This window comes from Loxodonta africana, chromosome 9 (genome assembly GCF_030014295.1).
Source record: "Loxodonta africana isolate mLoxAfr1 chromosome 9, mLoxAfr1.hap2, whole genome shotgun sequence".
Lineage (NCBI taxonomy): Eukaryota > Metazoa > Chordata > Mammalia > Proboscidea > Elephantidae > Loxodonta > Loxodonta africana.
Window position 1 is genome coordinate 91431317 of NC_087350.1, and position 72089 is coordinate 91503405.

Sequence of the window (72089 nt, forward strand, 5' to 3'; positions counted from 1 at the left end):
TGGTGTTGTGGTGGTCCAAGAGCACTATGCATAGAGGATGCCACTTCCATACGGCAGGGTGGTTTTGTGGTGTCTACATTCAGTGCTTGTAGATGCTGTTTCTTTTCCTTATGATGCCTAGAAGCAAGAACAAAAGATGTATAGAGGCCCTGGCTTGGAACGATAAAACCCAAAGACCTATCAAAGGCAAACTCAACACTGCTCCATAAAGAATTCTTGAAAACTCAAGACATGCAAGACTCTAATAGGAAACTGCTCGTTTCAGTCAACTTGAAGTCAATAATAACAAAAACATATGTTAAGTCTGGAGCAGGATAAATGCAAATAAATTCATACATAGATACATTGCAATGAAATTGCACACTGACTCATACTGGCCCTATAGGACAGAGCAAAACTGCTCTGTAGGGTTTCAAAGGAGTGGCTTGAAGATTTGAACTGCCAGGCTTTCATTTAGCAGCCATAGCTCTTAGCCACTGTGCCACCAGGGCTCCATTGAAGATAGAGAAAATCTTAAAACCACTAGAGAGAAGACACTACTTAAAAAAATATAATAATCAGCAGACAACAGGCTTCTCATTAACAAAAATTATTCTTGTTGTTAGGTGCTGTTGAATCGGTTCTAACTCAGAGTGACCCTACATACAACAGAATAAAACACTGCCGGGACCTGCACCATCCTCACAGTCATTGGTATGCTTGAGCCCATTGTTGCAGCCACAGTGTCAATCCATCTCATTCATGGACTTCCTCATTTTCGCTGACCCTCTTACTTTACCAAGCATGATGTCCTTCTCCAGGGACTGATCCCTCCAGATAACATGTCCAAAGTATGTGAGACCTAGACTTACTATTCTTGCTTCTAAGAGGCATTCTGGCTGTACTTCACCCAAGACAGATTTGTTTATTCTTTTGGCAGTCCATGTTATATTCAGTGTTCTTCACCAACACCACAACTCAAAGGCATCAATTCTTCTTCGGTCTTCCTTATTAACAAAAACAGATTCTGGAAAATAATAAAATAATGCCTTTAAATGCTGAGGGAAAAATACTAACTATCAAATCAAAATTCTACCCCCAAATAAACAAATCATCAAAAATGAGGTTGAAATAAGGTCAATATTAAACATTCAAAGACTGAGACTGTTTGTTGTTGTTGTTAGGTGCCGTCAAGTCAATTCCAAATCATAGCGACCCTATAAACATTGCCTGGTCCTGAGCCATCCTCACAATCATTGTTATGCTTGAGCTCATTGTTGCAGCCACTGTGTCAGTCCACCTCGTTGAGGGTCTTCCTCTTTTCCACTGACCCTGTACCCTGCCAAGTATGATGTCCTTCTCCAGGGACTGATCCCTCCTGACAACATGTCCAAAGTATGTAAGATGCAGTCTCACCATCCTTGCTTCTAAGGAGCATTCTGGTTGTACTTCTTCTAAGACAGATTTGTTTGTTCTTTTGGCAGTCCATGGTATAGTCAATATTCTTTGCCAACACCATGATTTAAAGGCATCAGTTCTTCTTTGGCCTTCCTTATTCATTGTCCAGCTTTCACATGCATATGATGTGATTGAAAATCCCATGGCTTGACTCAGGCACACCTTAGTCTTCAAGGTGACATCTTTGCTCTTCAACACTTTAAAGAGGTCCTTTGCAGCAGATTTACCTGATGCAATGCATCTTTTGATTTCTTGACTGCTGTTTCCATAGGCATTGATTGTGGATCCAAGTAAAATGAAATCCTTGACAACTTCAATCCTTTCTCTGTTTATCATGATGGTGCTCATTGGTCCAGTTGTGAGGATTTTTGTTTTCTTTATGTTGAGGTGCAACCAATACTGAAGGTTGTGGTCTCTAATCTTCATTAGCGCATGCTTCAAGTCCTCCTCACTTTCAGGAAGCAAGGTTGTATCATCTGCATAACTCAGATTGTTAATGAATCTTCCTCCAATTCTGATGCCCCGTTCTTCTTCATATAGTCCAGTTTCTTGTGTTATTTGCTCAGCATATAGATTGAATAGGTACGGTGAAAGAATACGACCCTGATACACACCTTTCCTGACTTTAAACCAGTCAGTTTCCCCTTGTTCTGCACAAATAACCACCTATTGATCTATGTAAAGGTTCTTCATGAGCACAATTAAGTGTTCTGGAATTCCCATTCTTAGCAATGTTATCCACAGTTTGTTATGATCCACACAGTCGAATGCCTCTGCATAGCCAATAAAACACAGGTAAACATCCTTCTAGTATTCTCTGCTTTCAGCCAGGATCCATCTGACATCAGCAATGATATCCCTGGTTCCATGTCCTCTTCTGAAACCGGCCTGAATTTCTGGCAGTTCCCTGTCGCTATACTGCTGCAGCCATTTTTGAATGATCTTCAGCAAAATTTTGCTTGCGTGTGGTATTAATGATATTGTTTGATAATTTCCACATTCGATTGGATCACCTTCCTTGGGTGTAGGCATAAATATGGATCTCTTTGAGTCAGTTGGCCAGGAAGCTGTTTTCCATATTTCTTGGCATAGACGAGTGAGCACCTCCAGCGCTGCATCTGTTTGTTGAAACATCTCTATCGATATTCCATCAATTCCTGGTGCCTTGTTCTTCACCAATGCCTTTGGTGCAACTTGGACTTCTTCCTTCAGTACCATTGGTTCCCAATCATATGTCACCTCTTGAAATGGTTGAACATTGACTAATTCTTTTTGGTATAATGACTCTGTGTATTCCTTCCATGTTCTTTTGATGCTTTCTCTGTTGTTTAATATTTTCCCATGGAATCCTTCACTATTGCAACATGAGGCTTGGATTTTTTCTTCAGTTCTTTCAGCTTGAGAAACGCTGAGCATGTTCTTTCCTTTTGGTTTTCCATCTCCAGCTCTTTGCACATGTCATTATAATTTACTTTGTCTTCTCGAGACACCTTTTGAACTCTTCTATTCAGTTCTTTTATTTCACCAGTTCTCCCTTTTGCTTTAGCTGCTCAACGTTCAAGAGCAAGTTTCAGAGTCTCCTCTGACATCCATCTTGGTCTTTTCTTTCTTTCCTGTCTTTTCAGTGACCTCTTGCTTTCTTCATGTGTTGTCCCTGATGTCATTCTACAACTCATCAGGTCTTTGGTCACTAGTGTTCAATGAGTCAAATCTACTCTTGAGATGGTCTCTAAATTCAGGTGGGATATACTCAAGGTCATATTCTGGCTCTCATGGGCTTGCTCTGATTTTCTTCAGTTTCAGCTTGAACTTGCATATGAGCACTTGATGGTCTGTTCCACAGTTGGCCCCTGGCCTTGTTCTGACTGATGATATTGAGCTTTTCCATTGTCTGTTTCCAGAGTATACTATATGATTGTTCATGCGTTTCATTTCATTTTTGACAATTTCCAATTTTCCTAGATTCATACTTCATACATTCTAGGTTCCAATTATTAATGGAAGTTTGCAGCTGTTTGTTCTCATTTTGAGTTGTGCCACTTCAGCAAGTGAAGGTACCAAAAGCTTTACTCCATCCACGCCATTAAGGTCGACTCTACTTTGAGGAGACAGCTCTTCCCCAGTCATCTTTTGAGTGCCTTCCAACTGGGGGCTCATCTTCCAGCACTATATCAGACAATGTTCCACTGCTATTTATAGGGTTTTCACTGGCTAACACTTTTCAGAAATAGACTGCCGGACTCTTCTTCCTAGTCTGTCTTAGTCTGGAAGCTCAGCTGAAACCTGTCCTCCGTGGGTGACCCTGCTGGTATCTGAATAGTGGTGGCATAGCCACCAGCATCACAGCAACACACAAGCCACCACAGTATGGCAAACTGAGAGACACTTGGGGGTAAGCTGTTTACTAGTCACAAAATCAGCACTTTAATTTTTGTCCTGTTTAGAATCGATAGCATTCCTCAAAAGTTGTAAAAAAAAAAATTAAGTCATATTTTAAAACCAACTTGGGTTCAACTAACCCATTTAATCCTTTTCAATAGCCCTATGTGTTAGGCATTATTATTAGCACTGTTTGACAGAGGGAAAACTGAGGAACAAAGAGACTAAGTGACTTGTTGAATATCCCCAGAATTAGGGTTTTAACTACTGTGCTACACTGCTTCTCTGTATGTTTACTTTACATAAAAGAAAAAGAAACATAACTGAAGTTCAACATCTAAAAAAAAAAAGTATACTAGAAAGTATAACCTCAATGTTATGAGTCGCTCTTGTCATCTTAATAGTATGGCCTATACCTGTCATCACAGGAGTCTGTATATGTACACTGTGGTGAGGAAATACCTGTCACAGGGTTGTCTTTGGATACTCATCTTAATTGTCAGTGAACTTGTGAGAAGAGTTCTTGTTGGAAGATTCTGCTCCTTTGCATTTTCAGCATGCTGCTGTCATTCTGCTTGTCTGGCTGTCATGACTGATGTGTTAGGTTTTGCATTTAGTCAACAGTATGTTTCGTTTGCTCGGTGTCAACTCCATTCCCATAGAAGATCCATTTTTTTCTCAGCTTGCACTTGTTTTTCAATCTCTTTTATCAGTCCTTTAGTGTTTACTATCTATTTATTTTCAGTCATCAGTTATTTAATTAACGTATTGCTAGAGGTAGAATTTTATAATTGGATGTCTTTTGACTATTAACAAAAATCAAGAGAAAAAGTTTTAAACAATGATTTAGTAGTATAAAAGGTTACTAAATATAACAGACTTAAAAATATTTGGAATTCATTTTTTATTAGGTATTATAGAGATATAATATAAATTAGAAATAATAAATAAATGAAATTACCCTCTCGTATTAATTTCCTGGACTGGCCATAACAAAATATCGCAAAAAGAGTGGCTTTAAACAACAGAAATGTATTGTATCACAGTTCTGCATGCTAATAGTCTGAATTTAGGGTGTCAGCAAGGACGTGCTCTCTCAGAAGTTTCTAGAAGTTCCTTTCTTATCTGCCCTGCTTCTACAAGCCCCAGACATTCCAAGGCTTGTATATGCAAGTACATGCTTATATTTCCTTTGTTTCTCTGTGTCTCTTCTCCTCTTAAGGACATAATGACAATTTTCAGATTGGACTAGAACCCACCCTTGTGTCACTTTAACTGATAACATCTTCAAAGACCCTTTTCCCAACCAGTGTCACAATCACAAGTACCAGGAATTAGGAGCCCTGGTGGTGCAATGGTTAAGCCAAAAGTTTACCATTCAAACCCACCCAGTGGCTCCTTGGGAGAAAGAGTTTGTGATCTGCTTCTGGAAAGAAACAAAATGGGGCAGCTCTACTCTGTCACATGGAATCTCTGACCTGAGAATCAACTTGATGACATCTAACAACAACAGTGATTAGGACTTCAACATATCATTTTGGAGGACACAATTCACTCCGTAACACCAACGCTTATATAAAGCTTGTCTTTTAAGCAAGTTGTAGATATTTCATTTCTTTGAGTTGAGTGTGGAGAGATGACCGTGCAGAGTAAATGCAATGACTCAACTTAAGGAATATTTATTATGACCAAAGCATTATGCTCAGCTACAGAAAATTCAAAAATGACTAAAACAAGGCTCTAGCCCTCAAGGATATACATTTTCGTAGTGGAGTTAGACTTTGCACACAAAAGTACATTCAAAAGTAGAATGTGAAAGGTATTTTAATGTAGGAACAAAAGTAGAGAGAGAAAAGATTTCTAATTGGAGTTCATAGGAGAAAATTTCATGCAATTTAACTTTTCCCAAAAGTACCTGATCACAACACTCACCTAAAGTGCCTGTTAAAATTACAGAATCCCAGTATTTTCTTAGGTATTCGAATTTGATACCTTCAGGGAGACCTGAGGGAGAACTTTTTTTTTTTTTTTTTTTAACACAAAACTCTTATGTTCAGTCAGGTCAAGAAATTACTAATATAGAAGAAAACCTAGGTGCTACCCTTGAAAGATGGTCATCTATTCAAGGAAGTTATTGAGGGGAAAAGCATTTTAGGCACGAAATCCTCTTGAACAAATGAGGCAAAAAAATGGCAGAATGGCTTCAGACAATATCCATTCATTCACCCACTCATTCATTCACCAAACAATGCTAGATAGAAAAAAAGAAAGAAAACAAACCAACCCATTGCCATAGAATCGATTCCAACTCATAGCGACCCTATAGGACAGAGTAGAACTGTCCTGTAGATTTTCCAAGGAACGCCTGGTGGATTCGAATTGCTGACCTTCTGGTTAGCAGCCACAGCACTTAATCACTACATCACCAGGGTTTCCATGCTAGATAGAGTGAATTCTGTGTCAGTAAGACATAGAAACTGCCCTCTAAGTATCCTTTGTAAAGAATGAGAAATAGGTATATAAATGCTTATGCAAATATTTACTCATTTACTTATGGCTATGAAAGAGCTAAATGATACCTTACTTTGGAGAATGAGAGACTAAGTGATCAATAAAGTTTTGCTCATGAACTTTAAAGCAATGTATATCTCGCAGAGTGTCAGATTTCAAAGAAGAACTGCCAGCGGTAGTGAAATAGCAGTTCAAAAAGGCAGACTGTTGAGAATTCTGGATATGATAACAGTTTAAACATACACATCTCACTACCCCTGCTGCAGACTCCAGTAGAAATGACTATTGGAATATAAAAATAGCCGTAGACAGGAAAGGGAGAAAAGGCAATTTTAAAAGTTGATGCAGTTATTTCTCACATTCTTGATGTTAGGGTTGAGTTCTCTGTTGCTGGATAAGAAAGATAGAGTAATATGACAACTAGGGTTGGAGGGGAAAAAAAGAATTCTTCCTCTTTTTAGAAAGCTTTTTTGAGTGAGCAGTTTGGTTTTGAAAAGCAATTCCAGGCGTGCTTCTGGAATGAGAAGATTATGGCAAAGGGAATAGTTAGATAAATGCTGTAGACAGGTTAAAGTAATGAGAGATGGGTCTTCGTATCCTAAAGGTAATTTTATGGAGATAGGACTTTATTGTTGGGAGCCCTGGTTTTCCATCTGGGAATTTTCACCCCGTTGTTTTCCTTTTTATCAAGCTTTTAAAGGATGGAACCTGTAATGCATAGCTTCACCTCCAGTTGGTAAAGAAAATACTAATGTACCAAAGAAACAACAAAGCACATGGATTGTTGCTAGATGCCTGTGGTCAAGTTCCACTTTTGATGCAGCCACACTGTGTGGGCCCTTTGATAAATCACTGTGCCTAAGTTTCTTTATCTAATAAAAAAGAAGGCTAATAACACTTGTAGTACTCAATTTAAATGAGTGTGTATTCAGAAAGTTGAGTATCATTTTTGTGAATAAAATGAGGGGACAAGTAAAGAATCTACTCAAGCTATTTGGAGGCAAAGAGGATGCATGGATAGATTTTTCCTCATTCTAGTACAATTAACAGAAAAAAAAATTAACACAGTATTTAATAAATGATTCTGAAACATAAAGAGGCAATCACAGTGATATAGGAACTAGACGAAGAACATACCTGTGAGTAAAAAGTTTTACTTTAAAGAACTGAAATAACCTTATTTCTGTCTTTGGTGCCTTAGAACAACAGAAGTTTATTCTGTCACAGTTCCAGAGGTCAGGAGTATAATATCAAAGTGTTGGTAGGGCTGTGCTTCCTCCTGAGGTGCTGGGGGAGAAATTTCTTTGATTATTCCAGCTCCTGGTGATGCCATCTTTCCCTGGTTTGTGGCTGCATAACTCCAATCTCTGTCTCCGTGTCCATATGGCCATCTCCTTTTTCTCCCTGTGAGTCCTTACTCTATTTGACTCTTAAAAGGACATTTATCAATGAATTTAGACCTACCCAGATAACCCAATGTTATCTCATCTAGAGATCCTTTATTTATATCTGCAAATGACACTTTTTCCAAGTAAGGTCACATTCACAGGTTCTGGATGGATAGAGCATGGACATATTATTTTGAAAGCTACCATTCAACCCACTATTTCAAGCCTCACTATCATAAACACCATAAACACGAGAGTAAACATTCCATCCCAAAGTCTCATCTGTCTCATTAGAGGTAATTTTCCATTATTGGGGATTATTCTAGTCAAGGGAGCATTTGTTTTTAAATCCCTAAATGTAAAGACTATTTTGCTTCTTTATTTCTCTATGTATCTGAATTTTCTCAAGGGTGTGTTTGTGTGTGTGTTGAGGGGTATGTAGGTACTATGAGTTCTAACTACTGTGTTTTATAATTGAACATTAATTCCAAGAAAGAAGAGTTGTTTACTGCTTGACATTGACATTTATGTAATTGTGAGTCTCCTTACGCACTGGCGTCTTTAACAAATCAGAGCTGGGTCACTTTATTCATACCAGAAAACTTAACACAATAGTGTATGGTCCAGTCCTTGGAGAAGAACATAAAGCTTAGTAAAGAGTCAGCAAAAAAGAAGAAGACCCTCAAGGAGTTGGATTGACCCTTTGGCTGCAACAATGGGCTCAAACACAGAACAATTATGAAGATGGTGCAGGATTAACTGATGTTTTGTTCTGTTGTACCTAGGGTCGCTGTGAGTTTGAACCCACTCAAAGGCACCTGAGAACAACAATTGTGTTGGTCAGAAATTTCCTTTATGAATTTACCTGCCAAAAGACATATATTTTCATGTTTAAAAAGTCTTTCTTGCTCCAAGAATCAACTTGTCCCTAATCTATACCCAATAAATTAGAATCCTATGCCAAAAGCAATAAAATACGACCTCAGCTGTGCCAGAAAAATAGTAAATATTCAGTAAATATTTATTGAGTGAATAACAAGTGAATGACTGAGCAGTTTATGTAGATTTGGATAAGTACTAGACAAAATTCAGTAAGGAGTGCTTTGGGAAAACCAAAAATTTTCCACTACCAGAGGAAAACTGAAGCAGATTCTGGTATAGACCTATAAGAGTTTGAAAATTCTAATGTGATTGTGATTGTAAAGAAGGAAAATGTCAGTGGCGGGTCAGACTAACACTGTTTCAAGGATCCTGTGGTGAGCTACTTAGTCATTTCAGAAACTTCTAGGAATCACGCAGATGCCACTTTCAAGGGACTGCAAGCAAGTTATTCCCATATAAACTCTTAAATTTGGAATTAACTCAAAGGCAACTGGTATCCTCTTACCTTTAACAGTCTTGAGTCACCAAAAGTACCTAACATTAGTTATGTTGCATATCTCTAGGGGAAAAGCCCATTTTATTTAGAAAGGGAAATAAACACAGATAAACAATTTAATTAAGGCCAGGAACTATACCCACCACTTAAATCTACACTCAAAAGTGTGCATTTTCTTTTCCTGATAATTTCTCCTGAAAAATAGCAAAACCAACTATAAATGCAACGTGAACTTGTACTTAATGATAGTTGTAGCCTTACTGAAAATTCTATTTCTCTGCTAATGTACAGCATTGGTAAATGTACAGTCAGATGACAAAGTATATTATGGCTAGTGATTCATTAAATGATGTAGTAGAGTCAATGTGTAGAAAGACCGTATTAAAGTTTATGAGAAGCTTGGGTTCCAGAAGATGCATGTATCAAAATTCTGATGGTGCTCAAATGTTTCAGTGCCTTATTAATCTGCTCAGTCTACACTGTCTCTGAGACTGCAGCAAAGAAAAGAATATGATTGATTGTGCTGCAGGATATGTGCTTTGTGTATTTCCGTTAACTATAAAACAAGCACAATTTTAATTAAGCTGCTTCCAAGCAATTCAGGTGCTCTATAAAAATATAATGAAGCAATTAAGATGTGTTACAAGTGATTGAGATATCCTTTTTACTGGAAAATGTGAAAGTGGAAGTCAAGGTTTTTTTTGTTTTTGTTTTTAATCTCTTTCCACCCTTGAAGCAGGCGAGCAATCTAATCAGAAAAAAAAAGAGCACTGGATTTAAGTGAAATAGTGAAATGTAGGTTGGTGTTATATACACAAATTCTGTGTGTATGTATACATGTATATGAATGTAGATACATATACACACTCACATGTAGTAGATCTGTATCTATCTAACTCTATGGGGCAGTTCTACTCAATCATATAGGGTTGCTATGAGTTGGAATCGACTTGACGGCAACGGGTTTTTTTTGTTCGTTTGTTTTTTTCTATCTGTCTGTCTGTCTATCTATCTGTCTGTCTGTCTATCTATCTACCTACCTACCAATCTATCTGTCTATCTACCTACCTGTCCATCCATCCGTCCGTCCGTCTATCATCTATCTGCCTGCCTGCCTGCCCACCTGCCCGCCTGCCCGCCTGCCTGCCATCTATCTATCTATCATCTATCTACCTACCTACCTATCTATCATCTGTCTGTCTATCTACCTGTCTGTCCGTCCGCCCGTCCATCTGTTTATCATCTATCTATCTATCATCTATCTATCTATCTATCTATCTATCTATCTATCTATCTATCTATCTATCTATCATCTATCTATCTATCATCCGTCTATCTATCTATCATCTATCTATCTATCTATATCTATCATCTATCTATCTATCATCTATCATCTTAATTGTGCTCATGAGGAAACTATACATAGAATGAGAGGTAATCATTCTAACAGAACAAGGAGATGTTATGTCATTTAACATTGGAAAAGGTGTGTTCCAGGGTTGTATTCTTTCCTCATACTTATTCAGTCTGTATTCTGAGAAAATAATCTGAGAAGCTGGAATATCTGAAGAACATAGCATCAGGATTGGAGGAAAATTCATTAACAACCTGTAATGTGTGGATGACACAACTTTGCTTGCTAAAAACAAAGGACTGGAAGTATTTACTGATGAAGATCAAAGACCATAGCCTTCAGTATGGATTACACCTCAACACATAGAAAACAAAAATCTTCACAACTGGACCAATAAGGAAAATCATGATAAATGGAGAAAAGATTGAAATGTCAAGGATTTCATTTTATTTGGATCCGCAATCAAAGCCCATGGAAGCCACAGTCAAGATATAAAAAAAATGTATTGCATTGAGCAATTCTGCTGCAAAAGACCTCTTCAGAGAGTTAAAAAGCAAAGATGTCACTCTGATGACTAAGGTGTGTCTGACTCAAGTCATAGTCTTTTCAACTGACCAAAATGTAAGCAAAAACAATACAATGAAAAAGGAAGACCAAAGAAGAATTGACACATTTAAATTATGGTGTTGGTGAAGGATATTGAATAAACTATGGACTGCCAGAAGAACAAACAAATCTGTCTTGGAAGAAGTACAGCCAGAATGCTCCTTAGAGGCAAGGATGGCAAGAGACTTCATCTCATTTACTTTGGACATGTTATCAGAAGGGACCAGTGCCTGGAGAAGGACATCATGCTTGGTAAAGTAGAGGGTCAGCAAAAAGAGAAAGTCTTTCAATGAGATGGATTGACACAGTGGCTGCAACAATGGGCTCAAACACAGCAATGATTGTGAGGATGGCACAGGACTGGGCAGTGTTTTGTTCTGTTGTACATAGGGTCGCTTTGAGTTGGAGCCAATTCTACAGCACCTAACAACAACAACATCTCTTTCTCTCTTAGTCTCTCTCTCTATCATCATCATCATCATCTATTTCTATCTGTCTAATCAACTTGTATTTCACTTCAATCCAGTGCTCTTCAAATCTTAAACTTAAAATAATAATAAAAATAATTCCTTTGTATTTGGTCTTGTTCTAAATTTAGGAAAGTTTAATTATTTAGAACAAAACACCATGAGTTTTTCTAACTCATATTTAATGGTGAAATTGAGACAATGACCCAGTTATTGTATTTATTTGAAGTATTTAAAAGTTTTTTAGAAATTTTTATTGTGCTTTAAGTGAAAGTTTACAAATTAAGTTAGTCTCTCATACAAAAATTTATATACACCTTGCTATATACTCCTAGTTGCTCTCCCCCTAATGAGACAGCACACTCCTCTCCACCCTGTATTTCTGTGTCCATTCAGCCAGCTTCTGTCCCCCTCGGCCTTCACGTCTCCCCTCCAGACAGGAGCTGCCCATCAAAGTCTTATGTGTCTACTTGATCCAAGAGGCTCACTCCTCACCAGTATCATTTTCTATTTATAGTCCAGTCCGATCCCTGTCTGAAGGGTTGGCTTTGGGAATGGTTCCTGTCTTGGGCTAACAGGAGGCCTGGGGACCATGACTTCTGGGGTCCTTCTAGTCTCAGACCATTAAGTCTGGTCGTTTTATGAGAATTTGAAGTCTGTATCCCACGATTCTCCTGCTCCTCCAGTGATTCTCTGTCGTGCTCCCTGTCATAGCAGTCAGTGGTTGTAGCCAGGCATCATCTAGTTCTTCTGGTCTCAGGCTGATGTGGTCTCTGATTTATGTGGCCCTTTCTGTCCCTTGGGCTCGTATTTCCCTATGCCTTTGGTGTTCATTCTTCTTTGCTCCACGTGGGTTGAGACCAATTGATGCATCTCAGTTGGCCGCTTGCTAGCATTTAAGACCCCAGGTGCCACTCTCCAAAATGGGATGCAGAATGTTTTCTTAATAGATTTTATTATGCCAATTGACATAGATGTCTCCTGAAACCATGGTCCCCAAAGCCCCGCCTCTGCTATGCTGACCTTCGAAGTGTTCAGTTTATTCAGGAAACCTCTTTGCTTTTGGCTTAGTCTAGTTGTGCTGACCTCCCCTGTATTGTGTGCTGTGTTTCCCTTCACCTAAAGTAGTTTTTGTCTACTATCTAATTAGTGAACCCCCCCTCCATTTAAAAGTTTTTGAGAAGCAAAGGAGTTTCTTATTTGGTACATTAGTTTACTTTAGGTGTGTCAATATCACCTATACACAGAATGATATGCTCTCTGCTTCCCCGAAAACAAGTTTTTTTTTTTTTCCGTTTCCATTTTGGAATTATTATTTCTTCTACCTGTCCTTCCTTCAGTCAATCAACCAGTATTTATTATACCAGACATGACATTAGGTTCTAAGGCTATAAAAGTGATCGAGACAGACAGTTGCCCTTGGAGAGTTTATATTCTATATTGGGCAAGAACTATGAAAAAATGATGAAAATGTTAGACAAGCTAATAAGATAATAACACCTTGAAGTAAGCGTTAAGCATCAATACTGATTATAGGCGGCTGGTCAGTGCACATCACTCGGAGGAACTGACATTACATAGTCATAGAAAAATTAAAAAAAGCCTTGGAAAAAGATCATTTTCCCTAGACTGCAGGAAAATCGGTATTTAGAATGATAGTCTGGGAGAGAACCAATAAAAAATGCATAATATATAAAAAGGAAACGATCCCGAGCCATTTTGAAAATTTCACTATTATCAGATTCACCTCTTTGCCTAACCTGTCTTACGCTGAAGGTTTAGGCTATTTTCATGTCAATGGAAACAGATAATTGTACGTGATTTCCAAAGTATTCCATTTTTATTATAAGCCAGAGGAAAGAAAAACTGAAACAAATACAGAGAACAATGTGAATCCGGAAATTAACAACACTACCGTTGGTACAATAGGTGTCATCTTTGCAGACGAGAATATAAAAATTGAAGAGTTAAATGAATTGTGTACTATTTCAGTGGTAAGAACTGTCAGAATCAGGATTAAAAAAAATCAGTGCTTTGATGACAGATCTTAGGTCAGTAGGTCAAGAGATAGACAGGTAGATAGATAGATAGATAGATATTTAGTGGTTATATTATCTTCTCCTATTTTTGTCACTTTTTCCTTAATAGCAGCCCAGCATGAATGAAAACAGTAAGAAAAACTAGTTGGTGCTGTTAATCCCTGTTGTTCTAAAATTGCTTACTTATAATTAATGTGCTAATTCTTTGGTTTATTCCCTGGGGCATTTTCATGATGGGTGCAATTTTAAAAAGCAACTAAATAACTAAATAAATATTATAGCCTCTTTCTAGCTATCAGGCTGGTCCGGATAGAATTGAATATCATGAGCCTGCGTAACTTCTATCTGTCCAATGGTAATAACTTCAGCAAAAGTCAAACTGAGATTTTAGTAATTTCATTTCCAGAATTCCCTGAAGGGCCATTATCTACAATAACATCAAGGGCAGGGTCACTGCCAGTGGAGAGTAAGCTGGGTAGCCTCCTGGAGAGGGAAACATGATTGAAGCTGTAGACCTGAGTGTCCAGCCTGGATTAATAAAAACACTGTAGAATGGACTGCTGAAGGGGCCATTTTGAATTGTGGGAGATGCTAATGCTCTCTTGCTTTCAAAATTTTACTACTATGTGCTTTCTCCTCCTGCGGAGATAATTTTGAGCTACTGGATGTGATAGTTGGCAAAACATGTTGTGTGCACATGTGTGTGTGACAGAGACAGAAAATAAGAGAAGAGAACTAAGAAGAATAATGTCAACCGATCAAGAATAGTAACATTTATCTGGAGCCCTGGTAGCGCAGTGATTAAGAGCTCAGCTGCTAACCAAAAGGTCGGCAGCTAGAATCTACCAGCCACTCCTTGGAAACCCTATAGGCCAGTTCTACTCTGTCCTATAGAGTCACTATGAGTTGGAATCGACTCTAGAGCAACAGGTTTGTTTTTTATTTTTTATGAGAGATCTATGGAGCCATGGTAGTGCAGTGGTTAAAGACGCTCAGCTGCTAATCAAAATGTCAGTAGTTTATACCCAACAGCTGTTCTGTGGGAGAAATATGTGACAGTCTGTTTCCATAAAGATTTACAGCCTTGGAAACACTATGGAGCAGTTCTACTCTGTCCTATAGGGTCACTATGAGTCAGAATCAATTCAATGGCAGTGGGTTGGTTTTTGGCTTATGAGATACCTAAAAGGGCTATAGGGTTGCAATGAGTCAGAATCGACTCGATGGCAATGGGTTTAAAGGAGCCCTGGTAGTGCAGTGGGTAAAAACTCGACTGCTAACTGAAAGGTCAGCTGTTTGAATCTAGCAGCTTCACCATAGGAGAAAGATGTGGCAATCTGCTTCTGTAAAGATTACAGCCTTGGAAGCCCTACGAGGCAGTTCTATTCTGCCCTGTAGGGTCAATAAGAGTCGGAATCGACTCAACAGAACCTAACAACAACAACATGAGAGACCTGGAAGACTGGGGGTTGGCAGCCTAAGTTCCTGCCTTCCTATCTTTCTATCCTCCTTTTCTTCTTGCTGGTCTTCTTTACTGCTTGCTGTTCATTGTGAATGTGGAGCTATGCCAGTAAGTGTGAGTATGTGTATATGAGTCAGTGCCTAAAAGAAGCAAGAGCCAATTATTAAATCGTCCAGAAAGTTTTGAGGTGATTGTTAAACTGTTAGTAGCTTCAGATTACCTATGGAGAAGGATTTATGCCACCAAAATAGACAAATATGACAAATCATGATTTTTCTTTGCTTCCTTTTTAAGGTGCCAGTTTACTAGCACACTACTTGTGTGAATATTTACAAAAGGGTGAGAGTGTGATGAGGGGCCCAGGGCTATATTTCCCCTAGTTTTAGAAACTTATAACCTAGACAATGAATAAGTTGAAAAAATTGAAAACAAAATAAAAGGCAGTGTCGAGTAATTTCCTTTAGGATTATCAATAACCAGTTGGCCCAAGGTGGTTTCAACTTATGGTGACTCCATGTGTGTTAGAGTAGAACTGTGCTTTATTGCATTTTCAATGGCTGATTTTTTGGAAGTAGATCTCTAGGCCTTTCTTCCAAGGCTGCTCTAGGTGAACTCAAAGTTTTCAGTTAGTAGACCAGAACACGTTAATTGTTAGCACTGTCACTCACACACAGGGATTCCCCTTTGGTGGTAAAGTGTGGTTGTATGAGTGCAGCTCTGGAAAATTCACACTCAACCAGTAAATAAGGTATCAGACAGCAGTTAATATTTGAGCTCCACTGGTAAGCGCTAGTAGGATTTCAGCCAGGGAATGTCTAGAAGGAAGGAGGGGTGGGAGCAGTGACTGTCAGTGAGGAAGGACAAATGAACAGAGTTTCTGAGGCAGGAAAAGAAGCATTGCATTGACTACTTTTACTTGAATGGAGCATGCATGACATATTGGGAATTTATGGTAGGATAGAAAAGGAGGTGGAGGACTTAGCTAATAGTAACCATGTAACAAGGTGATAATATTTTATCATCTTGGCTAAATCATTCATCTTAAAACGTGCAAGGTAGAAATTCTTGACTTCACTAGCTGACTGAACTTGGTCAAGTTTTTTTCTTTTTATTAAATTTCTGAGTCTCAGTTTCTTCAACTGTAAACACAGATTTAGAGTACCTGCCTTGTAGCTGTGTTTAGGGACGAAATAATAAGCATTTTTTTTTAATGCACTAGATATATGCAGAATTTCAATAGAAGTCATTTTTGTGTGTGTGTGTGTGTGTGTGTTAAGATTTTTTATGCTTTTATAAGAAGGCACACGATTCAGATTGTTTGGTCTGAAGGAAAGGCCATTTTTTTTTTTGAAGCTCTGTACATTTCCAAACAACCAGTTAAGACGTTGTATTGATAGAGAAGACTGTTATTTTTGGGATTCTACTTTTATGTGCGTTTTGCAAATGGCTATGTTCCCAGGTCTTGAGCTCTGACATTCTTAAGCCATTTGCGAGGATATTACTTTAATTAAGAAAACCACACCATACAAATCAGCCCAGCGGAGGCCTAAGACTCTAATTGTGTTGATATAGGATTGGTGGGAGACACGATGTATTTCTGTGAACCCCCTAGTATTTTTGCCCTTTAAGTTGTCTCTAGCAGCAATCGGCTAAGGCGCTTAGTACATGATTCCTTGTCTTCCTACAGAATTTCAAAGAAAATCTTACCTTCAGTTTGGAAATTGACTTGCAAGCTTTAAATGCCATGATGTGAAAATGCCTATGGCATTTACTGAGCACTGCAGAGGTTGCTGTAACTCTCAGGAAAGAGCCATGTGGAAATGTTACTACTAGTGTAAAGACCTGGTCTCTGTACTCTCTGAGAGTGTGTGATGACCTCAAGAAGGGTTTGGGTCACTGAGATCAAATCCCTCTGCCTCCACCAAAAATAAATAAATAAATGAAACGTGTGCGCACGTGTGTGTGTGTGCGTGCTTTTAGGAAAAAAAAAAAGAATAAAGAATCACTAGAAATGATGTCATCCCACAATTTAGAGGGGGAAAAAAGAAAGAAAGAAAAATGTTCATTTGGTACAATCTACATGACTTCACATAACAGTTTGATGTTATGTGAAGTAGCATTATTTGGAATTACGTAGACACACCCCAGTTAGATTAGGAGATGCACAAGCTGGTAACTACTGTTAAAATGAGGGGAGGTTTAACGCAGGAAATTAGCTCTAACCTTGGATTTAAAGCTATAAGTGATGTAGTCTAGAAGACAGAATCTGTGAAGAATTAATTGTTGATGATATTAGTGATGTGGGAATTATATTCCTCAAAGTGAAGCTGCTATTTCTCATTGACTCAAATTGGTTTTACTAATGAGTTGAAGCTCCTTGTAATTTATATAGTACCATCACGGGTCTGGTGATACCCCCCCCCAAAACAAACAAACAGACAAACAAACACGTTGCCATCAAGTCTATTCTGACTCATAGAGGCCCTATAGGACCGAGTAGATCTGCCCCATATGGTTTCCAAGGAATGGCTAGTGGATTTGAACTGCTGACTTTTTGATAAGCAGCCGTAGCTCTTAACCACTGCATCACCAGGGCTCCCTGGTGATAATAGCAGAGTGTGAAAAATGTCTATAAATGTGCAAAGATCACTTGCTATGCTTAATTTTGGATGTGTGTAATAAAGATCAGCTGGCCTATATAAGTGAGTTTCCTGAGGGCAGGGACTAGCAACAGAACAATTATTCCAAGCACAGCCTTTGGAACCAGACTAGCTTCAAGTCCTAGTCTGCCATTTATTGACCCGTGATCTTGGAAAAGTTGTTTAATGTGCTTGTATCTCAGTTTCCTCATCTGGAAAAAGGAGAAAATAGTAGTATCTACATAAAGTAGACATTTCAAGGGTTAAATGAGAATATGTGCACAGAGCAGATAGTAGGCACCATTCCACAAATGTTGACTGAGTGCCTGCTAACTTCCAGGCGTCCCTAGGTGATAAAAACACTTAATGCACTTGGCTGCTAATCAAAAGGTTGGTGGTTTAGATCCACCCAGAGGTTCATCACAAGAAAGACTTGGCGATCTACTTCTGAAAGGTCAAAGCCACTGAAAACTATATGAAGCACTGTTCTACTCTGACGTGCATTGGTCAGATGGCAACTGATTTTTTTTTTTTTTTTTTTGGTAATGCCTTCCAGGAGTCCCTGGGTGGTACACATGGTTAATGTGTTTGCTGTTAACGGAAAGATTGGTAGTTCGAATCTACTCAGAGTCACCTAGGAAAAAAAGGCCTGGCGCCTACTTTGAAAAAATTAACAATTGAAACCCCGTGGGCCACAATTCTACTCTGACACACATGGGGTCCCCGTGAGTCAGAATTGATTCAACAGCTACTGGTTGCCATCTTCTGGATGCATTTTAGGCTTGATTAAATAGATTTATGCCCTTGTGGATCTTCTAGTTTATCTCATTTAACATTATCATTTTTTCATTGCTATTGAAGTTTTTTATAATACCTAGTATAGTGCCTGATTAGTGGGAGCTCAAGAAAAATTGCCTGCGTGAATGTTCAACTAAAGCTGGATTGATGGCAAATTAACAGCACACATGAGTGAACATAATAAAAGTAAACACTTTGAAAAGTTAGGAGGTGGTAGGCAAGACACTAAACAGTGCAGAGTCTTTTACTGGAGAATACGCCAGAAGAATTCCTTAGAAGTAGAAATTCTAGTTGTCTATATGGGCAAATCCTATCTTCAAATATATTTCTTTTAACGGCAAAAACCTGACTGAGGGAAATTTTACATTGCCTATGAATTATTCCTCATATGATGTGAAAGCTGAATGATGGATAAGGACGACAAAAGAAGAATTGACGCCTTGGAATTGTGGCATTGGTGAAGAATATTGAATATACTATGGACTGCCAAAAGAATGAACAAATCTGTCTTGGAAGAAGTACAACCAGAATGCTCTTTGGAAGCAAGGATGGAGAGACTACGTCTCACATACTTTGGGCATGTTATCAGGAGGGATCAGTATCTGGAGAAGGACATCAAGCTTGGTAAAGTAAAGGATCAGCAGTAAAGAAGAAGACCCTCAATGAGATGGATTGACACAGTGGCTGTAACAATAGGCTCAAACATACCAATTTGTGAGGATGACGCAAGACCAGTTAGTGTTTCGTTCTGTTGTGCACAAAGTCGCTATGGGTTGGAACAGACTTGATGGCACCTAACAACAACAGCAACATGAAAAATTATAGAAATATGGTGTTCTTTTAGCTTCATTGGTGTTCAAATTGAATTCAGAATATTACAGAAGCAGAGCTAATAATTGAAATACCTGCTAAAGTAAAAAAAGAGACATTAGTTTACTTTTCATTCAATCATGCTTTCTAGAAATAGCTAAATAGATGATATCCCAGGTTTTAAAATATATTGGTATTAGTCATCTCAAAGCAAGTATTTCCGGATGTATTAAATAATCATAGCTCAGAGAGTTAAGTATGCCTAATACTATTAGGTGAAAGAGAGAAGCACTGCTTAATGGATCAATTCCATTAGGAGAAAAAAAAAAAAAAGCAAAAACTGCAAGTGGTTTCACTTTAGAGAGATAGCTATAAAAGTCAGGTACCTTTCTGCAGAAGTTCGCTTTCACCCTCCTCAAATGCTATTTCTGTTTTGTCAGCGTTGTCAGTATATGCAGCTACTGTACTGTGGAAAGTAATTATATTATATGGCAGATAAAACAAGGGGGTATGCATCAGATTATAAATAACTTAATTTTGCAAAGGAATTTTACATCTTAATCTGCTGGACTATCACTTTCACTTAGGCTCTGAAACCAAATTATGTTATTGTGTTCTGTGATATAATTTAATAACTCACCCATAAGGAAATGTCAGGTCGCATTTGCAACAATCCAGGGGCCATTAAGCCAGATGGAAGGTCATTCTGTTTGAGGATTGTAAATGAACCTGTCTAACAAAGTTTTGGTTAGGGACAGCCAAGGACTCATTATGTAGTCAATTTACCCAACTGCCTGAAAGAACCACGCCAACGCCAAGGCTATTCTGTCCTTTGAAGTTTGAAATGGATTTGAACATACAGAAATTTTTACTTTCATCAGGCCAAAAAGGAAATTGCTTTTGCAAAAAGCAGTCATTTCCATATATTGCTTAGAACATTAGAATTAAAATTAAAGGTATTGGTGAAATACCATATGTAGAATTTTTGCTTTCTTATTCCTTTTCCTCTTTCCCTTCTGAATTCTTAATTCCCTGGCAGTAAAAGATATACACACTCACACACACATACACACACACACACACACACATCACTACCACCACCACCACCGTCACCATACACACGCACCTACAAAAAATCCACAAAAACAAAGTAACCAATACAAACAGGGTATTAGGAGTGTAAAAAGAAATCCATGTTTCTGGAAGTAGAAATGGTCAGTTAAAATAATTGTTATAAATTTCTCCATTTACTTTTAAATTCTTTCTGTGCAACTTGAAGTTAATAACGCTTGATTATTCACACTAGGTGATTTAATGTATTCCAAAATTGATAGCTTAATACCAGTTTTTATTTACATTTTTTAAAAATCTTGATGTCTCTAATAATGTTTAAGTTATTCTCTAGAGTAGAGAACGTGCATTTAGTTTTTCTTTTAAGACATTATTTTATGATTAGTTACAATTAATTTCATTTTAGAAATTGAAGGATAAATAGCTAACATAATATACTCATGCATAACCCATATCACTGAATAAATTTTGACATCTGTGTGTATTTACATTTTTAACATATTTTACCAACTTAGGCTGTGTATATGTATATCTTATATATGTATCATATATATATTCATATATATGTATCATATATATATTCATAAATATATATTTCCATACTGTAACATAGACTGAGAGCACCCTGAATATATATCTCATATGTAGCATGGATATTTTCACGTATTAGTAAATATTTTTGAAAATATTATTAAGATTGCCTTTGATACTATTCTATGCCTGTACAGGATTTTACTTAGACCTGTTCTCCATTTGTTAGGTATTTAGGATTTTCCAGGTCTTTGCACTCTTAAGTAAATTGCTATGAATATCTATATGCATACGTTATTGCACTTTTAAACCCATTTGAACAAGCAGAAATGTTACCCTTTTGGCAATATCATAATTAATAGCTTAGATGATGTGGTTACAGTCCTTCTCCGCTTCCACGGTAATAAGCCCTATTTTTAGGTATATTTTCCGTATAGAGGAAGGAGAATTGCACATCTAAGCATCTTCCTTTGGTCTCCCACCAGAATTGAACTGGAGTCCAGTGAAAGGACATGGAAACCATGGAATTATATCTTGAACAAAAGGGAGCATTAGAGAGAGGAAAGAAAAAAGAAATGTAGAGGTTGTACATTTTGGTTTAGGTGGAGCAGCAAGTATGGAGAAGGGGAGCACTCCCTCTTTTGGGATTCTAGAGTTCTGCTGCAAACCAGGTGATAGGAATCTTTTAAATGACATGCTTTCCCACACAGCTCCAGATGGTAGATCTTAGACAATGAACTAAAGCTACTGCTTGCAAAGATCAGGACATTCATAAAGGACATCCATAAGCCAAGCAGTTCACACCATCAGAACCTAGACAAGTATGCAGCAAATACAATGCACATTAGCTGGATACCCCAGAAAAAGGAGAGCCATCATTTCACGGTGCCCAGAACATTGGGAAGTTGAGTCCTGCATTTTAGTTCTAATTCTGAAAACATCAATTGGGGAAGCCTGAGCAGAACCCTTGAATATTTGGATTAAATGTTAACTTGAAAGGTTCCCTTTATCTCATTTATTTATTTATTTCGGTAAATTCTAAGAAAATTCAGGAAGCCCTGTACTGCTTATGCCAAAAAAGTGCTTAAAAGAAAGTGTCTTGTTTCAGTGTGTGAGTCATCAGTTATTCCATCTTGTCTCCTTATTTTACTTGCTCCCTATACCATGAGACAGCTAAAGAGCTTATCTCTTGATGCAAAAGCACTTGAGGTTAATCTGCCCTTTTACCATTAAGCTTGCTAGGTTTTTTTTTTTTTTTCTTTCCTGGCTCCCATATTACCCATTTGAGAGAGGTCACTAAATCATTCTGAATCAAAAAACCTCCTACATTGTCTGTGCAGTAGAATAAAATGCAATAAGATGATGAATAGTTTGATAATGTCAGAAGGACCTTGAAAATATGATTTGTAGATACCATCCTGCAGAAAATGGACATAGAAGTATACAATCAAAATACTATTTTGTTCTATGATCTAAGTTTTTCTTTACATTGCTTAGTTTGTAAATTGACAAATTTTCACCTAAATTCATAAAATGAAGCAATACCCTGTTCTATTAGAATTTAAATAATAACTGTAGTTCATTATCTTTCTGAGTAACACTCGATATTATTTTGCAGTAGAAACAAGAAATGGGTGAAGTCTGTGTTGAACCTTAGATAAATTCCATCTAAAGCCTATGGATTTAGAAAGACACTTCTACAGAAAAGCAGTAACCTGGGCTAACTGGCTTTATTGTAATTGTAGATGCTGTTGTTTTTATTATTTACATGAAATTTCTTAACAAGAAGCGTTTTTTTATTACTGTTATTGAAAGTATGCACAGCAAAACATAAACCAATTCAACAATTTCGGAATGTACAATTCAGTGACATTGATTACCTTCTTCAAGTTGTACAACTGTTCCTGCCCTCCTTTCCCTAATTGTTCCTCTCTCATTGACAGGAACTCCCTACCCCATACACTTCTTACTTAACTTTCAAATTGCTGTTGTCAATTTGATTCCATATACATAGTTCTTTAAAAGCACACGATGCTCAAGGCAGACATTCTTTACTAACTAAGCTAAACATTTTTTTGGTTTAGTGCAGTGATTAACAGCTCAGTTGCTAACTGAATGGTAGGCAGTTCGGACCCACCAACTGCTCCTTGGAAACCCTATGGGGCAGTTCTACTCTGTCCTATAAGGTTGCTGTGAGTTGGAATTGACTCAATGACAACATATTGTTATTTATTTATTTTGGTTCTTGGGTATAAAGAAGACTTCAGGGGATATTTTTGCTTTAAGGTTTGAGTCTTAAAGATTATCTCAGGGCAATAGTTTTGAGTGTTCATCTAACCTCGATGGCTCCAGAAAGTCTAGATTCCATTGAGGATTTGAGATTATGCTCTGTATTTTTCCCTCTATTGATCAGAATTCTTCTACAGAATCTTCGATCAAAATGAAGAAACCTTCCTTTATGCTGCTTATATCAGTCAGGGTTAAGCAGAGAAGCAGAACTAAATATATTCTGATATAATTGGGTACCCAAGTCTGAAGTCACTACAGGAGGTAGTAATTTCACAGGATTCAATCAGGAAGGTAATTTCACAATCAGTGTAAAATCCCATGGTCACCAGCTGAAACTTACTGTCCACAGTGTCCACAGACAGTGGTTTTTTTTTTATCTTGGGAAAGGCCGTGTTGTTGTTAATTGCTGTCGAGTTGATTCCAACTCATAGTGACCCAGTGTGTACAGAATAGAACTGGTCCATAGGCTTTCAGAAGCAGATTGTGAGGCCTCTCTTCTGAGGTGCCTCTGAGTGGTTTTGAATTGCCAACTTTTGTCTAGTGGTTGAGCACTTATCCATTTGTGCCACCCAGGGACTTTTGAGGAAGGCCTAAAATCCCTTTTAGATGTGTTCCAAGGGATTAAGTCATTAAGTCCGACTCAGCCAGGATTAGCTCCTTTTTGATTAATATCAACTGATTAGAGACTTTAATCTCATCTGCAAAAACCCTTCACAGCAGCACCGAGATTAGTGTTTGACTGATAGCTGATCGGTAGAAGGTATGTGTATGTTCAAAATGGCTGCTGCCTCTTTTCTAACTTGCACAAGAAACATACCAGAAATGGAATTCTGGGTACAGCCTAGCAAAGTTGACACATCAGAAGCTATCACAGTACAGCGCTTGTCAACTTGGCACCCATACACACCTCCTAAAAACCATACTTATTCTCTAAATAAATACAATAACAGAATCTGGTTTCTGCCTAACGTGATATAAATATCCCATGCCCAATCAAAAAAATGCTAATTTGTTTCTCAGAAGAGGATATAAAGTCTTTGGATGTTCTTGACTCTTATCCTTTGATATCCTGGACCTTAAGTAATGAGATAAATAATAAGCAGATAAAAGAAGGAAAAAACAATATTTAGTTAATACGTGTACAAACCATATCAAAATAAGAAAGGAATACAGCTGTTACAGTTTTCATTTCTGCAAATGGTCATGTGGTTGTAGCTGGTATTTATAACTGTCTTTTTCCAACTCATTTCATGTTCCATTTGCCCTCCGCAAGTTCTTCAGCTGGTTGTGGTTCTTTGCTGAGTGGGCCAGGTAGAGCCCCGAAAGTTCTGGTCCTTAAACACAGCTGAACACACAGAATTAAAGGCACATAAATTTCATCTCTTGAGAGAGGGTACCCTTCCATTGAAATAAGCAATCACTGTATTACCTGTAGCAGTAATTTACATATTTCTTTGCTTTTACGTAAATAAGGGCTGAGACCACATCAATACTGTTATAGGACAGCAAATGTACTAGAAAGTATTGAGTTAATTCTGTTTCCTAATATCCAGTTTTGTTTCTTATTACAGGAAACTTAAAAAATACAGCCAAGTATATAAATAAAAATAGGCATATAAAATCCAGTGGTAATTATCATTAACTTTTATTATACTCCCTCTAATTTTTATATAAACTCATACATATATAGTAGAAACCCTGGTGGTATAGTGGCTAAGAGATATGGCTGCTAACCAAAAGGTCAACAGTTTGAACCCACCAGGTGCTCCTTGGAAGCCCTATGGGGCAGTTCTACTCTCTCCTACAGGGTCAGTATGAGTCAGAATCAACTCGGTGGCAATGGGTTCATTTGTTTTTTCATACATATATATTGTCACTATATATATGTGTGTTCTGTATCCTAATTTTTTCTCACAGTAAGTATTTATGGGGTGGCATAAAATTAATATTTTGAGAAGAATACTGAAATTCTAAATAATTTTTCTAGATTAATTTGCCAGTTTGGAGGAAGACAATGACCAGCAAAAACAATCTTTATTCCTATGAGGTTTGTGGCCTCAAAACCCTGTGAACTCAGTTGGACCATGTGGAAATTACCATTTGCCAGGCTCGAGAACCTACAACCTAGGTCAAGGGCCATACAGAACAGAATTTGAAACAATGTGTCGCAACCTATATATATTTATTTACAGTATGTTTTAAGATAGACTATTGTACTGATATATTAAAAACTCTAAGGCATTCAAGAATAGAAATTCAGAATAAGGTAAAGAAATAATACTTAAAATTTTTTGTCTCTATGATATTATTTTTAATATGTTATAATTTTTATAAACATCTGTTAAGTGGTAGCATGTTACTAGCAGTGCTTGTCATAGTAGACAAATCTGGTAAACTTGAAACACTTGTTTTTGAAAAAGAAGAATGTACTGTATAACTAATTTTTAAGATCTGCTTCTCTTTTAAGACATCATCATTTATAAGTAATTGGATTAAGTTTCTAATAACTTAAAACATTAATGAAAAAATCGAAGAGGTCTTGTTTTACAGATACTTGGCAAGGCTGTCAAATACAGTGGCCGCTGTTTTACAGTTTTGACACATTTTGGTTTGCATCTTTTCAAATCTGATTAGTCATTTCTGCTATATTAATGGTAAATAAAAAGGAGGTTTTGTGTTATACGAGTAGAAACTTCTAATAATATTCTTTGAAAACATTATTTTTGATGACTGGGTAATGTTCATTTTTATGAATATGCCATTATTTACCTTGCCATTCAAGTACTGTTGAACATTTAAATATTTTCTTTTTTTAATTAAAGAAATACAGTGAAAATAGAATTAAATACCTTCATCTTTATACCAGCACACATTTCTTACTATTTCTTTAGAATAAAGATATTTCTTTAGAGCTATAGATTGTGTTGTCAAACTATATCCTAGAAAGTTTATTCCAATTTGTATTTCCACCAACAGCAAATAAAATGAAATGTTTTATCAAATGCTTTACAATAACATGTGTTTTTTTTTTTTAATTACTTACTAAAGTAATAGGTGAAAATAATTTATTGTTAAAATTTCTATTCCTGTAATTAAGTGAGGTTCTTCTTTTTTGGTATTTTTTTCTTTTATTTGACTATATTCTTTGATTGTATTCTTTGTTTTTAATCTATGTGAGCTTTTTGTACAGTAAGGCTATTAGCTTTTTGTCATATTTATCACTTTCAATTTTTCCTGTTTGTTTGACTTTTTACTTTCTGGTATTTACTGGTTAATAAAAATAGAAATTTTTAATTTTGATGACTTCAAATCCAACATTTTTTTTTTTGAGATGACATGTTTCTTGTCTTTTAATTGTGAAATTAAATTTTTTATTTTTATAATAATTAAAAAGAAAAAAAACTACTACTATTCACAATTTGACATATATTCCTGAAAATATTTTATGTAATATTTATGAACTTAAAACCATAATGTATCTATAATGTTATATCTTAGTTTATTCACATAATATTATGACTGTTTCATCTGTCATTAAAGACTGAGCATCTTTAAAGACTGAGCATCTTTTGTAGTGTAGTTTAAAAATAAATCATTTTATGTAGTCTGCGTTAAAAAATTATATATGAAAATCACTTGAATATATATTTTCTGCATATCAAATTATTTATTAACAATAAATCTTCACAAATGAAATGTTTCTGTCTCAAGATATAAATAAGAACTTTTGATGCCTAGGAAGTGGAGAAATGGATTTTTTTTCCACTAATAAAATGTACAGCTATAATAAATCATTGTATTGATTTTTTAAAACCAAGAATATTCATGAATTAAATAGTTCTGGATTTAGTTGGGTTTGGTTTTTGTTTGTTTTAATTTTTTTCTTTCAGATAGATCACACTCCTCTCCCAGCTGATTGTGATTCCTTGAAGGACAGAATTATATCTTTCTCATCCATCTTTATATTCCCACAAGTAGGCTACATAGGAGGTAACCAGTAAAATTTAATTCAGTTCAATTCTAAGTTTAACTCGGAAATCACTGAGAGGCAAATTTAGTGACATGAGTTATTTCTCCCACAGCTCAGCCTGATTGCCTCTTTATCTGTCATCTTGATCAATTATAACTTTAAAACCTACAGCAATGCTCTACTAAATACTACAATCTTCTTTCCATCTACTTTTACCTCACACCCAAACCCTGTCTCTGGAATACTGAAGTTTTGAGTAATTGCTGTTCCAAGCATTTTCTTATTATTGTTTGGGATTGCAGATGTCTGCAGTTGCTCTCAAAAATCCTACCATCTTGCTCAGGATTTTGTATCATCTGAGCTTGTAGTGTGTCTAGACTCTAGATTTAGATCTCCCATTCAGTATTGTAGTTAGTAGGCACATACAGCTACTAAGTACTTGAAATGTGGGTAGTCCACAATGGGATATACCGTTAGTGTAAAATACATACCTGTTTCTTTTTAAAAACATGGCTCCTACAAAATTTTAAAATTACGTATGTGGCTCATTTTATATTTCTTCAGCACAGTTCCAGATGAGCAAATTGGTTTGACTAAATAGTATTTACTCCTTACAAAAATGATCATATTAGTTATTCAACAGTTCAACTTTGTCTGAGAGAGTAAATTAAATAATAGTTTTTTTTTTTTTTAAAGACATAGACTAAGTATCTGTGCTATAAACTTTCCTTCCCATTATTTGGTTTGTGAGTAAAGAAAAACAAGCTGGGAACAAAGCGAAGAATAATAAGCCAAATGAATTTTACCTAGACTGACAAATTTATTAATTAGGCCATTTGTCTATCTACACAACTTCTAGCATGCTAGAAGTCAGGTTTTTGGTCCAGGTGTCTTTACAGAAAGTCAAGGCAAGGCCTATCAAAGGGGAACAGGAGGAAGCTGCTGACTCTAGCAGCATGCGCTTATTTCTCAGAGCAGCAATAAAGTCCTGGTCGACAATTTTCCCTGGAAGTTTCTGACTATTGTTTACATTTTTGTGATTTAACGTTTCATTTAAATTACACAGGTGCACATAAATGTGTTCATTTGATCACAGTAATTCCATTGCCAATAACATTGGTAAGTAATTCAATACAAGAAACAAGCTAGTGCTAAATTTATTACTCTACTTCTTGGCTAATGTACTTGAATGAAGCTGTAGTGATTGGTAGTTACAGTTAATGTCACATTTTAGCACTGGAAGGAACAACGGCTATATGATGTTTTTTAAAATGGTTCCCTTTTATTTTTTGTTCCATTAATTTTATTTAGTTTTTTTTCCCCCTCTCTACATCCTTATTATTTTTTATACTACCCAAACCAAAAACCAAACCCACTGCTGTCGAGCCAATTCTGACTCATAGCAACCCTATAAGGGAATCTTAAATAGTTACATTAAGTAGTTAGGTATCTATTATTTTTATGTTTTTTCACAATACACCACCCACTCCAAAACCAAATCAAAGCCAAAACCAAACCCATTGCTGTTGAGTCGATTCTCACTTATAACGACCCTATAGGACAGAGTAGAGTTTCCAAGGAGTGCCTGGTGGATTTGAACTGCCAACCTTTTGGTTAGCAACTGTAGCTCTTAACTACAATACACTACAGAGATCATACAACTTATATTTTAAAATCATGGTCAATAATATCCTTTCATACTGACATTGATATTCACCAATGAACAAAGAGTTATGAAAATTTTTTTTTTTTTGAAAATTGCTGCAGGGAAAAGACATGAAAAAGTTAACCAAGAATCCCATAGCCTGATCTCTTTTGATTATATCCATATATTCATGTATAACAAATACTAGTGTCTTACTGTAGCACTATGGAATAAAAACACACCACAAACAGGTGTTTCAAAGCTGTAAATCCATGGAGTTTCAGTTACTGAAGTACTAAAACAACATCGTATATAGAAATTTTACCTATAGAAATCTAGCACCCCAAGGATCAATGAAGCATAAAACAGCAAGATGAAATATTAAAATGGAAGGAAGGAAAAAAAAAAAAAGGAGCAGAAGAAAGAAGTAGGATGTTATGATTGCCAAGTGTATTTACTAGACTCAAGGCTATCTTATTCAGTTCTCAAAATATTTCAGAATAAGCCTCATTAGTCTCATTTTATAGATAAGAAGAGTAAGGCTAGCAAAGGTGAAGTAACTGCTTTATGTTTCCATGGTTAGCAGCGTAAACACTTGACTACCAGGCATTTCAAGTACCACCCCTTTGTGCTTTGTCGCCAAGGTGGCAGTTTGGGAAGTAGCTGTAAAAGCAAACAAGTATTTGGAGGGCAAGTGTTTTAGAGAAGCGAGAAGATCCCAAGGATGAAGTCATACCACTCCAACTGGTTAGAATCATTGCTGAGAAAACTGTAGGAACCTTAGAGCATCCAATAATCCTACTTACCAATTGGATCATCTGGTAAGTATTTCTAAACATCATTTATTTAATCCTCACAAAAATCCTGTGACATTGATTTTATTATCACCAACTTATTTACAAAACTGCTACTCCTAAAATTTGAATACTTTCCTCAAACACACACCAGTGGTAAATGGCAGAGCAAGGAGTGTCTGACTCTAAAATCTGTTCTATAAATTCTGTGGTGCTTCCAACAGCAAGAAAAGCCCAAGGAATGAAAGTGATATAAAAAACTGGCTGAGGGCCTTAGTCTAGAAATTCAAAGAAAATACTCTGCGCGGGAGCAGGAACTATCAAAATTGTCTTGCTCCCTGGAAAACAAAGTCTGAGGCAGGGGTTAACTGCTGATAAATTTTTGAGAGGTTCAATCTCAGGGCAGCAAGAGTAGAGGAAAGAAGGAAAATGCAGGATGGAAGAAAAGTACAGCAAGAAGTTGTTGCCAAACTGGCCACATTTTACAATGAGCCACAACGAAACATAGCCAGAAGACTGTGTCCTGAGCCTTCTATCAGAAGGAAGAGTTAGAGGGACTTCATCTGCCTGATTTCAGTCATCCGACTCCCTCCCCAACTTTTTAAAAAAATCTATCCCAAAGAATGGCGACGCTTCTCCCCTTGGAGATTACTTATCTGGCGTGGCATTTCACTGGAGTCCACAAGTACCAGCAAAAAGAAGCAGAGACTCAGGTTATGTAGTTGGTTGACTGCAAAGCCTGCTTGTAGTTGGTTGTATGCGGAGACAGTGGAGGTGGGGCATGTGGTTGGAGATTTGGAGAGCACCTGAGACTGAGAAAACCTGTGGAGTACAACAAACCAGTCAGACACATGATGTGTCAAGGAAAATGAGACAGAGGTGATGGAGGAGAAAAAAAGGGCAGGGGGGGAGGGGAGGTGGTTTAAAGAAAGAGAAAAGCTTCAAGAGAATGGAAATCATGAGGGTAGGGCTATATAATTCATGGTATTCTGTTTTTTAATTTATTTTATTTTGAAATAATTGTAGTTTCCCATGTAGTTGTGAGAAATAATACAGAGACATTTGAGTTTCCTCCAAGGGCAAAATCTAGTATAACTCTAGTACAGTATCCCAGTGAGTATACTGACACACATTCGGCCAAGACAGTACGTTTCTATCGCCACAAGGATTCTTACGTTGCCCTTTTATAACTCTAGTACAGTATCCCAGTGAGGATACTGACACACATTCAGCCAAGACAGAACGTTTCTATCGCCACGAGGATTCTTACGTTGCCCTTTTATAGACACACCTAATTCCTTCATCCCTGGCGCTCTCCCTAACTAACCTTGGTAAGCACTATTGTGTTCTCCATTTCTATTACTTTGTCATTTCAAGAATGTTGTATAGTGGAATCATAGAGTATGTAACTTTGGGGGATTGGCATTTCAACTCAGCATAATTCTCTCAATATTCATCCAGATTGTTGTATGTATCAAAAGTTTGTTCCTTCTTATTGCTAAGAAGTATTTCATGGTAGGGACATACCACAGATTGTTTAACCATTCATCTGTAGGACGGCATCTGGGTTGTTTGCAGTTTGGGGATATTGTGAATAAAGCTGCTGTCAACTTTCTTGTATAGCTTTTTGTGTAAACGTTCACTTTTAACTTCCAAGAGAGCGATTGCTGATTCATAATGTGGTTCATCTTTAGTTTTTTTTTTTTTAAAAAATTGCTAAACTGTTTTCCAGAGTGGTTGTGCCACGTACATTCCCATCGCAGTGTATGGGTGATACAGTTTTGCTGCGCTTTCACCAGCATATGGTGTTTACACTATTTTTTTTTTTTTTAATTTCAACCATTATGATAGGTGTGCCGTGATACCAGGAGTCACTGGGTGGCTCGAATAGTTATGTACTTGAGTACTAACCAAAAGATTGGTGTTTTGAACCCACTCATAGGCACCTTAGAAGAAAGGCCTAGAGATCTGCTTTTGAAAGGTCACAGCCTTGAAAACCCTATGAAACAGTTCCACCCTGGAATACGTGGGTCACCATGAGTCAGAACTGACTCCAAGGCAACTATTTGTTTTTGTTTTGGTAGTGATATCTCTTTGTGATTTTAATTTACTTTTTCTTTTTAATCCACCAGGCATTCCTTGGAAACTCTATGGGGCAGCTCTACTCTGTCCTATAGGGTCACTATGAGTCAGAATTGACTCAATGGCAGTGGATTATGGGAAACTTCTGTGCTGTAGTGGTTAGGTGTGCTATGGCTGCTAACTAAAATGTCGGCAGTTTGAATCCACCAGGCACACATTAGAAACTCCATGGAGCAGTTCTACTCTGTCCTGTAGGGCCGCTATGAGTCAGAATTGACTTGACAGCAATGGGTTTGGTTTTTATGGTTATCCAAGGCAAATGATATTGAATATCTTTTTATATGCTTATTTGTCATTTGTATATCCTCTTCAGTCAAATGTCTGTTTATGTCTTCTGCCCATTTTCTAATGGTATCATGGGTTTGTTTGTGTGTTTGTTTGGTTTTGCTGTAGAGTTTTGAAAGTATTTTATATTACTGCAAATAATAGTTTTTTGTTGAATATGTGGTTTGAAAATGTTTTCTTTTAGTCTATAGCTTGTATTTTCATTTTCTTAATAGTGTATTTCATAGAGCAAATGCTTTCAGTTTTGATAAAGTCCAATTTGTTAATTTTTCCATTTACAAATTGTACTTTTGGTGTTAAGTCTGAAAATTCTTGGCTTAGCCTTGGATCTCAAAGATTTTTCTCTCATATTTTTTATATTTTATAGTTTTATTTTCTACATATAAGTCTCTGATCCATTTTGCCTTAATTTTAGAAGATATGAAAAAAGGGAGATGACTTTAAGGCATTTTATGGACATTATGCCTCTCCAAAATAAAATACAAAAAAAGTGTGTCAATTAGGCCATAAAGTTTAGGTTCACTTCCATTAGGACCACATTTTTCTATTCTTAAAGTTTCTCTCTTAGGATCTTTCAGGTTTTCAGGATGAGATCTTTGGGAAGATGGAACCTGGGAAAGCCAAGAAGCAGGTGGATAGCAGGTACAAAAGCTCTTTGTGTTCTGACTCTGAACCACAAGGGTAATACTCTAACCCCTGTAATACTAATTGCCATTTACAGTCCAAGCATCTCTGTTAACAGAAGCCTGGCAGAAACGGTATCAGACAATTGTTTGCTTTTGCTCTTGTATTGATTTCAGGAAGGCTTTTATTTCTAGAGGTGGATTTTTCTGAATGGGTAGTTACCATAGAAGATATGAAAGAAGAGAGGTCAGACTTTAAGGTATTTTATTAACATTATGCCTCTCCAAAATAAAATAAAACTGGATAGATTGGGTCAGTAACTTATACTGGATGCCAGCAAATGGCAGAAGGGTCACGAAGAAAATAACAGGTAACTTAAGTAAATAGAAATGTATTTCCTAAAGCAAGTTCCAGGGCCGAAGGACAAATGAGTTCAGCCACTCAAATAGTACAATTACTCTTTAAAGAGTATGTGTCCTGTGATTTACATTCCTCTTTTGAAAAAGAAATACAATGTAAAAAATAAGGATTTCTGCCAGATAGCATCTTCCATGAAGCATTTTGAATAACAATCTGTACCAAACCAAACATGTTTTGCACATGCCACTTTCTTCTCTGGGAATTCCTATCTCACAAAATGGTCCTTCCATAAAACCGATTTACAAACCATAAACCTCAGATTACATGTGACTCTTTATCATACTGTAGATTCAATTGTTTACCATGTCTGGTTGATTTCCCTTTTAAATATCTCTTAAATCTACCACCATCCTCTATGTGCAGAGCCACCAGCTGAGATCAGACATTCAGCCACTCTCAACTGAATGACTGAGATGCCTTTACTGCACAGTCAGACAGTTACCTCCAATATCCTTTTATCCCTTATTTCTCAGCAATAGAAACTCTGGATTTTAGCTGGATATACAACTGCCTAGAATAAAAATTGCACTTCCCAGCTTCTCATACAGCTGCATGTGGCCATCTTGGGGCTAAATTCTGACCAATAGGACATAACTGGAATTGGCGTGAGCAAACTTTGGGACACTTAAGGTGTGGAAACATGGTCTTCTCATTTTTTTTTTTTTTTTTTATCCTTTTCCTGCTGCCTGGAATAGAGATGTGATAGATAGAACTGGAGTAAACATATACAATATACTGTATATAAGTGCAAAGTGTTGAGAATGATAAAGCAATATAGAAAAGGTCTAGGTCCTGTCAATTGAAGAATGACTTTGATAATCTTAGGCTGTTGACATTTAAACTTATTTTTGTTTAGATAATACTATTTATAGTTAAGTCAATTTCATGATTCATCACTTTCACTAGCCCAAACCCTAATAAACAGAGCCTCTTATCTGTTTTAGTTGCCTTACCTTATTCCTGTCCAAGAAGTTCATCATTGTGTCATAAGATGATATTTTCTAAAATATAAATGATATCATGCTACTCATGTGTTTAAAGTCTATCATCTACAGAAAAGTCCAAAGTGTTTAACAAATATTCCAAGGTCTGTCATAATCTAGTTAGTTCCTTTCTACCTTGACAGTCTAACCTTCGCTAGAGCAGTCATTGCCTATCCTTTGGCCACTCTGAACTACTTGCTTGGTAAATGTATCATGCTCTTTCTTTACTAACACCTATTCTTAACACCCCTCATGTGTCTGTCTGTACTGTGGGGGCTTGCCTGTTGCTCTGATGCTGGAAACTATGCCACCAGTATTCAAATATCAGCAGGGTCACCCGTGGCAGACAGTTTCAGCTGAGCTTTCAGACTAAGACAGACTAGGAAGAAGGACCCAGAAGTCTACTTCTGAAAAGAATTAGCCAGTGAAAACCTTATGAATAGCAGTGGAACATTGTCTGATATAGTGCTGGAAGATAAGCCCCCCAAGTTGGAAGACACTCAAAAGATGACTGGGGAAGAGCTGCCTCCTCAGAGTAAAGTCAACCTTAATGACATGGATGGAGTAAAGCTTTCGGGACCTTTCTTTGCTGATGTGGCACGACTCAAAATAAGAAGAAATAGCTGCAAATATCCATTAATAATCTGAATGTGGAATGTACAAATTATGAATCTAGGAAAATTGAAAGTCATCAAAAATGAAATGGAACTCATAAACATCAATATCCTAGGCATCAGTGAGCTGAAATGGATTGGTATTGGCCATTTTGAATCTGACAATCATATGATCTACTATCCCAGGAATGACAACTTGGAGAGGAATAGTGTTGCATTCATTGTCGAAAAGAACATTTCAAGATCTATCCTGAAGTAGAACACTATCAGTGATAGGATGATATCCACGCACCTACAAGAAGACCAGTTAATATAACTATTATCCAAATTTATGCACAGACAGCTAAGGCCAAAGATGAAGTAATTGAAGATTTTTACATACTTCTGCAGTCTGAAATTGATCAAACATGCAATCAAGACACATTGATAATTACTGGTGATTGAAATGGGGAAGTTGGGAGCAAAGAAGAAGGATTGATATTTGGAAAATATGGCCTTGGTGATAGAAATGATGCTGGAGATCGATAATACAATTTTGCAAGACCAATGACTTCTTCGTTACAAATACCTTTTTTCACCAACATAAATGGTAACTATACATTTGGACCTCACCGAATGGAATATACAGGAATCAAACTGGCTACATTTGTGCAAAGAGTCAATGGAAAAACTCAATATCATCAGTCAGAGCAAGGCCAGGGACCAACTGCTAAACAGACCATCAATTGCTCATATGCAAGTTCAAGCTGAAGCTGAAGAAAATTAGAACAAGTCCACGAGAGCCAAAGTATGACCTTGAGTATATCCCACTTGAATTTAGAGACCATCTCAAGAATAGATTTAAAGCATTGAACACTAATGACTCAAGACCAGACGAGTTGTGGAATGACATCAACGACATCATACATGAAGAAAGCAAGGGGTCATTAAAAAGACAGGAAAGAAAGAAAAGACCTAAATGGATGTCAGAAGAAACTCTTGAACGTTGAGCAACTAAAGCAAAAGGAAGAAATGATGAAGTCAAAGAACTGAACAGAAGATTTCAAAGGGGCCTCAAGAAGACAAAGTATTTTAGTGATGTGCAAACAGCTGGTGATAGAAAATCAAAAGGAAAGAACATGATTGGCATTTCTCAAACTGAAAGAACTGAAGAAAAATTCGAGCCTCTAGCTGCAATATTGAAGAATTCTGTGGGCAAAATACTGAGTGACATAGGAAGCATCAAAAGAAGATGGAAGGAGTACACAGTCACTATACCAAAAATAATTGATTGATTTTCAACCATTTCAGGAGGTACCATATGACCAGGAGCTGATGGTACTGAAGGAAGAAGTACAAGTGCACTAAAGGCATTGCCAAAAAACAAGCCTTCAGGAATTGATGGAATACCAATTGAGATGTTTCAACAAAAGGATGCAGTGCTGGAATTGCTCACTCTTCTATGCCAAGAAATTTGGAAGACAGATACACGGCCAACCGAATGGAGGAAATGCATATTTATGCCTACTCCCATGAAAGGTGATCCAACTGAATGTGGAAAATTATCAAACAATATCATTAATATCACATACAAGTTAAAATTTCGCTGAAGATCATTCAAAAGCAGCTGTAGCAGTATATAGACAGGGAACTGCCAGAAGTTCAAGCCAGATTCAGAAGAGGACCTGAAACCAGGGATATCATTACTGATGTCAGATGGATTCTGGCTGAAAACAGAGAATACCAGAAAGATATTTACCTGTGTTTTATTGACTGTGCAAAGACATTTGACTGTGTGAATCATAACAAATTCTGGAAAACATTACAAAGAATGGGAATTCCAGAACACTTAAATGTGCCTATGAGGAACCTGTACATAGATCAAGAGGCAGTCATCCCAAAAGAATAAAGGGATACTGCAAGTTTTAAAGTCAGGAAAGGTGTGTGTCAGGGTTGTATCCTTTCTCCATACTTAATCAATCTGTATGCTGAGCAAATAATCTAAGAAGCTGGACTATATGAAGAAGAAGGGGGCATCAGGATTGGAGGAAGAATCATTAACAGCCTGTGATATGCAGACAATATAACTTGCTTGCTGCAAGCGAAGAAGACTTGAAGCACTTACTGATGAAAATCAAAGACAACAGTCTTCAGTATGGATTACACCTCAACATAAAGAAAACAAAAATTCTCCCAACTGGATTAATAAGCAATATCATAATAAAAGGAGAAAAGATTGAACTTGTTGAGGCTTTCATTTTACTTGGATCCATAGTCAACACCCATGGAAACTGAAGTTAAGAAATCAAATGACATATTGCATTGGGCAAATCTGCTGCAAAAGACCTCTTTGGAGTGTTAAAAATCAAAGATGTCACCTTGAAGACTAAGGTGCGCCTGACCCAAGTCTTGGTGTTTTCAATCGCCTCACATACATGTGAAACCTGGATGATGAATAAGGAAGACCAAAGAATTGATCCCTTTGAATTGTGGTGTTGGATAAGAATATTGAATATATCATGGACTGCCAGAAGAAGAAACAAATCTATCTTGGAAAAAGTATAACCAGTATGACCTTGAGTATATCCCACCTGAATTTAGAGACAATCTCAAGAATAGATTTAACGCATTGAACACTAATGACTGAAGACCAGACAAGTTGTGGAATGACATCAAGGACATCATACGTGAAGAGAGAAAGAATGGTGAGACTTCCTCTCACATACTTTGGGCATGATATCAGGAGGGATCAGTGCCTGGTTAAGGACATCATACTTGGGAAAGTAGAGGGTCAGCAAAAAAGAGGAAGTCCCTCAATGAGATGGATTGACAGAGCGTCTGCAACAATGGGCTTAAGCATAACAATGATTGTGAGGATGGCACAGGACCAGGCAGTGTTTCATTCTGTTGTACATTAGGTCACTATGATTCAGAATTGACTCGAGGCCACCTAACAACAAGTCTTAACACAGCACCAGGATGATCCTATTGCAACCTAACTTAGGAGTTGTCTCTCTCTAACTCAAAACCTCCAATTGCTTCCAGTCTCACTTGGAGTTAAAGTCAAAAAGCTTACAAAGACCTTTGAAACCTTATCTGATTTAGGACCCCATTGTATCTTCTTCAGCTGCTTTGCTCACCTGCTCCAGGTGTTCTTTGCCATCTTGCTGTTCTTTGAACATGTAAGACATTGTCCAGTCTCAGGACTTTTACACTGCCATTTTATTATTATTATCGTCTCGAATGTTCTTTTTAAGATACCTTTCATTTTATAGCACCTCTGCAGTGAGGCCTTCCTTTACCACCCTATCTACAATTATGATCTTGTTCCCTACACTAACTCTAGTACTCCTTATCTCACTTTCCTGTTTTGTTTTTCTCTACAACACTTATTACTTTTCATTCTATATAATTTACTTAGTTTATTTATTGTCTGATATTCTCCACTCACCTAAAAACAAACTGCAGGATGAAAGGGGTTTTTGTGTCTTTTGTTCAGTGCTGTTTCTTTAGAGCCTAGAACAGTGCTTGGCACATAGAAGTGCTCAATAAATATGTATTAATATTGACTCTATCTTCAACAATATTTATGATGAATTCCAACCTTTGAATACTGTGCGATGGCTCTATGAAGACTTCCCCAGCACACATGTTCTCCATAACCACAGTGCTTCTGTAATATTATATATATATATATTTATATATATATATATTTATATATACTACACAGGGAGGTTTATTATTGAATTTTAAATGATATTTAGAATCATATACAATTTGTAAAGGCATACTTGTTATTCCATTCCACAGTAGAGCTCCACAAGAAATAATTTATCTTTCTGTGTAATGATCTCCCATTCAGACTCTTGAGTGTGAGGAACATCACATTCAAGGGGGTCATGTTTCTGTGCTCACTGCTCCTATAGCTTCTAGATGCCATCGAAGGTTCATTTTGGGTCTGAAATTGGGCAAGTCATGTCCTGTATTCATGTGGCCTGGCAGTGCTTTCCATTCTCTGCCTGCCTCTTGTGGGAGCAATATGATAGAAAAAGAGTGTTGGCTGTCTAACATCTTCATTAGCATTTGTCCCATTCTTTTGTAATATGTATGCTTCCATAGAGATTTGCATCCTTGGAAACCCTATGGGGTGGCTATGAGTCTGAATCAAATCGACGGCAATGGGTTTTTTGGTTTATTATATCTATTATATTTGTATATAATAAAGTTTTCTCCCTCATAGGCTTCTTGTAAGCAAAAACTTCTTTTTTTCTTTCTGAATATCTGCAGTACATAGATCAGAACATGTGAATCAATCATTCTTTTTGGCTGTAATTAACAGAAAACCTAGATGCTACTGGCTTAATTAATAAAAGGGAGGGTGAACGCAGAAGTGTAATGACCTACAGCTAAATGATGTTATTCAAGACCCAGGTCCTTTCCTTCTATACACTTAGCTTACATTGTGATTGTTAGTTGCCATCAGGTAATTCCAACTCGTGGTCACCCCATATGTTAGACAGTACAACTGCTCCATAGGGTTTTCTTGGCTGTAATCTTAATGGAAGCAGATATGCAGGCCTTTTCTTCCACAGTATCACTAGGTGGATTCAAAATTTAGGTTGGATTACCAGTCGAGGGCAAACCATATGTGCCACCTAGGGTCCTTTTGCTTTCATCCTTGTTGTTAGGTGCTATTGAGCCAATTCCAACTCACAGTGACTCCATGTGAGGGAGCCGAACGGCCCCATTTCTTGGCTGTAATTTTTACAGGAGCAGACCACCAGTTCTTTATCCTGTGTAGCTGCTGGGTGGGTTCCAACTGCCAACCTTTCCATTAGCAGTCCAGGGCTTAACTGTGCCAGCAGGGCTCCTTTTGATTGCATTAGGAGTGGTTTTATATTAAGGCTGACTCCCCTGCCAGAAACACTCAGATTAATGTGACTCCTGTCACTCTCCTGTATGAAAGAGGTATAGATACACTTATGGGGAGAAGAAAGAACATTTAAAGGGAAAAACTTGCCTCCTCCAGCATGGAGAATAAACCCAACCTTCAGTCTGGTTGGCCAGCTTAAATCACAAGTCTATATACTTGGACCAAAGGGGATGACTCGATCTGGTTGTTCAGTAGATTTCCTAGAAATGGGGATGGAATAAAAACATGAAAAAATATTTCAGGTCATATACTGTAAACACTCAATTTATGGGCTTTGTAGAAATTTATCAGACAAATAATATTACTATTATATAAGAATACCTTTCAAAATAATCTCCAATTTCCTTAAAATTATATTTTAATCTATTATAATGTTATTTTGAAATTTCCATGGGCCGTTTTAATATTGTGTTATCAATCACTGAAAGTTTTTGCTTAGAATGCATGACATTTCATTTCTAATTTAATGTTTAACCTCTAAAATTTAGATTGTAGTTTTATCTTGTCCCAACTAAATGATGATGTCTAACTGAAAGTCCTGCCTCTCCTAAGGATGTGCAGGAACTATAAATGTCCTCAAAATACTATTGTTGGACTCTTATAGCATGAAGTCCTAGGTCAACTCACAAAGAAGTTACTTCTTCCCTGGTGATGCCTCAAACTCTCGAAGGCCCCGCCACCTGCCATGACTACCTTGCTCATTTTTTGAGCTATTTTTACGTAAACTCAGGAACATACCACACTATGTCTTCTACCCAGGGCATATAACATTCTCCAGGCTCACATGGCTGTTGCTCCCTTATCTGCCATATGTCAAGAGAAAACCAACCTCCGTTTGACCCCATTGCCTATGAACCTCTTTAGGATCCCTTAAAAAAATTCACCTAGAGAATCCATCTGGTACTCTTATTTCTTGGAACTGAATCACAGGTGATCGAATGCATTCTTTTCAGTAATATTTACAATTAAAAAATACTCAAGTAAAATGTTATACTCGAGTAAAATGACCCTACAAAGATCATCATTGCCTATAAAGGAGATTAAAACAAAAATGTTTTTTTCTGTTCGTGCACATAGAAGTAACCTTGGAATTATCAAAAAAAGAACTGCATTTTTTTCACAGTGAAGAAACATGTTACCTTAGAGCAATCAATATTGCCAGCAAAACAACCATACTATTCAATGCTAGAACACATACTGGTGCAATGACTAAGACATAGGCGAGACAAAAGGCCTAGGTTTGAATCTAGGTGATAACTTCTATTATCTACGTGACCTGGTTAGTTACTTTTAGAAGTTTCTGTTTTCTTATATTCTAATGGAAATATAATTATTTTATCCAATGTCTGTGATAAAAATTAGAAGAAAGTCTTCTGAAGAAGTTAAAATAGTGCCTGGCTCATCACTGAATGGCTGCTACCACTATTACTATAGCTATTATAATCAGGACTGTATCAATCTCTCAGAATTTATCCAAGATGAGGTTATTATTGAATATAAAAAAGACAGTTCTTTAGCATAATGCTTTCAGTCTCTATTATGGATAACTTCGCATGATAAACCATACAATTTTGACTCTAAGATAAAAATGTGATGCAAACTATTTTATTTTGAGTGAAAACACCATGGCTTTCACAATGGGAATGATTACTACAGTATTTTGGAAGCTTTAGAAAGTAAAGTTTGCAAGAAATGCAATGACTCTTCTGAAGTCTCCAGAGCATGGGCCAGTGACAGGGCATATTAAAAAAAATGTATCATATGTTGGGAAAATCTAAGACTAAGGATATACCAGGAGTAAGTAATACTTTTTTAATTAAGACAGCCATGAATCATCAATAAAACCTCAGCACTTCAGCCTAAAGCTGTAAGGAAAATATCAGACCCTCAAAGAATAACACTCAAAACAATTCCACCCATTTAGAAATAAAAACATAAAAAAACCCAAAAACCTCTGAACCCACTGCTGTAAAGTCAATTCTGACTCATAGCGACCCTGTAGGACAGAGTAGAACTGCCCTACAGGGTTTCCAAAGAGCAGCTGGTGGATTCCAACTGCTGACCTTTTTGTTAGCAGACAGACACTTAACCCACTGTACCGCCAGGGCTCCCATTTGAAATAGTGATGTTAACATCATCCATCTATTGTGTTCCCTCTATATGCCAGGTGCTGTACTGCATCCTTTATGCATACCTTCATCACAGTGAATGAACAGGATGGCTACTCTCATCACCATTTTACAGAAGAAACTGAAAGTTGGGAAGGTTACATGACTTGTAGAGGTCCAACAGCAGCTGATCTTTGTGCAGAGATCAGAGCTATGTGATATGTATTAGTTACTGCACTGTATTGTTGCCAGCCAGAAAACTGAATTCCTGCACAATAAATTAAAAAAAAAAAAAAAAATTTTTAATAGGTGGGGTAAAATGGTTAGACAGGTTACCAAGCCAGGCCAAATTTCTCAGGTCCTATTTATTTCATATTATCTGTACATCCTCTCTTTTTCTTTGACATTCTTATCTGTTCTCCAAAGACGTGTTATAATCGAAAGACATTTACCTTCAGCCAAATATTAAGGTAAAGCCAAAATTATTTGCCCACCTAACTGAATTTTCTAAATTAAGTTTTTCAGCTTTTCTGTGGGTTTTGTGAGTGTGTATGTGTGTGTGGAGGTGTGGTATGGGTGTGTGTTTTGGTTTGATACCAATGCATATGAGAGGAGGAATCAGGATTTATTAATCAAACAAACTCATATCCAGAGAAACTGTTCAAAGGAATTTATGGGCAAACAGTTGAGAAGAAAAGGAAACTATCTAAGTATATATAATACAGAATGCACAAAGGAACAAAGCTAGACAAAAACAAAATAAAACAGATTACAAAAAACAAAATAAAGCAAAGATTACAGAGGCATAAGTGGGAAGAATTAGAGATCTCTTTTTTTTTTCTTTCCTGTCTATTTACTAGTAAGCAGTGTACTGCTGTTTAAATTCACTATATTTTAAAGAAACAAATGGTATTTTTCATGTGTTTGCTGTCTATTCTTATGGCATGAAAATAGCACACATTCCTTGAATGTCTTTCCTTTTTTTTAACTTCTCAGAGTCAAGACCAAGGGTTGACATTTATAGTTGTAAGTGATCCAAGTGCTACATTACCATCTATTTGTTAAAGATGATCTTTCATGAACAGTACAGCGAGGACATTTGGCCTAATTTACTATATACTAACGTTTCCAGTTTGGCTCTGAGTAGGGAGCTGTGCCAACAGCGCTTTGTCCTATGGTGAAATAGTGCCTAATCAGTATTTATGAAAAGGGTTTTAGAAGTCACTGAAGAGCACCGGAAGAGATTTTACCTTCTTAAAGCACAAATATTGCTGAGCTCTGGGAATCCATAACATTAGAATGGAATAGCTTTCTTTTTTTTTTTTTAAATTGCTCTTAAAAATGTGTAATGTAATACTGTCAGTAATTTAAATGGAGTGTACCTCTTTCTTTCAGACATTAATGCTATTTGTTAAACTTTGTAATTACTATGCAAATGAAGTGCTGTACTTCAAAAATGGCAGTGCCAAGAGTGCAACAGAGAGAAAAACAGTTTGAAATTCAAACTAATACAAAATAACCTTCAAGCCTTGTGGAACTCAAATATTGTATTTTTTTTTTTTCTTCTTCTTCCCTTGAATGCAGCGTTTGGGCAAAAAGCAAGGAGGACATGTCTTTGTTCTTTGTTCTTAAGATGTAAGTGGTAAAAGGCTTAGGGCCAGAGATGTGAAAGCTTCTGAGATGCGTTAACTCCCTGATCTTCGCAACAGGTGGCTGGTATTTTCATCCCTCTTTTAGAGATAAAGAAACCGAGTCCCAGAGATGCTTAACTCATTTGCTCTGGGTCACTTAAACAAGCCAGTGACAGACAGGAAAGGATCTGAGTATCTCCAACTCAAGGCTGCTACGACAATCCCCAGACAGCAATCACTTGAAAGGAACAGAATTTATGGCTCAAATTATGATTTCAGAATATTAAACACAGACTGAACAATGCAATCTAGTTTCATTTCACACCAGGTAGATATTTTAGAAGAAAATGAGCACGTTCAGTTTCCTGAGAATTAGCCACTGACAGGGAAAGGTCTGTGAGCCACGAAGCACCCTGCACATGAAGAAAGCAAGCCCTATGAAGAAAGCTAGCAGGTTTTACCTGTTTTTCTATCCCCAAAACCTACTGCTGTGCCTGACAGCAAAGGCACTCAAAAATATTTGTTGCATAAAGGAATGAATATGTGTATGCCTATTTGTCATTTAAGTAACTCTCCACTCATATTGTACTGGGTTTTTGGTGGGTTGGCCACTCATATTGCCTTTTTTTTTTCCTTTTTGAGTCACATTTCTTGGGCCTGCAAAACAAGCCAACCAATCACTGAACATCCACAATAGACAACAAAAAGTTTTACCTTTCTATATTAATTGTTTTTCTGGACTACTTTCTTACACTTAAGTCTGAATTAACTTTTTTTTTTTTAAATCCCATCTCTTTAGAATCTTGATTTTTACTTGAGATAGCCTTATAAAGTAGGAGGCTCTAAGGACCCGGACCTTTGATAGCAATGTGTTATACACTTTAGATGATTCGCTTTGCATTTTAAAAGGAAACTTTTAAATCCTCAAGCCCAAAAAATAAGAAACAGAAACTTAGATATATAGTTGGTATTTGTTAGGGGTAGTGCGAGAACTGGTAATGACCAGCATTTTTGAGTTTTGATGAAAGACAGTGTTAGCCAATCTATAATGATAAAAGCTAAAACTATCAGACAATATCCCGGTATTCCTTGTGTCTGGGGTGTAGGAACGTGTTATGTGTTCAACCAGTCAGATACTCGCATCCCACTTCGAATTAGAAAACGGCAGGCAAAGAAACAGGCATTGAAGAATCCGTGTTGGTGGAGTGTTCCAGTGGCACAGGCAGCTACCTCAGTTTCCAGGGTAGCAATGGCCAAAGGCAAAGACAGTGTCCAGCATTTAGTGTTTCGTGCCAGGGATTGATGGTGTCAGCAACAACATCTTTAGAGAACTAGTTATACGGCATGATTGTGTCTGCGATATTGGCAGTTGTTCTTGCTCCTGTTGTTTTTCCATTTCCCAATCTGCAGCCTTGCTAGTGATTCTTTGAGTTATATAATATTCTTTAAAAGGAATGTAACTGATCAAAGTCAGTTCCTTTTGTATACTAGTAAGAACCTGTGCACCATTTCAAGGCCAGCTGGGAACTGAGGTCTGGACAATACTGCTGTGCTGAGGTACTCTGGGAAAAATAATCTTGGTGCATTTGAAAAAAAAAATTAGATCTGTTTCAGAATATTGACTTCATCAGTATACCAGTAGAATGATCTTGTTGAGCAAATTACTAAACCTTGACCTTCTCACAAGTAAACATGGGGATCAAAACCAAAAAAACAAGCCCACTGCTATCGAGTTGATTCTGATTCATAGCAACCTTATAGGACAGAATAGAACTGCCCCCATAGGGTTTCCAAGGCTGTAAATTTTTATGGAAGTAGACTGCTATATCTTTCTCCTTCGAAGTAGCTGGTGGGTTTGAACTGCCAACCTCTTATCAAGCCCTTTAACCACTGCATCGCCAGGGCTCCAAACATGGGAACACAAAAAAAAAAAAAAAAAATATGGGAACAGCACTGTCTAAACTGAAGGCCGGGTGTAAAGATTGTAAGAGAACATGTAACATGGTCCAGAACCATGCCTGAAATATGATAGACAAAAAAAAAAAAAAAGTTGTTTTTACCCTTGATGTTTCATCATCTATATAATCGATGTATCTATACTCTCCTGCCTCCCCAGAGTGGTCTAGGCCAGACCTCAATAGATGGTAAGAAAAAAATGAATATCTAGAATTTGAAATAAAATTTAACAGCATGTGCTTTTAAGGAGGGAAGTGGAAATCAAGTACACACATGAGACATTAGGATTCACACCAAATGTACCATTATGAACATCCACCTCTCACACATGGCTCACAGAAATCATATTGCACAATGAAATGCTCAGAGACAAGGCTTTACACGTGACATGCTCTTCTTCACCTCAGGAGTATTATTTTATGTGTTTAAAGAACCAAAATGGGATGTCAATGCTTGCTAGTTTCATTAGGAAAGTGTGTATTTTTAAAGTGTGCATTCTAATTGGCAAATAAAACCAAACCAAAACCCACTGCCATCGACTCGATTCCGACTCATAGTGACCCTATAGGACAGAGTAGAACTGCCCCATAGAGTTTCCAAGGAGCTCCTGGCAGATTCAAACTGCCACCCTTTTGTTTAGTAGCTGTAGCACTTAACCACTATGCCACCACGGTTTCCAACTGGCAAATAGTAGCATCCATTTTCAAGGCCCTGGTCAAATGATTCATTTTCATGATTGCTCCAATGGCATTATTGTGGGTCTCCTAATATGAAGGAGAAAGGTATTTTGTTTTGTTTTGCTTTTTCTCTGCATAACCCTAGTTACATTTTCTTTTGAAGCTAAATGGGATTAGGGGAAGCTCAGACACTTTCTTGTTAGGCTGTGCCATTGGGAAAGTCATTAACTCCTTCAGGGCACCACTGTCCTCATACTGGTAAAATGGGGACTGTGTTTTCTCCCTTTCAGTTTGTTGTGAAAATTAAATGAAATTGTGCACTCAAAGTTCTGAGTAGAATACCAGGTTCACTCTTTTTTAAAATAGCTCCACTTGCAGAGTGAGATGCTCCCTCCACTTTCAGTCCAATAAAATGTATATTCATAGAGAATCAGATCACATTATTTCTGCAGGACAGGTTTCTGCAGGGACGTGAGTTTGCCAGATCCACCAGCTGTCTTCTTGTCTCCCTGTTGCAAGGGATTCCTGCACATTTTTTCTTGCCCTTTTAGTGGCTCCCCAGAGGCAGCTCCCTTAGGAAAAGACTAGGGTGCAGTTGGATGCTCCATCAGTTTTCTTGTAGGCATTTTACAGCCAGTGGTGTGGATGACCCAAGGGCAGCCTGGAAAGAAGCCAGCAAGACAGAGCCTGCAGACCCCTATAGAGCTCTTTCTCCATCAGAACACTGAGAATAATGGTCCCTTATGGAGTCAGAGTGAGTTATAGAGAAAACTCTAGTGATGATAGTGGTATCTCCTGAGTCTAGGTAATGAAGCAATGATAAACAGGAGACTAAGGGAAGACTACAAGGTGACATTCCAGAATGTTCCCACATGAGTTCTTGTTTCTTTTTGTCTTAAAATTTTAATTTAAATATTTTAAAATTTCTGTTATGGGTGATAGAAAAATTTGAAAATGGGTGGTGGTGATGGCTGCACAACATGAAGAATGTAATTGATGGCATTTTATTGTACATGTAAATAATGTGAAATGGCCAATGTTTTTTTATACGCACACTTACCACAATAAAAAAAAAAAGAAAAAAATGGAAATATTCAAGTAAAAAATATTTTTAAACTTTAAATTTATAATATTACAAAATGTTTAAGAAATATAGGAAACAAACAAACATCACACCCAGGTTTTAACTCTAACACATTATTTTTAATTTTCCATATCTCTTCAAGTATTTATCTATATTGAAAAAATAGTTTGGAAACTAGTAAGTAGAGTTTATTTTTACTTCACATAATATTATATTTCTCAATATAGTTGAGTAGATTTGATTGTCATTCCTGTAATAGCTTTAAAGTGTTCATCAAATAAATAGATTGCTATTTATATAGTAGAATCTCAATAATTGGACAATTAATGATTCTGTTTATATATTTCTTATCGTGAAGAATACTCAAATGAATACCTTTGTTCATTAAATGTAGTACATTCTGTCTTTTTGGATGATCCCTTTAAGATAAATTCCTGAGAATGGGATTAGTCAACCCAAGGGTAAAACTATTTTTAGTCTATATCGAACATCATAAGAAGAGATTAAACTAACTTCTTATATATTTATTTTCTTTTGAAATATTAAAAAAAAAAATCTTTCAATCTTTAAAATACTCCTGGAAAGTAAAGACATTGTTGTTCGGTGCTGTTGAATTGGTTCCAACTCATAGCCACCACCGTATACACAGGAGAACAAAACACTGCCCAGTTCTGTGCCATCGCCACAATTATTGCTATGTTTGAGCCCATTGTTGCAGCTACTGTGTAGATCCATCTCACTGAGGATTTCCTCTTTTTCACTGACCCTCTACTTTTGCAAGCATGATGTCCTTCTCAATGGACATGATGTCCTTCTCCCTCGTGATAACATGTCCAAAGTACGTGAGACGAAGTCTTGCTGTCCTTGCTCCTAAGGAGCATACTGGGTGTATGTCTTCCAAGATATTTGTTCGCCCTTCAAGCAGTCCATGGTATATTTGATATTCTTTGCCAATACCATAATTCAAATGCGTCAATTCTTCTTCGATCTTCCTTATTCATTGTCCAGCTTTTGCATGCACATGAGGCGATTGAAAATACCATAGCTTGGGTCAGGTGGCTTAGCCCTCAAAGTGACATCTTTGCTTTTTTACACTTTAAAGAGGTCTTATGCAACAGATTTGCCCAATGCAATACATCCTTTGATTTCTTGACTGCTGCTTCCATGGGCACTGATTGTGGATCCAAGTATAACGTCTCCCATTTTTTCTCCATTTACCATGATGTTACTTATTGGTCTAGTTGTGAGGGTTTTTGTTTTCTTTATATTGAGGTGTAATCCAAAGGCTGTAGACTTTGATCTTCACCAATAAGTGTTCCAAGTCCTCTTAACTTTCAGCAAGCAAGGTTGTGTCATCTGCATATCACAGGTTGTTAATGAATCTTCCTCCAATCTTGATCCTCCATCCTTTTTTGTGTAGTTCAGCTTCTCGGATTATTTGCTCAGCATATAGATTGAATAAGCATGGTGAAAGGATACAACCTTGACTCACACCTATCTTGATTTTAAACCACACAGTATTTCCTTGTTCCATTTGAACAACTACGTCTTGATCTATATACATGTTCCTTGTGAGCACAATTAAGTGTTCTGGAATTACTATTCTTCACAATGTTATCCATAATTTGTTATGATCCACATAGTTGAATGCATTTGATTAGTCAATAAACCACAGGTGAACATTTTCCTGGTATTCTCTGCTTTCAGCCAAGATCCATCTGACATCAGCAATGATATCCCTCCTTCTATGTTCTCTTTTGAATCTAGCTTGAATTTCTGGCAGTTCCCTGTCAAAGTACTGTTGCAACCATTTTTGAATTATCTTCAAATATTTTCTTGTGTGTGATATTGTTCGATAATTTCTGCATTCTGTTGGATCACCTTTCTTTGGAATGAGTACAAATATGGATCTCTTCCAGTCAGTTAGCCAGGGAGCTGCCGTCCTCATTTCTTGGCATAGGCTAGTGAGCACTTCCGGTATTGGCATCTATTTGTTGAAACTTCTCAGTTGGTGTTCATCAATTTCTGGAGACTTATTTCTGGCCAATGACTTCAGTGCAGTTTGGACTCCTTCCTTCAATACCATCAGCTCTTGATCACATGCTACCTCTTCAATGGTTGAACATCAACCAATTCTTTTTGGTACAGTGACTCTTTGTGTTCCTTCCATCTTCTTTTTATGCTTCCTGCATCATTCAATATTTTCCCCTTAAAATACAAACCAAACCCATTGCTGTTGAGTTGATTCCAACATGTAGTGTCCCAATAGGACAGAGTAGAACTGCCCCATTGTGTTTCCAAGGGCAGCTAATGGCTTTGAACTGCCTACCTTTTGGTTAGCATCTGAGCTCTTAACCATTGTGCCACCAGGGTTCCATCTTGCCCATAGAATCTTTCAATATCACAACTTGAGGCTTGAATTTTTTCTTCAGTTCTTTCAGCTTGACAAATGCCAAGTGTGTTCTTCCCTTCTGGTTTTCTAACTCCAGGTCCTTTCACATTTCATTATAATATTTTACTTTGTCTTCTCAAGTGACTTTTTGAAATCTACTGTTTAGCTCTTTTACTTCGTCATTTCTTCCATTCGCTTTAGCTACTCTCAGTTCAAGAGTAAGTTTCAGTCTCTTCTAACATCCATTATGTTTTTTTTCTTTCTTTCTTGCCTTTTTTTTTTGATAACTTTTATTAAGCTTCAAGTGAACGTTTACAAATCCAATCAGTCTGTCACATATAAGTTTACATACATCTCACTCCCTACTCCCACTTGCTCTCCCCCTCTTGAGTCAGCCCTTTCAGTCTCTCCTTTCTTGATTGAATGTTGTCTTTCCCTTCACTTAAAGCAGTTCTTATCTACTGATTAATCAATAAAAAAACCTTCTTCCACCCTCCCTCCCTCCCCCCCTCGTAACCACAAAAGTATGTGTTCTTCTCAGGTTTACTATTTCTCAAGATCTTATAATAGTGGTCTTATACAGTATTTGTCCTTTTGCCTCTGACTAATTTCGCTCAGCATAATGCCTTCCAGGTTCCTCCATGTTATGAAATGTTTCAGAGATTCGTCACTGTTCTTTATCGATGCGTAGTATTCCATTGTGTGAATATACCACAATTTATTTACCCATTCATCCGTTGATGGACACCTTGGTTGCTTCCAACTTTTTGCTATTGTAAACAGAGCTGCAATAAACATGGGTGTGCATATATCTGTTTGTATGAAGGCTCTTGTATCTCTAGGGTATATTCCGAGGAGTGGGATTTCTGGGTTGTATGGTAGTTCTATTTCTAACTGTTTAAGATAACGCCAGATAGATTTCCAAAGTGGTTGTACCATTTTACATTCCCACCAGCAGTGTATGAGAGTTCCAATCTCTCCGCAGCCTCTCCAACATTTATTATTTTGTGTTTTCTGGATTAATGCCAGCCTTGCTGGTGCAAGATGGAATCTCACCGTAGTTTTAATTTGCATTTCTCTAATGGCTAATGATCGAGAGCATTTTCTCATGTATCTGTTGGCTGCCTGAATATCTTCTTTAGTGAAATGTGTGTTCATATCCTTTGCCCACTTCTTGATTGGGTTGTTTGTCTTTTTGTGGTTGAGTTTTGACAGAACCATGTAGATTTTAGAGATCAGGCGCTGGTCGGAGATGTCATAGCTGAAAATTCTTTCCCAATCTGTAGGTGGTCTTTTTACTCTTTTGGAGAAGTCTTTAGATGAGCATAGGTGTTTGATTTTTAGGAGCTCCCAGTTATCGGGTTTCTCTTCATCATTTTTGGTAATGTTTTGTATCCTGTTTATACCTTGTATTAGGGCTCCTAGGGTTGTCCCAATTTTTTCTTCCATGATCTTTATCGTTTTAGTCTTTATGTTTAGGTCTTTGATCCACTTGGAGTTAGTTTTTGTGCATGGTGTGAGGTATGGGTCCTGTTTCATTTTTTTGCAAATAGATATCCAGTTATGCCAGCACCATTTGTTAAAAAGGCTATCTTTTCCCCAATTAATTGACACTGGTCCTTTGTCAAATATCAGCTGCTCATACGTGGATGGATCTATGTCTGGGTTCTCAATTCTGTTCCATTGGTCTATGTGCCTGTTGTTGTACCAGTACCAGGCTGTTTTGACTACTGTGGCTGTATAATAGGTTCTGAAGTCAGGTAAAGTGAGGCCTCCCACTTTCTTCTTCTTTTTCAGTAGTGCTTTGCTTATCCAGGGCTTCTTTCCCTTCCATATGAAATTGGTGATTTGTTTCTCTATCCCCTTAAAATATGACATTGGAATTTGGATCGGAAGTGCGTTAAATGTATAGATGGCTTTTGGTAGAATAGACATTTTTACTATGTTAAGTCTTCCTATCCATGAGCAAGGTATGTTTTTCCACTTAAGTATGTCCTTTTGAATTTCTTGTAGTAGAGCTTTGTAGTTTTCTTTGTATAGGTCTTTTACATCCTTGGTAAGATTTATTCCTAAGTATCTTATCTTCTTGGGGGCTACTGTGAATGGTATTGATTTGGTTATTTCCTCTTCGGTGTTCTTTTTGTTGATGTAGAGGAACCCAAGTGATTTTTGTATGTTTATTTTATAACCTGAGACTCTGCCAAACTCTTCTATTAGTTTCAGTAGTTTTCTGGAGGATTCCTTAGGGTTTTCTGTGTATATAATCATGTCATCTGCAAATAGTGATAACTTTACTTCTTCCTTGCCAATCCGGATACCTTTTATTTCTTTGTCTAGCCTAATTGCCCTGGCTAGGACTTCTAGCACGATGTTGAATAAGAGCGGTGATAAAGGGCATCCTTGTCTGGTTCCCGTCCTCAAGGGAAATGCTTTCAGGTTCTCTCCATTTAGAGTGATATTGGCTGTTGGCTTTGCATAGATGCCCTTTATTATGTTGAGGAATTTTCCTTCAATTCCTAATTTGGTAAGAGTTTTTATCATAACTGGGTGTTGGACTTTGTCATATGCCTTTTCTGCATCAATTGATAAGATCATGTGGTTTTTGTCTTTTGTTTTATTTATGTGATGGATTACATTAATGGTTTTTCTGATATTAAACCAGCCTTGCATACCTGGTATAAATCCCACTTGATCAGGGTGAATTATTTTTTTGATGTGTTGTTGGATTCTATTGGCTAGAATTTTGTTGAGGATTTTTGCATCAATGTTCATGAGGGATATAGGTCTATAATTTTCTTTTTTTGTAATGTCTTTACCTGGTTTTGGTATCAGGAAGATGGTGGCTTCATAGAATGAGTTGGGTAGTATTCGGTCATTTTCTATGCTTTGGAATACCTTCAGAAGTAGTGGTGTTAACTCTTCTCTGAAAGTTTGGTAGAACTCTGCAGTGAAGCCGTCCGGGCCAGGGCTTTTTTTTGTTGGGAGTTTTTTGATTACCGTTTCAATCTCTTTTTTTGTTATGGGTCTATTTAGTTGTTCTACTTCTGAATGTGTTAGTTTAGGTAGGTAGTGTTTTTCCAGGAATTCATCCATTTCTTCTAGGTTTTCAAATTTGTTAGAGTACAATTTTTCATAATAATCTGAAATGATTCTTTTAATTTCATTTGGTTCTGTTGTGATGTGGTCCTTCTCGTTTCTTATTCGGGTTATTTGTTTCCTTTCCTGTATTTCTTTAGTCAGTCTAGCCAATGGTTTATCAATTTTGTTAATTTTTTCAAAGAACCAGCTTTGGCTTTGTTAATTCTTTCAATTGTTTTTCTGTTCTCTAATTCATTTAGTTCAGCTCTAATTTTTATTATTTGTTTTCTTCTGGTGCCTGATGGATTCTTTTGTTGCTCACTTTCTATTTGTTCAAGTTGTTGGGACAGTTCTCTGATTTTGGCTCTTTCTTCTTTTTGTATGTGTGCATTTATCGATATAAATTGGCCTCTGAGCACTGCTTTTGCTGTGTCCCAGAGGTTTTGATAGGAAGTATTTTCATTCTCGTTGCGTTCTATGAATTTCCTTATTCCCTCCTTGATGTCTTCTATAACCCAGTCTTTTTTCAGGAGGGTATTGTTCATTTTCCAAGTATTTGATTTCTTTTCCCTAGTTTTTCTGTTATTGATCTCTAGTTTTATTGCCTTGTGGTCTGAGAAGATGCTTTGTAATATTTCGATGTTTTGGACTCTGCAAAGGTTTGTTTTATGACCTAATATGTGGTCTATTCTAGAGAATGTTCCATGTGCGCTAGAAAAAAAAGTATATTTTGCAGCAGTTGGGTGGAGTGTTCTGTATAAGTCAATGAGGTCAAGTTGGTTGATTGTTGTAATTAGATCTTCCGTGTGTCTGTTGAGCTTCTTACTGGATGTCCTGTCCTTCTCCGAAAGTGGTGTGTTGAAGTCTCCTACTATAATTGTGGAGGTATCTATCTCACTTTTCAATTCTGTTAAAATTTGATTTATGTATCTTGCAGCCCTGTCATTGGGTGCATAAATATTTAATATGGTTATGTCTTCCTGATCAATTGTCCCTTTTATCATTATATAGTGTCCTTCTTTATCCTTTGTGGTGGATTTAAGTCTAAAGTCTATTTTGTCAGAAATTAATATTGCTACTCCTCTTCTTTTTTGCTTATTGTTTGCTTGATGTAATTTTTTCCATCCTTTGAGTTTTAGTTTGTTTGTGTCTCTGAGGTGTGTCTCTTGTAGGCAGCATATAGATGGATCGTGTTTCTTTATCCAGTCTGTGACTCTCTGTCTCTTTATTGGTGCATTTAGTCCGTTTACATTCAGGGTAATTATAGATAAATAAGTTTTTAGTGCTGTCATTTTGATGCCTTTTTATGTGTGTTGTTGACAATTTCATTTTTCCACATACTTTTTTGTGCTGAGGCGTTTTTCTTAGTAAATTGTGAGATCCTCATTTTCATAGTGTTTGACTTTATGTTAGTTGAGTCGCTACATTTTTCTTGGCTTTTATCTTGAGTTATAGAGTTGTTATACCTTTTTGTGGTTACCTTATTATTTACCCCTATTTTTCTAAGTAAAAACCTAACTTGTATTGTTCTATATCACCTTGTGTCACTCTCCATATGGCAGTTCAGTGCCTCCTGTATTTAGTCCCTCTTTTTGATTATTGTGATCTTTTACCTATTGACTTCCATGATTCCCTGTTATGTGTATTTTTTTTTTAATTAATCTTAATTTGTTTGTTTTTGTGATTTCCCTATTTGAGTTGATATCAGGACGTTCTGTTTTGTGACCTTGTGTTGTGCTGATATCTGATATTATTGGTTCTCTGACCAAACAATATCCTTTAGTATTTCTTGTAGCTTTGGTTTTGTTTTTGCAAATTCTCTAAACTTGTGTTTATCTGTAAATATCTTAATTTCGCCTTCATATTTGAGAGAGAGTTTTGCTGGATATATGATCCTTGGCTGGCAGTTTTTCTCCTTCAGTGTTCTGTATATGTCGTCCCATTCCCTTCTTGCCTGCATGGTTTCTGCTGAGTAGTCTGAACTTATTCTTATTGATTCTCCCTTGAAGGAAACCTTTCTTTTCTCCCTGGCTGCTTTTAAAATTTTCTGTTTATCTTTGGTTTTGGTGAGTTTGATGATAATATGTCTTGGTGTTTTTCTTTTTGGATCAATCTTAAATGCGGTTCGATGAGCATCTTGGATAGATATCCTTTCGTCTTTCATGATGTCAGGGAAGTTTTCTGTCAGGAGTTCTTCAACTATTTTCTCTGTGTTTTCTGTCCCCCCTCCCTGTTCTGGGACTCCAATCATCCGCAGGTTATCCTTCTTGATATAGTCCGACATAATTCTTAGGGTTTCTTCATTTTTTTTAATTCTTTTATCTGATTTTTTTTCAGCTATGTTGGTGTTGATTCCCTGGTCCTCCAGATGTCCCAGTCTGCATTCTAATTGCTCGAGTCTGCTCCTCTGACTTCCTATTGCGTTGTCTACTTCTGTAATTTTATTGTTAATCTTTTGGATTTCTACATGTTGTCTCTCTATGGATTCTTGCAACTTATTAATTTTTCCACTATGTTCTTGAATAATCTTTTTGAGTTCTTCAAGAGTTTTATCAGTGTGTTCCTTGGCTTTTTCTGCAGTTATCCTAATTTCATTTGTGATATCTTTAAGCATTCTGTAAATTAGTTTTTTATATTCTGTATCTGATAATTCCAGGATTGTATCTTCATTTTGGAAAGATTTTGATTCTTTTGTTTGGGGGGTTGGAGAAGCTGTCATGGTCTGCTTCTTTAAGTGGTTTGATATGGATTGTTGTCTCCGAGCCATCACTGGGAAACTAGTTTTTCCAGAAAATCCGCTAAAATAAAAAATGCAGTCAGACCCCTATCAGAGTTCTCCCTCTGGCTCAGGCTATTCGGATGTTAATGAAGCCACCTGGGGAGGGTGGGGGAGGGAACAGAGAGATAGGAGAGTAGCACCTCAGAATATAGCCAGAGTTGCTTGTCTTGCTTGGAATGACTATTATATCTGAGATTTCCGTGGGGCGTCGCCTATGTGTGCTGGCTGTGTGGAGATTGCCGCGGGGGGGTCTCGCCCGCTGGAGTCACGGTCAGAGCCTCCGCTTCCAGCCCCACGCCCAGCGTCAAGGCTCCCCTACTGGGACGGTGCACTCTCGACTCCAAAATCAGTCGCTGCCTCCCAGGGACTTCTCGTCCCTCCAGCCGCGTGGCCATGCCGCCCCCGCGAACTAGGTGGGCCCCCTCCCGGGGTTAGTTCAGATGGGTAGAGCAGCTCCCCGTCCTTGTGCCGTGACCGAGTGTCCCGGCTGGGATGCTGTTCTCCCTGCTCCAATACCAGTCGCTGCCTCCCGGGACTTCTATCGGCTGCGACCCACGCTGCCCGCACGACCCGGCTGGGCCCCTTCCCAGGTTTAGTTCAGGGGGGTGGAGCAGCTCTCCGTGTTTATGCCGTACCTGCGTCCAGTCCAAATCCCGGCGACACGGTTCCCCGGCTGGGACACTGCTCTTCCTGCTCCAAGACCTGTCACTGCCTCCCGGGGACTTCTCCTACCGGCTGCGTCCCGTGCCGCCCGCGGAACCGGCTGGTCTCCCTCCCGGGGTTAGTTCAGGGGGGTGGAGCAGCTCTCTGTGCTTGTGCCGTACCTGACTGGTACGCTGGCTCCAGGCTCTGGAAACAATCACTGCTTCCCAGTATTAGTTCGTTCTCCGTCTCTAAATCTGTGTTTGTTGTTCAGGATTCGTAGATTGTTATGTATGTGATCGATTCACTTGTTTTTCCGTGTCTTTGTTGTAAGAGGGATCTGAGGTAGCGTCTGCCTAGTCCGCCATCTTGGCTCCACCCCTCCTTTCTTGCCTTTTTAATGTCCTTCTTCTTTCTTCATGTATGATATACTTGGTGTCATCCCACTACTCGCTTGGTCTTCAGTCGTTAGCATTCAATGTGTCAAATCTATTCTTGAGATGGTCTCTAAATTCAGGTTACATATACTCAAGTTTGTACTTTGGCTCTTGTGGACTTTTAATTTTCTTCAGCTCAGACTGAACTTTCATATGAGCACTTGATGGTTGTCATGGATTGAATTGTGTCCCCCCAAAATGTCTATCAACTTGGCTAGGTCATGATTCTCCATATTGTGTGATTGTCTACCATTTTGTCATCTGAGGTGAATTCCTGTGTGTTATAAATTCTATCTCTAAGATGTTAATGAGATAAGATTAGTGACAGTTATGTAGACTGAAGCTATAAGATTAATCTACAACTTAACCCAGTTTCTTTTGAGATATGAAAGAGAGAAACTAGCAGAGAGACAGGATGACCTCATACCACCAAGAAAACCCAAGGGAAGATTGATGACAAGGACCTTCCTCCAGAACTAACAGAGAAAGAGACTTCTCCTGGGGCTGACGTCCTAAGTTCGGACTTCTAGCTTACTAGACTGTGAGAGAATAAATTTCTCTTTGTTCAATCCGTCCACTCATGGTCTTTCTGTTATAGCATCCCTAGATGACTAAGACAATGGTCTGTTCCACAGTTGGCCTCTGGCCTTGTTCTGACTGATGATATTGAACTTCTCTGTGGTCTCTTCCCCCAGATGTTGTTGATTTGATTTCTGCATATTCTATCCAGCCAGTTCTATGTGTATGTGTATAGTTGCTGTTTAATTGTTGAAAAAAATGTATTCTCAGAGAATAGGTGTTTCGTTTGTGAAATTCTCCACCGTTGTTTCTATCACCAAGGCCATATTTTCTAACTACTGATCCTTCTTTGTTTTCAACTTTCATATTTCAATCACCAACAATACATCTTATCAATACGTCTTGATTTCATGTTTGATCAATTTCAGACTACAGAAGTTGGTAAAAATCTTCAACTTCTTCATCGTTGGTGTTAGTGTTGGTGGTCAAATTTGAGTAATAGTTGTAATAATTGGTCTTCCTTGTAGGCGTATGGATATTATTCTATCACTGACAACACTGTATTTCAGGATAGACCTTGGCATGTTCTTTTTGATAATGAACAAATTGCTATTCCTCTTCATTTTGTCATTCCCGGCATAGTAGACCATATGCTTGTCTGATTCAAAATAGCCAATACCAGTCCATTTCAGCTCACGAATGCCTAGGATATTTATCTTCAAGTATTTTCTTTCATTTTTGACAACTTCCAATTTTCCTAGATTCATACTTCTAATTTTCTTAGATTCATACTTCATACATTCCATGTTCTGATCATTAATGGATGTTTGCAGCTGTTTCTTCTCATTTTGATTCATGCCCCTTCAGCAAATGAAGGTCTGTAACCTTTACTCTATCCATGTCATTATGGTTGATTCTACTTTGAGGAGGAAACTCTTCCGTAGTAGTATTTTGAGTGCCTTCCAACCTGAGGGGCTTATCTTTCTGTACTTTATTAGACAATATTCCGCTGTTATTCATAAGGTTTTCATAGGCCAATTTTTTAAAAAGTAGATTGCCACGTCCTTTTTCCTAGTCTGTCTTACTCTGGAAGCTCCCCTGCAACCTATCCACTATAGTTGGCCCTGCTGGTATTTGAAATACTGGTGGCATAGCTTCCAGCATCACAACAACATGCACACCACCACAGTATGACAAGCTTACAGGTGAATGGTGGGGTGAAGACTTAGCAGGTATATAATATCTGTTTTATACAAATGGAGAGATTAAAGCACAGAATATTTAAGTGATTTTCTTGAAGTGACACCTCTATGACATTCTGGGCTAATGTTCCGTGGCCTAAGCCATGATTCCGTTAGTTTCAGATCACTTCATTTGCCTTGGTCCAAGAGACATCTTTGCAAACTTAATTTTACTGCTTGTAAATTACCCACAGAATGCCCAGTGCTGTCCTATCACGTACTGCAAATCCCAAACCTAAGATGTTACTTGCTTTCGAAATGCTCTTAGTGGACCTTTGCAATAAGAAAACTCAACACTTTCTGCTTGGTCTCATAAAATAGGGACTAATAACCAGATATGAAGCCTCAAAATATTAGTTCAAAGACAATTGCTATTCATAAGCTTATATCTGGCTAGCCAATTCATACTTGTCTCAACTTCAAAGTAACTTTTTCCTTTGTTGTCAATGCATTAAGTTAAATTTGTAAAATGAGAAAAGCAATTTAGGACTTAATAAGAAAACATGTTTTTATTCAACATGCTCCCAATTTGATCAATATCACTGAAATCATTTGGAATCACAGTTTCAGTCAACATCTTGTTTTTTATTATCTGATAGAGACATACCGATTATTACAGGTTTTAGCCCTTTGTGACCTCCAATATTTCCCCATGCTGCCTATTGATTCTGTCTCTTCTTAAGACTTATTGCTGCAGTATTTTCAACAGGAGAGTAGCACTCATTAAGATACAGGACAGCCCTTTACAGGACCTAGTCTGGGTTACACAAACACTTCTGTTTTACAAAGGTAGAGCTATTCCTCTGGGCATGGTTTATGGCTGTAAAAATTTCTAAGTAATTTATCATTACTTAAAATTTAGGGTAATCTACTATTAGTTCATGAAGACCCTGGTGGCCTAGTGGTTAAGAGCTACAGCTGCTAACCAAAAGGTTGGCTGTTCAAATCCTCCAGGTGCTCCTTGGAAACTCTAAGGGCGGTTCTACTCTGTCCTGTAGGGTTGCCATGAGTTGGAATTAACTCAAGGGCAACTGTTTTTGTTTTGTTTTGTCTTATTAGTTCACAGATAACATCTTTGTAGGCTTGTTGAGATAGGAAAATTAGTTTGATTTAGGCTTTCTGGATAGCATTGAGTACTCAGTTTCTAGAGAGTTTTTACCTTGGGATAACATGACAGCTACCATGTAAGAAAGAACTACTGCTAAGGACTGAAATTAGTTGGCTATAATGCTAACCAAAAGGTCGGCAGTTTGAATCCACCAGGTGCTCCTTGGAAATGCCGTGGGGCAGTTCTACTGTGTCCTTTAGGGTTGCTATGAGTCGAAACCAACTTGATGGCAATGGGCTTGGGCTTGAATGCACTTCCAAGGCATTTAAGGGGATAGTCAACTCTTCTCATTTAATTCATTTAGATCTTGTACAGATGTGCTCTGTTTTAATAAAGCCTAGCATATGGTAATCTGAATTTAAAGATTAATAAAGCCAAACCCCAAACCAAACCTATTGCTGTCGAGTGGAGTCCCACTCATAGTAGCTCTAAAGGACAGAGTAGAATTGCCCCATAATGTTTCCAAGGACAGCTGGTTGGTTCAAACTGCTGACCTTTTGGTTAGCACCTGAATGCTTAACCACTGTGCCACCACAGCTCCAAAAATAAGGCCATGGTTATTTACAATAAAAATATTGTTCTCCACTTGAGTTCTCTTAAAATAATAATTTCTTTACCTTCCATTTATATGTTTATGACAAAAAGTAAGGTACGATTATATCCAAATTCCTGTCTTCCCCTTTGATCAGAAATATGTTACAAATCTCGTGGATACTTCTTTTTTACAGGAAGGGTAGTTTTAAGTCACATAACTTTATACAACTTTTTCTAGTATATAGGGCACAGTTTTTTTTCCAACTAAATTCTATGGAAAGCTTTTGGGGAGGGCAATTGGGGTAACTCATTCATTGATGATTAAGTTCAAACTAGGGGAAAGCTTTATCTCTTCTCTTCTGGAAAAAGCAATCCTAACATTTATATGACATTATCACATTACAGAAAATTACTCCCATAATTATGCACCTTGCTAATGTCTGTATAATTCCAGAATGAATTAATAGTAATACTGCACTGGAAGATTGAGTGAAAAATTCTGAGCATTATTCATGTCTCTGCCAGTGCAGTCGTTAGCTATGCATGACATAAGTAGTACAATAGTTTGTCATATATAATTGTTTGCCGAATAGCTAGGCATACCGCTTAGTAAAAGACAAAAGGTAGAGGAAAAGAAAAGATTTCAGTGTCATCTTTTATTATGCTCGATATGCACACTGCTTAGAAGTCTTGGTGGGCTGATATGACCATAAAAGAATGAGATCATATGGACTCATTTCTCTACCATTTTGCACTTCTGGCTCTTTAAAGTTATTACTCCTACACGAGCTTAATTTAATTCTTGGTGAGAAATGGTTATCAAGTAAGCCAAAGAATGCATCTATTATACAACACAGTCCATTATACCACTCTGTCCCTTACCTCATCTCCATACTGAGCACTCACAAATCACACATTTTCATTCAAATATTTTGCTGCAGTAGTAAATATGGTCATTAAAGACCCTGAAAGAAGTGGAGCCTATACATTTATTGCATATAAAATGTGAGTTGCAAAAAAAAAAAAAAAAAGTGAGTTGCCTATTTTATTACAGTCAAAATAAACTATGCAAAATAAAGACTTCTTGTAATATTAACAGATACTCATGCCATACATGCTCCCTGCTTGAAAATCGTAAATACCCACATGAAATTTACCATATGCAAAATGTAGGCTTGGTAAATTTACTATGAGGAGCTTACTTTTTACAGTGACCTCACATCCACATTTAGCACACTGCATTAACTGTGTAAGATGCTGTAATTAACCTCTTTGCTCACTGAATTCTAAATAAGACAAAGCCCATTTTAAAGTATATGAAGTCACATACTCATGTGTGTATCCATTGACCTGCTTTTCTTTGATTTTAAATAAAACGTATTTCAAGATAGACAAGAACTTAGAAATCAACTCAATGCATTTAATTAGCATCCCTCTCACAGGCAAGGAAGCAGAAATCCAAAGGGAGAATTATCTGAGGTCACAAAGTGAGGTGTTGTTTGCATATTCCAGTGTGTTGGTTTTAATTGACAATATTTCTGAGAAATATTGCCATTGTTGTCAAGTCAATTCCAGCTCATAGTAATCCTGTAAGACAGACTAGATTGGTTCCATATGGTTTCAAAGACTCTAATACAGGCGGTCTCATCTTTCTCCCGTAGAGAGTTTGGGGAGTTTGATCTGCAGACCTCTTAGTAGCTGAGAGTTTAACCACTGCACCACCAGGGCTCCTTTGAAAATTAACCCATTGCCATCGAGTCAATTACTACTTATAGCAACGCTACAGGACAGAGAAACATTAGCTTCCCCCCATATTCCTGCCTCAGAGAAGGTGTGGTTTGTATAGCAAATATCATACAAATTCTGTTCTGAGGTTTCTAGTCAATTGTTTGCCAAACACTCAGTTACTTTGCAAAAAGCCCTTCCCAGTAAAATCAGCTGCCACTGTTGTGTCCTACCTTTGTGTTGTAGTTAACATGTGCCCTAAAAACTGGCCACAAGGTCCCTTACAATTAGGAAAAACCATCAAATTGATTCTAACTCATGGTTACCCTATGTGTGTCAGAGTAGAACTGTGATTCCTAGCTGATTTTTCAGAAGAAGGTCATCACCTCATCCTCTGAGGTGCCTTTCGGTGGACTTGAACGTCCAACTTTTCATTTAGCAGCCGAGTGTATTAACCGTTTATACTACCTAGGAATTTTAGTCAGAATTGACTTGACAGCAATGAGTAACCCCAAAGAGAGGGCTAATATACTCCCAGAGCCCAGCCCCATGTACAGGTTAGTTTCATAATCAGGAGTAGGGTACCATCTCTTTACCTGACTAACCTATTCTATATTATCCCAGCAGCTGTGATGGTGGTATAACTCTTTGTAAATGTAAGGTGGTAGATGGTCCAGCCGTTACTCAGCAATGCCCTGGAATGCTATGGCGTGAATATATATCAGAGAAGGGCAGTAAATGAGATGGGCTCAGATGTAGTGAGACAAGACTGAGAGAGTAGGACAGCTGAGCAGGCCCAGTATGGGAAGGAGGGTATAACACTGAAACTAGTAAAATCTCTGAGATCCTCAAATAAAAGAGATGTTACCCCAAGCTTATCCACAGTTTTCAGACAAACCACTGGCCATTTTACAGGCATCACTGCAAAAACCCAACTTCACCCACCCCATTCGCTCAGTCCTCAACCTATGTGTCAACTGACCACACAAAATTCAATGGGAACATTATGGAGACATATCCAGATAAGGTTTTAACAAACTCAGACCAGATTTTGCCCCTACCCCCTATTACTTAAATTCTTCTGAATTTAAAGCCTACTGATTAAAAATAACTTGTACTTTTAAGCTAATTTGATTTTCTAATACCCTGACTTCATAGTTAACCTGCTCTATGCCAAGCCACTGTAGTGAATGAGAAAGACAGCAATTGAAAGAACAACTAGTTGTGATATGACTGACCAGCAGTATATAAAGAACAGGCTGAGAAATAAGAGTGAATAGGGTTCAGTATTGATGACCTAAGACCACAGATTCAAGAAATCCTTTAAAAAAAGATACCTACTTACTTAATGTCAGATAAGCAATTCATTACACACTGAAGAAGAGAAATGTATGTAGGTGTTCATAGCGGGAGAAGTGTGAAATTAAACTTTTGAGCATTTACTGTTCAATAGAAACTTTACATATACCATAGCAATTAATTTCACACTAACTCTTCCAAGCATTGAATATCAACCCCATTTTATAGAAAATGATATTAATGTTGAAGAAGTTAAATTCATGTTTCAGGCCACAGAAGTGGTAAGTAGCACATCTAATTTCAAAATTTGTACCCTTTACGATGCACATATTAACTAGTTGTGGTGACCACATCTGAAATATACCCAAAACCCACTGCCATGGATTTGATTCTGACTCATACCAACCCCATAGGGTTTCTGAGGCTGTAAACCTCTACAGAAGCAGACTACCACACCTTTATCCCAAGAAGCCACTGGTGGTTTCGAACAGCCAACCTTTCAGTTAGTAGTCAATTGCTTTAACCACTGCGCCACGAGGCTCCTGAATATAATCATGAGTCTCAGTTTTTAACACAAGTTCCTTCAAGCATGCCAATAAATAATCTATCAAAAAAAAAAGGAAACTACGTTAAATTTTTATTTCCAAGAAGACTTCATTTAGATCTACAAATCAGTATGCAATTTTAACCTAATTAAAACGAGTTGTCATGTAAGGACAGTATAATTTAAAATCATTTATTAATAATTAATATTTAAATATTTACCTTCTCCCTCCTGGGTTTCTGTAGCTTAGTGAGTAAAAGTGAAAATTTTTAAAGTTTGATGCATATGTAAAGATGGAAATACTTAAATACACCTTAGCTCCTCTAACAGGGCAGATGTCACCCCAAGACTGTCAACTCGTATCAGACATATTACCAGACGTTTTATAGGCATAACTGCATAAACCCAGCAGTACACCCACCCTCCCCGTAATCAGGAGATCTGAGTAGAGAATTTTCATGACCTCTACAACCACCGTCTTCCTTTTGGTTACTGTCATACCAAGATTTGAGGTCACCAGCAAAAAACACAAACCACATGCTCTCACAGTGCAGCAGGACAACACTTATGGAGAGAAAAGAAAGAGTGAAATCACCTTCAATTGTGGGCATTAGTCTCCTATGACCAGTGAGTCCCGCTTGTGGCTGATGCAGGGCAGATATTCCATGCACACTCCTCTCCTGCCATGACAAAGGAGAGGCTGTTGCGGATCCCTGCCAGGGACAGATACAAAAGTTGTGTTGGCAGGTGCCATATGGTTCCTGCTCATAAACAAGAGACAGAGAGAGTTGCTATGTGCCCAGAAAGCTTCTCTGATACAGAAAAGGGACCAGGAGAGATAAAGAGACCCAATTCCCAACCTCCTTCTTACAGAATGTTCTGGGCCCTAGAGCTCTGCTTAGGCAGCCCAGGCGGAAGATGTAGAGGCAGACCATCCTCCCAGCAGTCACAAATATTCACTTCACTCTTCTGACATAAATTGTACTCAATTTCTCTTCACAACCCAATGTCCCTTGTTATCATGGCATTAGGTTTGATCAGGTCCAGATGCAGCTTTTTGATCTGGAAAGCTAAGGTAGATCATCTGCACACCTCCCCTCTCATGCACCCAACATATGATGATGAACAGGGACAGGATAACCACAATAAACACTCCTACTGGACATGGAAAGAAGGGGAGGCAAATCATAGACCTTGTCTATAGCATTTCTGAGAGCCTGTTTCCAAATTCCCCTACTCTGGAAATAGGAATTATTCATTGATTAGGCCTCATTTCCACTTGTTCCATTGTTCTCTGCAGCTCTTGACTCTACCTTCTGGGGATTTCTCATTTCAATCACCCTCCTTGAACATTTCTTAAAAGAACATTGAACAGATTTCTTTGTCTACTTCCTGCTGTAGTTATTTTTATGTTTCAAACAATCTCACTCTCTTCTAGGGAGGGCAGATGGCAATTTTGCCACTACAACTCTCTTAGAATATTGTGAGTTTTGTATGTATTTGATTCCAGTCACTTCCATATGCCAACAGGAAACTCCATAATTCTTCCAAGAAACATCTCTCTCTTTCTCTTTTCCCTTAATTACTGATAATTTGAGTATATCAGGCTTCTATGGAACAATGCCCTTTAGTTTTCTAGGAACCTTGTTGTTTGACTATAAAAATCTAATTGTTGTTGTTAGGTGCTGTCGAGTCAGTTCCAACTCATAGGAACCATATGTACAACAGAGTGAAACACTCCCCAGTTCTGTGCCATCTTCATAATCTTTGCTATGCTTGAGCCCATTGTTGCAGCCACTGCGTCAATCCATCTCATTGAGGGTCTTCCTCTTTTTTTCACTGACCCTCCACTTCACCAAGCATAATGTCCTTCTCCAGAAAGTGGTCCCTTCTGATAATATGTCCAAAGTATATGAGATGAAGTCTTGCCATCCTTTCTTCTAAAGGGAATTCTGGCGTCCCTTCTTCCAAGACAGATTTGTTTGTTCTTCTGGAAGTCCACGATATATTCAATATTCTTCACCAACACCATAATTCAAAGGCATCAATTTTTCTTCGGGCTTCCTTATTCATTGTCCAGCTTTCACATGCATATGAGATGAATGAAGACACCGTGGCTCGTGTCAGGAATACTTTAGTCCTCAAAGTGACATCATTGCTTTTTAATACTTTGAAGAGGTCTTTTGTAGCAGATTTGCCTAATGCAATGGATCATTGGATTTCTAGACTGTTGCTTCCATGTGCATTGATTGTGGATCAAAGTTAAAAGAAATATTTGACAAATTCACTCTTTTCTCCCTTTATCGTGTTGTTGCTTATTGGTTCAGTTGTGAGGATTTTTGTTTTATGTTGAGGTGTAATACATACTGAAGGCTGTAGCCCTTGATCTTCATCAGTAAGTGCTTCAAGTCCTCTTCAGTTTCAACAAACACGGTTATGTCATCTGTGTTTCACAGGCTGTTAATGAATCTTCCTCCAGTCCTGATGCCACGTTCTTCTTCATATAGTCCAGCTTCACAGATTATTTGCTCAGTATGCAGATCGAATGAGCACGGTGAAATGACACAACCCTGACACACACCTTTCCTGATTTTAAACCACTCAGTATCTCCTTGTTCTGTTCAAACTACTGCCTCTTTATGTACAGGTTCCTCATGAGCACAATTATGTGTCCTGGAATTCCCATGCTTCTCAATGTTATCTGTAATTTGTTATGGTTCACACAGTCGAATGCCTTTGCGTAGTCAATAAAACACAGAGAACATCTTTCTGGTATTCTCTGCTTTCAGCCAAGATCCATCTGACATCAGCAATGATATCCCTTGTTCCATGTCCTCCTCTGAACCTGGCTTGAATTTCTGGCAGTTCCCTGTCGATGTACTGTGGTGACAGCTTTTGAATGATCTTCAGCAAAATTTTTCCTGCTTGTGGTATTAGTGATATTGTTGGAAATTTCCACATTCTTTTGGATCACCTTTCTTTGGAATGGGCACAAATATGAATCTCTTCCAATCGGTTGGCCAGGTAGCTGTCTTCCAAATTTCTTGGCATAGACGAGCGAGTACTTTCAGCACTGCATCCATTTGTTGAAACATCTCAGTTGGTATTCTGTTAATTCCTGTAACCCTGTTTTTCTCTAATGCCTTCAGTGCACCTTGGACTTCTTCCTTCAATACCATCAGTTCTTGATAATATGTTACCTCCTGAAATGGTTAAACGCCAACCAGGCCTTTTGGTACAGCAACTTTGTATATTCCTTCCTTCTGCTTTTGATATTTCCTGCATAATGCAATATTTTGCCCATAAAATCCTTCAAAACTGCATCTCGAGGCTTAAATTTTTTCTACAGTTCTTTTAGCTTGAGAAATCCTGAGCATGTTCTTCCCTTTTGGTTTTCTAACTCCATTAATCCTTAGTGAGGTTTTATCAAAGGGTGTCATAGACACAGACTTAATTTTGTATTTCCTCTGAGGTCTTGTCTTACTACAACACTCAGAAGACTTGTCCTTCATATGAGGCTGTATTTCAATGGCACACCATGATTTGATGAAAATCATTTCCTTTGTCCAGCCATCAAATTGTTGAGCTCTCTATATTCTCTTTTAATTCTTCATGCAGCCTTGCTGGATTTTGTTTCATTAGTTGTGTTATTTAATGAGCTAATCACTCTCTTGTAGTGCTTTAACAAGCAACCAGCTCCCACATTTAAAATTTTACCTCAAATTTTTATATTCTCTTATTTAAGTATAAGCAAAATTTTACTGAATATTTTATTATTATTGTACTTTTGGTGAAGGTTTACACATCAAATTAGGTTTCCATTTAACAGTTTCTATACAAATTGTTCAGTAACATTTGTTATGTTTTCCACGATGTGTCAACATTTTCTTTAATTGCATTCTGGTTGTTCTGATTCCAGTGTTCTGGCTTCCCTGGCCCTTATCTTCTCATCTTTGCTTTAGAATAATTGTTGGCCTTTTGGTCTCTTATAATGATTTTTTGATGGAGCACTGTACTCATGGGTTGTTGTTAGGTGCTGCTAAGTCAGTTCCTACTCATAGCAATGCTGTGCAGAACAGAACGAAACACTGCCTGGTCCTGCCCCATCCTTACAATCACTGTTACGCTTGAGCTCATTGTTGCAGCCACTGTGTTAAGCGGCTTTCTTGAGGGTCTTCCTCTTTTCCACTGTCCCTGTACTTTGCCAAGCATGATGTCCTTCTCCAGGGATGGATCCACCCTGACAATGTGTCCAAAGTACTATTGGGTAATATTCTTTATTTTGTGGCCCAATCTGTTATTATGCTAAAAGGTGACCTCAAGGAATAGTTTTGGTTCAAGTTTTAAACAGTATGTCAGGAGGGGTTATTTTTACAGCTTTCCCTAACAGTTTCTTTGCTGCATGCCAGGCAATCCCAAAGACAATACTGCGTTTTTTTAATTTTGATTGTTTCCCCATTTGTTTTGTACTGTTTTATGGTGCCTGTCACCAATTCTGCATTAGTCAAATGTTGCCACATCAAAATCAAACATAAACCTTCTGTGGCATGCAACCTTACACTTTTTTTTGCCCTTGGTCTGTGGATCACCTGGGTCAGCTGTCTAAACTCAGCCGAATGGCATTAGATGACAGAGGAACCTTTCTTATGACAGTGGCAGAAGCACAAGGCAGCAAGCCAAAAGTTGAAGCAAATTGTAAGCCTTTGCTGACATCAACTCGCTAATATTCTATTTGCCAAAGCAAGTCATACAGACAAGCTGAAAGTCAACTGGAGAGAAAGCATGCTCTACCCATTATGGAGAAGGGGAAAAGGAGGTGAATATTTAATGAACGATTTTTACACCACAGCTACTTGTGTTTTACTTTTTCTTTTAGTTTAATTTTTAAATGGGAGAATGATATGTATTTCACAGTGCTGCTGTGGGAATTACAAAATAGGATATGGGAAATGCTTAATAAAGACACTGAAGTATATAGATATTCCTTACATGTTAATTTGGTGTACCACCTTAAATGTCATTCAGCCAGGAAATAATGAGACTTTTCTTCTTATATTTATATATATAACTTTATTTTTTTTCTTTAACGTGTCTTCCTTTTCAATTTCATATTATGTTCATATTAGTAAATTTGTCACAAAAATATTTTAGTCCCAAATCATGTAACACTATTTTATTAGAATATCTTCAGAGGATTTCTACTCTGTTTGAGTCAGTTACAGGCTAAGATCTGGACTGGGACACTCTTCTCACAAATACATATGTGAAAGGGTGCGGGGAGTCAGGACAATCTTGATGAATATCCCCACCAATAATTAACCCCTAAACCACAGCATTAAGGAGGATATCAGTCTTCACTTGGTGCATTTTAATCATTTGAACTTAATCTGTTATGAATTTAGCAGGAGAAAAAAAGAACAAAGTAGTTTCCAGCTAGTAAGCAAATTGCCTGTTTCCTCTGCTTAATATTCTCTCAGTTCCCTTCCTCATTCAGTTTGTATCTGCTATTTTTTTTTTTTTATCTTACAGGTGTTTTTAGGAATAGTCCCTAGAGGTTTTTAGAATGTAGGATATTCACTGTGGCCCTTCACCCTGCTTAGACAGAAGATATTCCAGGAGAAAAAGATGAAAATGCACTGGTCCTTTAAAGAACTGCATTTTGTCTGCCTAAGCAGGCTCTACTTGGCAACATTAAGTGCATTATTTATTGTTGTCATTCAAGGTTGATTTTCTTGAAAGAGCAAAGGGTTTATTTAAAATTAAAATAAATGTGATGCGTAATCACTTTAGATCCTACGGTCTTAATCAGAGTTTAAGTGTATACATAAATATTTACATAAATATGTAACTAAACAATAATAGTGGATAAAGATATGGGCTTTGGGGTTAGACTGAATTGGGTTTGAGTTCTGTGTTACACTGGAACTACAGACATTATGTAAGTTTCAGTATTCCTATCAGTCAAATGAATTTAATTCTAGCACATCCTTTACAGGATTATTTCAGGGATTAAATGAAATAATTAATATATTGCACATATTACATGGATCTAACAAGCATACGGAACCCCTGGTGGTGTAGTGGTTAAGTGCTATGGCTGCTAACCAAGCAGTTGGCAGTTTGAATCCACCAAGCGCTACTTGGAAACTCTACAGGGCAGTTCTACTCTGTCCTATAGTGTCGCTATGAGTTGGAATGGACTCAATGGTGGTGGGTTTGGTAACAAACATAGACCATATGTAACTGAGTGAGTTGTGGCTGTGTTCCAATAAAACTTTATATATGGACACTGAAATTTGAATTTCACCCAATTTTCACATACCACAAAATATTAGCATTCTTTTATATTTTTTCCAACTCTTTAAAAATGTACAAAACCATTCTGAACTCAAAGACTAGAAAAACAGATGGTAGGCTGAATCTAGCTCATGGGCTATGATTTGGAAAATATTTTAGAGTGTGTTAGGTAACCCTACAGACTTTGGCTTAGATATTCTATCTTCCTGAGGTCTTCTCTGACTATCCTGTATATGTAGGTTCCTATGCAATTGTTGAAACCTGAACTTTTTTAGTTAATTTTAGAAATATTTACAGGTCGACTTGTTTATTTTGCACTTGCTGGAGTACTTTATAATCTTTATAATGGTAAATCAGCATGTACACTATAATATTAAGGACCATATCTATTACAAACTATCTTCTCAATAAATATTTTTTCGGTGGCTAACAAGGTTCCCAGAAATGCCCAATTCCTGCTTTTTTCCAAGCAACCTCCATTTATTCTATGTGTTTGCCCATGGATATCTGTATTTAAAAATCTAAAACAGCGCCAGGTACTGAGCATATACTTAGTAAATAGATGTTTAATGAATATTCCTAAAGGATCCCAAATGAAAACAAAGGCAACATCTCATCATAAGCTCTCTAGAAGTCAGATTATCAGGTACCTCTAGTCGTTTATTTTTAAAGGCCACCTGTGGAAATCAATCAGCTATTAATGACTATAATGATGGAATGGATTCAATGGCAACTAACACTCATGGTGTAGCCATGATTTGGAATCAAGTGGAGGGCAACTAACAACAAGAACAACAATGATGGAAGGGGGACACAAGCCAAGGAATGTGGTTAGCCTCTAGAAGCTAGAAAAGGCAGAAAAACAAAAAAACAGGTTCTTCTCTGAAGCACCCAGAGAGGAACAGAGCTCTGCTAATCCCTTGATTTTAGTTCAATGAGACCCGTTTTGGGTATCTGACTTCCAGAATTGAAAGATAATAAAATTGTGTTGCTTTAAGCCACTAAATTTGTGGTAATTTGTTACAGTAGCGATAACTTTAATAATATATAGAATATAAAAGGACAAATAATAGCAGAAAATGCTTCTTTTTTACATATTGCAATTACTTTTACACATGCCTCATTTCTTTATCAAGGCACCACTTCCTTGAGTAAAGGATCTTGCCTCTTTATATCTGCTTGTATTGCTTGGCTCAATAAATGTCCGGTGAGTGGCTGGATAAACGAGTTCATTTCTTAAGAGAAATAGAACTTTTGAATCACATAAAGGAGAAAGGTGACATAATATGTATCACAGTGCTGGTCATTTTTGTTGTTTTTAATAAATACACCAACTACTTTTGTATCTACTTAACAGTCAGAATCAGACTTTTTTTTTTTAAACAAGCAGTTTATTTTAATTATGAAATTAAGATATTTAGTAGAGTTTTCTTTCCCTTACAGTTTACTACGTGTAGATTTTTAGCTCTATGGTACATTGCATATCTTTCTCTTTAGAAAAGTCTCCAGATTTCTTTCTGACTCTAACTCTGAAACATTCGTCAGCCAGTTATTACCAAATTAAATGTCTTTTTTTTTTTTTTAACATGTCTTTGGAAACTAGAAATATTTTCACCAGTGGCTAAAAAATTAGTGAATCAGGGCTTTAAAAGGGCAGAGAAAGCACAGATGCACAGTAAAATTGTAAAGAGCAGGACCTGACATTTTTGGATTACCCTTAGTGAACAGTAACTAGAATTCCGAAGCTAGCACTAACTCTCGTGTGCAGTAGTACTTCCATCTCTGTTGTGGCTGGTGACTCGTCAGAACTCCCAGCAAAATGTTCCTCACTCTCAGCAATCCTGTAATGTGATGTTATTGACATCACCTCTTTCTGTTCACTTCTTAAGTTCTTTCTAATATTTTAAAGACCATGTTGGATTGTCCAGGCAGTAATCCTACTGCTGCAAGTTCTTGCATATCCAAGGACTCAAAGCACAGGTAAATAAACACAATAATAAGGAAGAATGTTCTGTTTGGTTTCATAAGCTGGATGTAAAGCAAGGATAGAGAAAAGTTGAAGGAACTGAACAAATTATACTGAAACTTTTTATTATCTCCAGACTAAAATATTCTTTATGTTTCCATTGAAACACACAGAGTAAAAATCGGTCTGTTGGGTAATTTGAACGCCTGATAACCAAATCTTCCTTTAATCAATTATGAACTCATCTTAAGTGTTTTCTCCCCCACAGATGCCAATATTGCTTTAAAAGCAATCCTTAGAATTTGTTTTGCTATTTACTATAAAGACATTTTGAATGTTTTTTTTTTTTTTTTAACTTTTACTTATGTCACTAATATGAAGACCACTGGGGAGATTTTCTCTTAGTTTCTTATATCAGGAATATATATTTAATTTTTTTTTTTATTTGTTTACTTAGCGCAGTCAGTGAGTGTTCTTAGGGAACCCGTAAATTACATAAGAGTTTGTGCTGTGCTTCTTTTTCA